This window comes from Lonchura striata, chromosome 13 (genome assembly GCF_046129695.1).
Source record: "Lonchura striata isolate bLonStr1 chromosome 13, bLonStr1.mat, whole genome shotgun sequence".
Lineage (NCBI taxonomy): Eukaryota > Metazoa > Chordata > Aves > Passeriformes > Estrildidae > Lonchura > Lonchura striata.
This window is the reverse complement of record NC_134615.1, coordinates 14,250,053-14,321,813: the sequence shown is the minus strand read 5'-3', so window position 1 is coordinate 14,321,813 and position 71,761 is coordinate 14,250,053. Positions and strand designations below refer to the sequence as shown.

At 41.0% G+C, this 71,761-nt stretch overlaps 2 protein-coding genes across 3 annotated transcripts; both read right to left on the bottom strand.

The window, feature by feature from the left end:
- Window positions 1-16,836: 16,836 nt before the first annotated feature.
- On the bottom strand, window positions 16,837-47,248 carry LPCAT2 (lysophosphatidylcholine acyltransferase 2). Of its 2 annotated transcripts, none has more exons than XM_021555009.2 (14): window positions 47,107-47,248; window positions 41,661-41,800; window positions 40,429-40,646; window positions 39,106-39,218; window positions 36,400-36,460; window positions 35,334-35,392; window positions 34,202-34,236; window positions 32,199-32,253; window positions 29,067-29,149; window positions 28,417-28,542; window positions 27,186-27,339; window positions 20,528-20,626; window positions 18,719-18,860; window positions 16,837-18,446 (listed from the first exon to the last, which is right to left on the bottom strand). In XM_021555009.2, the coding sequence occupies exons 1-14, from the start codon at window positions 47,224-47,226 to the stop codon at window positions 18,202-18,204; spliced, it is 1,650 nt and encodes a 549-aa protein (XP_021410684.2). In that variant the 5' UTR covers window positions 47,227-47,248; the 3' UTR covers window positions 16,837-18,201. The 2 variants fall into 2 exon arrangements, with proteins under 2 accessions (XP_021410684.2, XP_077642459.1); XM_077786333.1 differs by lacking the exon at window positions 47,107-47,248 and adding an exon at window positions 43,925-43,954.
- Window positions 22,218-25,817, bottom strand: CAPNS2 (calpain small subunit 2). Its single transcript, XM_031505827.2, has one exon. It carries the CDS (start codon window positions 25,661-25,663, stop codon window positions 24,917-24,919), a length of 747 nt encoding a protein of 248 aa, XP_031361687.1. The 5' UTR covers window positions 25,664-25,817; the 3' UTR covers window positions 22,218-24,916.
- Window positions 47,249-71,761: the final 24,513 nt, after the last annotated feature.

Here is a 71,761-nt window from a genome sequence, read left to right as displayed (position 1 = left end):
TCTCTTACCTAGAGGTAAAGAAATGCATCTCTTTCCCTGAGAAGGCCTTGTTTGCCTTGGTTCTACCCAGCATTTTGACATTGTCTGTCGTGTTACAAACTCTTCAGACTGAAAAGAAATATTACAGAAACACTTCACAGTATTTTGGTATTCTGTTCATGCAAGAATACCAAGTTTTAGGGGAAAACAAGGCTTCTCCCTGTTTCTCATGATAACAGCTTTTGTAACTTCCTTATCAAATTGCTTGAGATTGTCACAAATGCACACCTTCAAAGCACATTTTACCTGGGATCTGCTACCTCTGGCACCAGATGACCTTCCTGAGACCATCAGTGTCACTCAAGAAAGCTATCCCATGGCATCTTTATTACTTTATAACAGATAGAATATGTGTGTGTGGAGAGGATGACACTGAAGTCCAGCAGTTTTTATCCCTCATAGTTACACCACTGCCCCTTCTCTACAGGCATAACTTTTTCACCTCTCTTTGACCTCTTTCCAGTTTACTAGCACTTAGTGTCTTTTAAATATTTCATTCTCCTTTGGAACATTTCTTACAGTAGTTAAGTTTCAGCTTCAGCATATTCTTTCTTGTTACCTGTTTGGGATCACTAGCTCCTGCTGCTGCTTTAGCACCAAGCTTATTCTGTCTCAGTTGTATGAGAGCAATTTTCAAAGCTGATTGTAAGTGTGGTGGAACTGGGAGCACTCCCAGTGTCAGTCTGACTGTGCATGGGGTACACTTCATCCTCTTCCGTACTTGGCTTGTGCAAGAGAGAAGTGGGTGCAGGGTCCAAAAGGTGCAAAAGGGAGTAAGGGCACACACTGACCCCATCTCTGCTTTGAACAGCAGGAGAACCAGTACAGCCAGCTCTGCTGTAGTCCTTCCTTTGGGTTCACCAGGTTATATATCAGTATAATCTTTCTCTTTTCTGGTTGGAATAAACTTTTCTAGAGCAAAAATGGCCTAGATTTTAGATGAAGCTTTACCAACCTTTAGTAAAATAGTGATAATTCCCAGGACTATCAGCCAATATTTTAAAGAGAAGGGGATCTCACTTGCCTTTTTCACATCTGTACTAAATGTCTGTCCACAAACACCCAAGTCATTCTTCTCTGTCACTTCTCTAATTCTTCAAGACCAGGTTTACCATTTTATTCTGTTTGCTTCCATCCCACCTCTGTTATGCTAGGTTTCCTTTTATTCCCTGTGTGAGTCCCATTCTTCACTGATTAAATGTTGCCTGCCAACTTCATCTTCTCTAAATTTCATTAGCAAACACAAACTTTTGGGTGCATATTATTAATGCAAATATTTAATAAAATCATTCCCACTAACAGATCTTTCAAGATAGGTAATCTCACTTCAAGCCTGTAATTATCCTTACAGCATAATGTAGTATTATATCCTCTTTAGTCAGTTCCTTTCCTGTCTTAACAATTCTATTTATCTCCATGTCTTCTGCTCAGACTAACAATTACAAATGTCATTGTAACAGCTAATTTGTAAAGTCGTGATAGATTAATATCTACCCCATTTTCCTTGCTTTTATAAGAGGCAATTATGAGAAAAAGGTACCAGATTAATCTGTCTTCCTTTGGGAAGCTGGTTTCGCATGTAGGAGTTTTCTGTGCTTATATACCTGTGGGTAGAATTCGTGAAAAGTTTTAACTTGGGAGCTCCATGTGGTCATAGCATTATTTGCATCTGCCTAAATCAAGGTTTTTGTAAGGTACTTCATCATTTCTGTCATCTGCAGACCCTAAACAAGACACCTCACTTGATGTCCAAAACTAGACTGGAAGATGACTCAAAATATCCAGTGATGTAAAAATTTGCTCAATTTCATATGATCCTAAGGTGATTTTTAACTGCACTGCTGATGGCAAGTTTCTGGGTATTATTTTCATCCTGTTAAAAGACTAAGCAAAAAGCCAGAAGCAATCTGTTCTTACTTGCTGGGAGGACCTGTCCTTTCTTTTGCTGCCAGTCTCTTGCTGATATTGCTGCTTGTACAGCAAATAAAATATGTCCAATTGTGCAGGCTGAAAAAAAAAAAAAAAGACAGAGAATTAGCTTGATATCTTGCTTAACTAAAAATAAGTACCTTAATACAGGCTAGTGATTTTAAGTTTATTGTACTGTACTGTACTGATCAGTGAACATTCAAAGCCAATCTTTATATAGTCTCATTCAGTTTAAGAAGGATCATGCACTTTTATCTGAATGCACAATAGGATGAATTATTTTTCCAAATGCAAAGCAGATGATTTCACTGATTACAATAAAGTCCAAACAAAGAGTGCAAACATTTAAATTATTAATGGTTGGTGCTTTCTACTGGGACAAATATTTGGGATCAAATGTCTTCCTTTGGTACAGAGAAAGAACTCTCTGTGGCCAGTGAGAATGATATGTGGAAAGGAGATGTGGAAATAAAAGCTTCACTTATCTAAGTTCTGTTTCTCATTTTTGAATATTCTCATTATCTAAGAGTACTCAGAAATAATCAAATTATGCTAAATAAAGTTGTTTTTTCACTATGAGAAGGTGTGCAAGCAGAGGTTCACACTACAGTTGCCCAAGGTTTACACTATGGTTATATCCAAATCAGAATTCTGTTATGCTGGGTTCTGGACATCCACAAGGACAGAATAAAGTTAGATTCACCTAATCTACCTAGAAGCAGTGAGCTTTCCATTGCTGTTACTTGAGAGAAAGGATCATTGTGGCCGTTAGCGGTCCTAAGGCAACTAATTTCCTTAAGATTTTGATTCTGTGATTCTATGTATTTGAGACAGAAAGAAAAAAAATCCAGTAGCTAATTAAAAATAGTCTCCTCAAAACCACTGAAAATATCAATTATTTATTTCTCTTAAGAAGTGTCGGAATCTGTGGTATTTATGATCCCGAGATTGTAGAAAGTCGCTGTCTTTCAGTCCCGTTGCCAAAGAAGAAGCCATAATTGGTCTGTGCTGGTTCCAAGGTTGTTTATTCTGTTTATCTCTCACATGTTCTGCTGCCCTGCCCAGCTCTGTCCTGCAGGGCAGCATGTGGGGCTCTGCCCTCAGTGGGATGTTACAAACATTAAATACCAGAAACTCCCTGGGCTGTATTTACAATAATGTGCCAATATCTGTCACCTACGTTGGACAGTGTGTCCCCAGCCTGAACCAACAGAAAAATGCCAACACCACAGTGACACATGGAGGGCATGAAGAAGGAGAAAAAGGACAAGGCACACCCAATTTCCTCCATCTTGTCCTCTTTGAACCCCTAATCTAGAAACTTAAAATTTTACTTTTGCACCTGTGCAAAAATTATTACTCATATCAAACACTCAGAGCTTGTAATTCATCCTGTAAGATTGAAAACTCTTTTCCATGGACAGAGATCAGAGACAGTGTCTCTGGGGGCTCTGTACAGGGGGGTTCCTGACCCCCTGCCAGGGTCCCAGGCCTTCCAGGGCATCCAGAGGGAAACTCTGGATTCCCACAAGAAGAAAGTAAATCTCTAAAAATATAAACTTTTGAAAAGATTCATGTCTCATAATGGGTATTAGCTGAAGAGCAAAAAATAGTTTCTCCCCAAAGCTTAAGAACGTTTTGTATGTTTTGCCTTGTGAAAGTTAACACATTAATCTTACAGGTGTCTTCACCTCATGTATAGGTTTGAGTGGGTTTTACCTGCTTTCACTGTCCTAAACCTTTGCAGTTCTATAGCAACAGGCACATTAAGTTGTGAACTGATTTAGTACTCGGAAACCTCCAGTTGCCCTTAGTTGTAGCATTTATCCAAGTGCAGCACCAAGTAGCAATTTAGCTTTCCAGCTAACATTGAGTAGTTTGGACAGTTCTAAGTAAATTGTTTTTGTCGAGCTGATTGTTTTAAAATTAAGCCTCCAAGCACTGAAAGAATCAGCAATGCCAAAGGAGAATCAGAGCCTATCCTCAAAGTTATGACAAGTCAGGCACTTGGCAGTTTTCACAATGACCTATATTTTAATATGGGCTATTGGATTATTTCTAAAGAGGCTTCTTAGCCATAAAAGAATTATGCTCATTGGCTGGGCTGTGGTAAAAATACAATTGAATTAAGGATTGAAATAATTTAGGATCCAGCTGGACAAGTTGTCCCTGCGGCTGAGCAGTAACAGATGTATTAAGCATTGGAAATTGCACAGAAAAAAAAGGTATAATTGATCTAAGGTAACCTCACTACTTTATATTAAATAAATCAATGCTGATAAGCTGAAAGGTTAGAAGCAAGAAGCTGAATAGAAGGAAGGTGGACTTGGAAAAAAGCAACTCTAAGTTAACTTTTATGTCCTAAATATGGTAGGGACTATGGACACTCGATTTCTCTAGGTACAGTGGCTGTGAATTTCCAAATCAGCAGAGCCCAGGGGAGTATTTGGGGATGTGAAGCAAGAATTGCATTTTCTATAGGAAAAACAAAAATTTATAATTAATTGCTTCTGTGTTAATTTGTGCATCTACAGCCATTTATTACTGAAAACCACAGGTGACCCACAGGGCTCACTCATATGTACCTGTATCTATCTCTGCTGTTCAGCTCAAGGATTCAAGGCTGCATTGTAAAAACCACATTTCACCGAGTACATGAGGCTTTTGGAGTGCAGTGTGCATGTGTGTTAAAAGAAGCAGGCAAGCCCAAAATGTTGGCCAGTAATGTAGGAGACAGTAAATTCCTTCTGGAGACACCCAGTGCCTGAACACGAGCAAATGCAGAGGTACTGGAGGAGGAGGCTGTAAAATTAAGAGCCTTTTCTAGTTAAAGGCTATTTTTAAAAGTCAGAGGAAAGCTTTACAAGGTGCAAGCAACTTCAAATAAACTTGTATATGTATTAAATGTAGCTGGAAATATTTCGGGGTAATCGGAGACAGGAACTCCCAATTCCATTTCTCCCTTTCCTGGACTAGGCACAAATAGTTTCATTAGGAATTTACCTTGTCTTGCAAAGAATGAAAAAAGATATATTAAAAAAATATTTGAATTATGGCTTTAGGGCACCTCTAGCAAAGTGAACTCAGACTTGCATGACTGGTGCTTTGGGTGCATGTATTAAACTGGGGGCTCCTGGAGCGAGGCAAGAGCCGCCCGAGGCGGCACAGGCGGCTTGGCCGCGGCGGGGCCGCTGCCGCCGGGAGGGCTCCCGGTGTCCCGCAGAGCAGGGGAGGGCTCGGCTTCGTCCAGGCCGGCCTTGCTGGGCGGCTTAAAGGGAAAATCGTGCCCGTGCCAAGGGAAAATCCTGCCCGGCGCTCTGCGCTGGTGGCAGGCTCCTGAGGGGATGCAGGCGGGAGCAGCTCCCCGCGATCAGCGGCAGCCAAGGCGGAGAGCGGCCCTTGTGCTGCCCTGAAGCTCCACCTGCTGGATGTGCCTCCCTGCTGGATGTGCCTCCCTCATCAATGTGCCTCCCTCATGAATGTGTCTCCCTGCTGGATGTGCCTCCCTGCTGGATGTGCCTCCCTCATGAATGTGCCTCCCTGCTGGATGTGCCTCCCTGCTGGATGTGTCTCCCTGCTGGATCTGTCTCCCTGCTGGGTGTTTCTCCCCGCTGGGTGTTTCTCCCCGCTGGGTGTTTCTCCCTGCTGGGTGTTTGTGTCTCCCCGCTGGGTGTTTCTCCCCGCTGGGTGTTTCTCCCCGCTGGGTGTTTCTCCCTGCTGGGTGTTTGTGTCTCCCCGCTGGGTGTTTCTCCCCGCTGGGTGTTTCTCCCCGCGCTCCGGGCCTGGGCCCAGCGCCGCCGCCCGCCCCGAGCCGCCCCTCAGTGGAGCCGGGCTTGGGGCTGGCCTCCGCTTCCAGTCATCACTGCGGAGCTCCCAAAAGGCTACAGCTCACTGGTTTCCTACAGAAATTAAAAGCACTAGCTTTGAAAATGAGGGAGATCCAAACTTCCTTCATGGTGCAGCAAATATGGTGATTGAAAGCATACCTGAGAGCTGTGAATAGCAATGCTAAAGGTCAGTTCTGGATGCAAAGTCAAGCAATCAAAGTTTAGTAAATGCTGTTAAGATAATGTATTAGTTAAGATTTTGCTGTGGCATGAATGAATAGAAGAACTGATACTAGAACATACCTCTGCCTGACATTTCTCTGACACACCAGACATCCTCTGTCACTGTCACTTCCAGGAACTCAAACTTTTAGACATAGATTAGAATAATCAGTTGTTTCTTACTTTCTTTCAAATAAATGAGCTGAGATGTAACCAGCAGGTAAACATGCAGTCATCCTTCCTTGCTGTGATTATTTAGTTTTGAAGCTGCTCTTAATCGAAGTATTTTTATTGCATTTCAGCAAACATAACCATAGAAATGTCTAAACATAAAATTATGTAATTAAAAAGATCATGTCACTTTTGCCATCTAAACCTTAAGTTTATATTCTGAAATAGTAGTGATACCAGAAGATTAATCACCATGAGACATTCTTTGTGAGACATTATATTCTGAAGGAAAAAGGGAACATTCAGATGTACCCTCAACATAGAAAAATATCTCTCACTTTCTGAAGATTTTCATGCTGCAATCTCTTGGTGTCCAAGTGTATATAACTCCTTGTGGTCAAGGTCCAAAATTATCACATAACAGTAAGTTGCTCATCCTCACTCCTAATTCTTCAAAAACGCTTTTCAATTATTGGCAGGCTGCTGTTAAATATTACTTTGTGCAAGGATCAGCCTTGAGCTTCCATACACACTGCAGAAGGAAGGGCTCTGAGCTGAGGCAGTCTGATGAAAGTGAGCAGAACTAGACCCAAAACTTTCAGAGGAAGTTGAGAAACATGGCTTCTCCTGTCCTCTTGTCCTGTTTTTCTTTGTCAGAGAGTAAAAAAAACAAAGAAAGAAGATAGGGGTAGGTACTGCTTGGGTAGGACTCTGTGTGCTGGCAGCTAAGAGGTGGCTTGTTTATTTAGGCTGGAAGAAGGAATAGGTGAGTGTATTTGCTAGTTAGCACAGGGGCTCTTTCAATAACTGAACAAGTAAGGAGGAAATCATGGCAGAGTTTGAGGATGGGAGGATGAGTTGTTTGGGAGTAAGAAGTTTTTTCCTACATCTTTTTTTCCTTTATCAGAACTGTGCTCTAGGAGACCCTAGGTCAAAACTGGAAGGAAAGCTCTACATTGAAGGAATACTGTTTACATAGTTATTATGCCAGTATATGCTAATTTAGCAAGACTAGAAGAGAAAAAATAAGATAGAACCAAATGAAGTTGGTGTGGTCAATAACTTCATCAAGGAGAGGGCTACTGAAAGCAAAACTATCCATATTTTACAACATCTAGGTCAGTGACTAGGATGTCTGCTTTTTTTTTGGTACAGAATTACTGCAGTTGTCTTCAACATTCCCCTTTCCTGTGGGCTTCATCCCTGCAGCTCTTGATCTGTGTGTGTGTAAGGAGGCACAAACAGGGTTTAATGCAATGGCAGCACTTCAGTATTCTCTTTCTCAATCAATTAATAATTAACATTGACCACCAATGAGTCTCATATTATCTTATACTTTTCCCTATTTTCTCTTATCCTCATTCTTTCTTCCCCCTTCTGTGTTGATCTCAGCAAAACTTTGTTCCAGACCCTACAGGGAGAAGGAGAAAATGGGTCAGAGCCACAGAGGCAGCAGCAGGGCACACTCTTCTTACTGGAACAAGTCTGGGGCCAGGAACAGAGAAGTGCTGGAAGCTTTGTTTCTGTGGTATAACAGCACAGCTCTGATGGCACAGTAATTCAGTTTTTTTACTTTTAGGAACCACTAAAGCAGTACTGATGCTTCCTTAACTGTGGTAGTTCATTATCATAAAATGCAATTTTCTGATTCTGGTATACAGTTTGTAGGACCTATTTTCTGGGTTCTGCTTCTTGGCTGATCTACCTGATAATGCAGCTTCCAAAAATGCACATGAAAAGGTCAGGTTTCTGTGCTGAATAAATTATTATTTGTATTTTGGTGGGGTTTGGCCCCTGATGTTATAAGCTATGTAAAATGTCCAAAACAAAGGCCAGTCCAAACCCTAAAGAATTCAAGTTTAAAAAAATAATCAGATAAGAACATGTAATAAGCTCACATCAAAATCCCAACCTTTTGGAAGGAATTTGGATGTAAATTGGATCTTGGAAGCTCTGGAGGATTTATAATTAAGAATACCAACTAAAACTCTGGTAGAAGCCTTGCCATGCCTTTGCTGACATTAGCACTAGGCTGGTTTACTGGGATTGATAGGGGCTTTCTTCTTTCTTGTTTAATAATGTATTTCCTCTTGGAGGAAAACTGTGGTAGTAAAACTCAGCAAAGCCAACAATGTGTCTCATAAACAAATTAATTTCCTTCTTCAAACATCGTTTCATTCAAGAGCAATACATTCAAAATTCCTTGTAGTGCTGGGTTTTTAATTGGTTCCGTTTGCAGGAATGAAACAGCCATTCTTTGAATCTTCCCGAAGTTTGCTGAATTTGTTAAAATTTGCTATACTGAATTGCAGTAAGGGAGCAATCCTGATAATATAATACATTATTTTATTTAGTGTGTCTTAGGAAAAATCCTAAGGAAACAATATGTGAATGCAGTTATGTATAAGACTGGCAAGTAAGGCTTGAGCTGTGGTGTAACTCAGGGCTGAATGTGTTCCATTAAAGTTCTTCATTAGATGTTGTTCGTGATGAGTGGGTTCAGGGATCAGCAGTCCTGGCCTTTGAACCATTTATCAATTAATGAGAGCCCAAAGATGAATATGGTGATGAACATTGACTAGTTACAGTAGAAGCAAGAGGAGGTCACAGCAGAATATGGCACCGTAGCAGTGCTCCCTCACCCAGGCCTGAATGAGGAAAGGATTGAACAGAAGCTGCTCTTGTGGGAAAGAGCCAAAACACACACAGAGCTGCCTTGTGAGCCAGCCCAACCCTCAGCAGCGAAAACCAGCTCAATGTGGGGCTGTGCCACACAAATGAGATGAGCTTCCTCAAGCATAGGTGAGGCTCTCAGCACAGAAGGAGCTCAGGGCTGGTGGCACTGGGTGCATCACCCCCACTGCAGGGCTGCCTGGAAATTACCTGGCTGACTCCTGTGAGCCAACAGGTCTGTGTCGTGCTGCTCTGCTGTGCCCCTGGCTGCCTGCTTGCCAGGATGAAAGTTGTTCTTCAACCAGCACTGTGAAGGATGCTTGGCCTCTCATCAGTCTTTGTTTGCCTTAAGAAGGGAGTGGAGGAAGGGAGTTTGTGCTTTCTAAACAGTCTTGTGCTTAGGTCCTCCAGAGAGCTTTTTATCACAATTAAAATGGATTTAATAGGGATTTTATTGTCTTCTATCGTACCATCTTTGTGCCCTGGGCTGTGTTTTCTGAAGAAACAGACTGCAAATGTATTTTATTGATACTTGGTCCTCTGAGCTGTAGATAGCTTTTGGAACATGGTACATTAGGCACAGGGGCATCTTTGCCCTTTAAACAAAATGACCTTCTGTCTCTGAATACTTCCATACAGTATTTATCTAGAGATCAGGTAAATTTTTACCTGAGACACTTCCTCTGAAGTAACTGCTTCTGAAAAAATACAGAAGAGCTCTTGATTTTTTAAAATAATTCTTCACTGTCTGAAAGTGGATGGCACCAGTGGGTTACAGGCACTTGTGTAATGACAAACTTCAAAGCCAAAGTAAATATTTTATTTTGATGGTCTATTACACCAGTAAAGACTACAGTTATGAAGTTATTTTAACTGAAGACTCCACAACTGTATGTGTTTTAATCCTTAGATTTTGGGTGACCTGATTGTAAAGTGCCCTTTTTAAGAGAGATAAAATGCTAACCTTATAATCCTGGCTTTTTTTATAGTTAAGATTGCATCTGAAACAATTGCCAAGGTGGTTTCTTTACCGCTGTTCTTAATTAGGAAGTGTCACCAAAATAAATTGGGTTCAGTTTTGCAGTATCAGTATCATTTATTATGGAGAGCATGGTGAGCTGAAATGTAGGTAGGTGGCTAACAACATCATGAAGTTATTTTGTATTTTCTCATTTAGGAGATGGTGGGATACACTAATGGGTAGGTCTGATTCAGAATCAGACTGGATTAGCATATATTTTTCATCTAAGAATTGTGTGGGAATTTGCAATATTATAAAGAAAGGGGTATAATCCCTAATATTTATTGCACTTATGGAACAAATTACTTCCAGAGAAGCATCCAGTGTTTAGGAATGATTCAGTCTTGATGAATTACCCTGCCATACACAGTGATATAGCTAAAGGACACTTCCAGCTGTCTTCATTCTGTGTCACCAGTGTGATATATTCCCAAGAGACTGAAGCCCTTCCTATGGAGAGAATACTTTGTCCTGGTTGCATCAACAGTCCTTTCTCGGGTACATTGTGACATCCTTTTTTGTGGGGTGTGTTTTGTCACCGTGCTGTACGGGAGATGTGTGCGTAATAAATCCAGTGGAAATAAACAGTGTTTTCCCCCTTGTGAATATGTGATCCATGATTTATTTATCCACCCAGACTTAGACTAATAGCATGTCAAATGCTGCCTGTTTGTCTTCCTGTTGACATATTTCTATCAGCAGTGTCTTCTGTATTATGGATAGGAAAAATATTAGCAGATTTATAAAACAATGGCTTAACGAGACCAGTCCTTTGATGTAAGATAGATGGACTCCACTAGGGAAAATAATAAGAGATTAGGTGGAGGGGAGGGGCTTTTTTGTCTGCTGTGAAATTGTTCACATTAGGGTGGAAGAAGAGTAAATGGAGACAGACAGACTCCACCAGAAGGTCAGACACTGACCTGGCTGCTAGGCTAGAGCTTGTTGATGTACCCCTGTAACTGTACAGAGAGTTGAGATCTCTTTCCCTTGCACTTTGGTGTGCCCTGACTCGTGGTGGGAAGAATCAGGCTTGGTATCACAAAAATGCCTAGAGACAGCAAGCAAGTCAGAGACAGCTGTAGGTTAGAGGTACAAGTATTTTGATAGGGGAAAAATTGCTAAAACAGCCTAAATGCATCATATTGCCATAACTATGAAATCTGTTTAATCTGTGGTTTTCATTGTCTGAGGCTGAATTCACCTTCTTGTGTCTGAAAAAAATAATTAATGGGAGTGTTAAAGAATGTCAGATTGGACTACAGGTTTTGGAACACCATGAGTGCATGAGTGCCCATAGATAATTCAGGAGTCAGAACTCTTGTGTTTCTATGTTTGCTATACCAGTGCTCTCCTGTGCAACTTTTGGCGTGGTAGTTGCTTTCTTTTGCTTTGTCTATTTATAAACTGTTAAATAGCCAGGAAAGGTGGAAACTGTTCTTATGTGCTTTATATAATACTTCAATGGCTGTTTCTTCTGCTTAAGCTGCAAAGTCCATTTTAATAAAATGAAAAATAATGGAGAGCATTGTCAAAGGTGTCTCCTAGTACTTGTTGCTCAAAGGCCCAGTTCTCTTTGGTCCACTAAGTATCTTTTCTACTAAAAGAGAAGTTTGCACTATATAAAGCATAGACTTTTGCCTTAAATTTGGTAATATAAAAGGTATAAAGAATGGCTTCTGCCTGGGTTTATCTCAAAGGTTGTTTTAGGTTTAGTGCAGATTTGAGTTAATAATAGTTCAAACCTGAACTTAAACCATATAGGTGACAATGACACTGTTTCTATCCCCACTGTGTATATTGACAATATAGCTTTCTGCTTACAAGAGATGGGCTGTTAAGGACGTGATTAAATAACATTATGGAATTTGGCATGCTTTCATTTGAAAGGCCAGTGGACAAAATGTAAACATTTGAAATGATTTCTGCTTTGAATGGCTGCTGTAGTTCATGGCTGGTTATCTCCTGTTTCAAAGACTTCCGGCATTGAGGAAAACAGCTTTTCTAAAAGCTGCTGGCAGTTCTGGTATGACTCCTTCTAGTCTCCTACACTTTTTCCTGTTCATTTCTTTCTTGCGTTTTAAGAAAACACTTTGAATTTTCCTGCAATCTTTGATATCAGGAGATATGAGCAGAAACACAGACTTGTGTATCTAATTGTGCACTTGGCCTTATCTTTGTCTGCAAGTCTTATGTTTACCTTTGAAAAGGAAATTATTATTTTTGAACAATTATAGCCTCTAAGCTTTCATCATGTCTCTCTAATCTGTAGAAGCTTTGCTTCTAGTGCACTGTCAGATGCTTAGTAAAGTTTTAGGAAGATTATGTCCTTAACAAAAGGGAAATAAAAGGGATTTTTAAGTAAGAAAACTTTTAACAATAATTTGAACTGATCAAAATGTTGTTGATAAACTGGTCTTTTAAATTCCATAAGCATAAAAGTAAAATACTGCAGTAGGCAGGAATGAGCAGCTGTAGGAAGAGAGAAAGGGGGGAGCAGTTCATTAGATCAGAGATAGCTATACAGTAGGCAATGCTATGTTGTATTTAAAAAGCCAAGCTTTGCACTGGGTGTGTATGAACAGGAGCATTGACTACAAACTACAGAAAGTCTTCTTGTTTACTGAGGAATGGTAGATCTGGAGCTGAAGCTGAGAGCTTCTCTCTCTGGAGAACCTAAATGAAAATAGCTAGTAGTCTAGAAAGTGCAACCTGTGAAGAAAAAAAGAAAGAGATTTTGCTTTTTGACTTAAGAAAGGCAGGCTGGGAGAGGCAACAGTGAAACAGGCATGATGATAAGGTCTGGATATAGGTATGTGCAGTTATAAATAGTTACCCAGCAGAAAAATAGAAATTAATCAAGTCTCCTTGAGCAAGGTGAACACTTCAGCTGCAAAAGTATTCAGGCTAGACCAGAACAAAAACTTTTATAATAGCAGAAATTATTGAGCAATGGATCAGATGGGCAAGGCTGTGCAGTGCTCCTTTGTGGAGGCCTTTAAGGGCAAGTTTAATCTAGTGAATGCTCACTCCTTCAAATGAATGTTCCTACCCATACCCAGTATAGAGCAAAGCAAAGCACATGCAGCTGCAGCTTTAGAGGTAAGCCTTCCTTGAACCTCTCTTTAACGAATATTTTTCAGTCTTGAAAGGAAGATTTTCAACTGACTATATCCTGGAATAAAACTTGTAATAAAATTTAACAGATGAAAAAAGCTAATATTGATTTATTATCAACACAGTAAAGCATGTAATAGCATGAAAACCAAGAATAATACTGAAGTGGGAATAGAAGAAGGGCATATATTTACTTTCAACCTGTTGCAGCAGGAAGGGGCTTTAAAAGTAGTGCTTAGCCAAGGTAATGAAGTATTTTCTATTATAACATTATTGTGTTTCTCTGAGGTCTCACCAGGAAAGCTGTAGTTGCTATAGAAATATCTCAAAGTAAGAGGATGGCATAATAAATAAAATTTAATCAGTTGTGGTATTGTGTTCCTTAATGATAGTGATGCAATTCTCAGCATCCTTACAATAACTAGTTGTGGAAATTTTTCCTGTTTTCTGATTATTAGTATTGTTTTCTGCTTTTAATAAGTACAAAACATCTGGTTGATACCTACAGGATTAAGCATTCACTGAAGTGCTTAGCAGAAGCTGGGTCCTTAAATGACCCTCCTGTATTTCCTTTGTCATGGCACTAAACCTGCTGTGCTTCTTGAACTTTATCTGAGTAGGTGCTGCATACTGTATTTATATCAGACACATTTTATTGTTTGCATTTTGGCTTTATGAAATGTCAGAATTAATCTTATACTAATGAAATGTTCAAATTTCATCTCAGCTATGAACATAGCTGCTAATCCTATAAGATGTTTACTTTCTGCCTCTCTGGCTATGTATAGTAACACAGAGTCTGCAAACTTAAGCACTGCTGACAAACGTCTCCCTACTGCTAGTCAGTCTAATAAATGTTATTTCATTGAGTAAAGATTTAAAATTAATTAATTCAATGTCATTAAAATCCCTTGCAACCTTTGACAAGTTTGCTCTTACTGCAGGCCGGTAAAAGTAGTTACCTGAATACTGCATGTGCCCCTGAATCCCACCAGATCTGGTAATTTTTATGTTTTAATATTAAAATTTAACTTTAATCATTGTGGAATATAACTTTTTATGGTGGTAGCTATGATTTAGGTGGAAATGTGGAGGGAGAAAGTGGAGAGAAAGGTAGGTTGTTTCAAGAGATGCAAAATAGAAGGGAAAAAGGTGAGCCAAAGGGCACTGACCAGAGTCCCATCTTCCAGCAAGTCACAGAGTGTAGCTGCCCAACCTCCCAAGCCTCTCCTTAACATTTCTCCTGTGGCATTCTCAAAGTGAGATCTGTGTAATTCTCAGCATGAAAGCTCAGACTGCATTCCCTGCTGAAGGCTCTGGTCAAACAGTTCACAGCACTGTCCAGCGTGGGTGTGTTTGTATATGTAGGGACATTTTCTACATTTAGTTTCTAAGTTTCAGGCCCTGATTTTTCAAATCCACAGGCTCCGAGTGGCTCTTGGCACATATGCAAGAGGAGCCTGCTCAGGCAGAATGATGTATTTATTTGCACTGGCATGGTGCCTGATGAATTACCCAGGAATAGGGCCCTGGTGGGCTGACCACCATAGAAGCCAAGGTCTTGACAAATGTTTCTCAGACTTCTGATACCCAGGGAATATTTTGTTTTAGATGGGAATTGCAAGGGAGATGGCAGATATGGCCAAGCAGCCCTTACCCTGTGCAGCTCTTCTAGGAATGGTCAATAGAGCTGTCACACAACACAACCCTTGGCTGGACTCCTGGGCTCTCAGTCCTGCTAGGGTGTTGAGAAGGGAAGAATGGGCAGAGCACACAGCTGTAGTGCAGAGTTTCCCTTGTAAACCATTCAGGAATCACAGAACTTTGCCTCCTCTTTATCCCCATGCCATGGAGCAAGCTGATGAGGAAGAGGATGTAACACTCACAGGAATATTGTGGAATATGATTTGGCACCTCACTCATTCTGATGCAGATGAGAACAAAAGATCAGGAGCAGCAGTCACTGATGGTGCCTCTGATTGGTGCTGCTCAGCTATTGACTGTGAGGAGAGCCATTTTCAGATGCTTTCCATCAAAGTGTTACTACTCCTCATAGTTCTGATGGACAGCAACCAACCAGGAATTATGTGATTCTGGCAGTTTACTGCCAGATCTTATAGAGGTATAACCTGACATAAAACCTGGATGTGTCATCTCTGCTTCCACTTATATAGGAAGTAACTCTGATGCAGCAAAGGAAGTACAAATAGTTTTAATTTTCTTGGATTGAAAGATCTTTTGTCTCAGAAATCAACGTCTGGTGTGGCCAGTGGAGACTCTGTTAATTCACCTTCCTTAAACTTATAGTATTTTTGTCTTTGTTGTTCCAGGGTGTACAAAGAAGGTTCACTTTTGTAGGTGACCCAGCATTGCCTTTCATGTGTTCAGAAACAAGAACGCAGATTAAAAAATGTAAATGAGATTTATTCATTGTGTATATAGTTATCAAACCTCATGATAACATCATCCCATGAGCCTGTATTCTTGTGAATAAGTTGTGTTTCTTTCTTGTAATAGACTTGTCCTTGTTTGATTCTTGCCTGTGTTAAGATTGCTGGAGTTTCTGCATACTTTAAAGTCTTATTTTTATTATCCATGAAGGATTTATCATCAACTCCATGTCAAAGCAAGACAGAAGTCCTGATTCAATAAATGATGTTTTCTATGGTGACATGGGCCAGGCCTCACAATGATCCTAAAGCAGCCTGTAGACTTACGAACTTACACCTCAGGAAGTCTGAGGCAGAAAGGTGTCATCCCTCAATGCCTGATTGAGAGCCATTTTATGTTCAGTATTTTTAACTTTCTCCTTCTGTTTAGTTCCTGTTCTACCACTTAATGTAATGCCTGTTTATTGCAGACTGCTTTTAGTTTGGTCCTTTTAAAAGCTCCCTGAGGCATGATGATGCCTAGAAATTAATGTATTCCCTTCCTGCACACCCAGCAGATGTGTGTATATTGAGTTAGTGTCTCTAGTGTTTAGCTAATTTCTCTTCAGAGCATGGTTGAATCACTGCTACATACCAAAACCATTTGTGGCCTTTCCTCTAACTACAGGGAGGTAGATTTATATACATAATATTTTTAGCTGTAAGTGCAAAGGGCTTGTATGACTTGCAGATTTTTATAAAATCACTAAACATGCTGTGCTATTGGACAGCACAGCTCCTAGTGCTGAACGTAGCTGGTTTCAGCAGGAGTGTGTGTAGGGCAGCCTTTGCATCCCAAGACCTTGAAGTGCTTTCTGTTGTCATCTTTACCCACCCATCTTTTTCTTACTGGTTGGAATAGAAGTAATCTTTGAAGAGATGACTGCTGGTTGAAAAGCTGAGACTTTGGTTAACATGCTAGGTAAAAGCATCCTTGCTAAGAATTAACATGTATTCCAGTTAACTGTATTCCTGTTTCTCCTTCTCTAATTGGGACAAAATACTCTCCTAATGTTCACAATACTCAAAGATTGTTTGATTGAGATTGTTACATCTCAACTGTGGTTGAGATCACTCGTTTTACATGTAAATGGTGACACCTTATTTTCCATCAAAAAATGGCTCTCTCTCTCCATGGATTGACATACCTTTATATCATAATCCCTCTTGTCGAGGTAGTCACCAGAAGTAAATCTTTGGAAGAGTATTGGTCCTGCTCTTCAAGTCCTACCATAAGACAAAGTGCCACCACACAAAGAACTGAAAATGCCAACTTCAGGCTACACTGAGTTTACCAAGGTAAGACATCTTAAGCATGATTTCCTGGAAACTGCCCCCAGCCCCTGATGGTAGGCAAAGTACTCTTCCCACTGTACAAAAAATAAAAAGACTCAGCTGTTCAAGTAAAGTCTTTTAAAAAATATAGATTTATTTTAAGCACATGAAACATCAGGAGAGGCACAATTATAAACAGAGAAAGTAAAACGTGGCAATGAACTTGTGGCCAGACTGCAAGCAATAACTTAGAGGCAGCGGTTACCATTTCACATATGAAAACTTGCTGAAAGTTGGTTATTATTTGTACTAGACAGTCTAGGCTTTCCTCATCTCAGTTTTAATTTGAAAATATTTCTCATTTCATCCCTTCCAAGTTTTTATTGAGAAGTATTTGCCTAAATAGCTACGTATTTTACATAGTGCATAAAGTGCATTCAGATAAAGTACGGAACAAGGTAAAGGCCCAATTTCCAGTGCACTAGAGAGGACTGAGGCAAGACATATTCAAATCATTGACTGGAAAGAGCTTGGTTTTGAACCAAACCCCAAGAACATGGAGTAATGGCACAATAACACAAATATGGTTTCTAGGAGACAGCTCTAGATAGATACTAAGTACTAGAACTATGGTTTGACAGCATATTTGCCTTTCAAGCATTGCAGAACAAGGTAACATTCCTCTGTTGATAATTGTGAGAATAAAAAAATAGGCTGAAGTTTGAAATGCTCCTCCCAATGTGATCCTGAACAGTTGTTACTGTAAACATGGTATCTCTTTTGAAATAATCCATTGATTCTTAGGTCTTACTACCTGCATTTTCCTCTAGACTGTAAGCTTCTATCTTGGAGTTCCAATTTGTTTTTTGTTGTTAGAAGTGCAGCCATTTCCATCTGTTATCAGCCTTTAGGCCTAAAGTGGTTTATGTTAACATCAGTGAACCAGCATGTCTTGTTCAGAAGCTTAGGCTTTCTGGTTCATAAGTAGTTAAAGGCAATCTAAGGACAGCCAAAAAACATAATCTTCAACTCTCAGCTTCCTGTAACTCATTTGTATGTCTCAGAAACTTGAGAATAGCTAAGTGATATTGTAAATTAAAACACTCTAGCATAATTTTTTCCCTTAAGTCATGTTGGGGATGTAGAGGAATTGAGCAGCACCAAAAATACCACTTGTTTTTAGGCAAGTGGTCTCCTCAGTCTCCATTCTGAGAGGTCACTGCACTGTTGGAGCCTTGTACCCCTCTTAGCACACCTGTTACTGTTGTGGAAGCATGAACTTGGAAGACAATGAACAACATTCCCAGTACTATGTACTGACTTTAAGGATTGAACAGTGGTTTTTCCCTTACAATCAAACCAGAATAACTCCTCCCGATATGAAAGTTGCAAAAAAAAAAGAACTTTTTTTAAAGTTTTAACTTCCATCTCTACTTTACATCAGTTGTGCTTATAAACAGCTGGGAAAAAAATTCTGAACTGAATTATTTAACTCTTCTCAGTCATCCTTTTTGTCAGAGGTACTTGAGCTATCTTCTTCACTGCCTTCAGGACAGACTTTATTTCTTGCAAGTGGTGTTGCTTCTGAGACCAGGGCTGAGCTTCTAACTGGGCTGTGTTTTCCTTTGAATGGCTCAGTGTCGTGCTCCTCAAACATACCTAACTGGTGTCTCTGTAGATCGATGTATGTAGTAAACAATGAGGCATATTCTGGATGCTTGAGTGCAAAGTTCTTGAACTCCTCTGAAAAACATGAAAAACCAGAGATAATATAGTGCAGCAACAGAATAAAAGAAAATTTCAGTGCCTGCTTCTTTCACTGAAGTTGATCTCCAGTTAGCTCCCTCTAAGAAAACCAAGGAGTATCACACAAAATATCTAAGTCTGTACTTCAAAACAGTTCTTCCCAGAAACAATGTATGAAAACCATCAGGGAATTTGAGGGAATTAAAAAAGGAAACCGCTTATCAATATGACTATCAGAGTATTCTTTCTAATAAAAGGATGTAGCTTACCATAGGAGAGCTTCCCGGTTTCATCTGCATCTATTTCTTTAAAGAGCACAGAAACATCAAGCTCAGGCAGCCCCAGTGCTGACTGAATGATAGAAGCAAACTCATTTTCTGTTATAGTGCCGTCCTCATCCATGTCAAAGAGCTGGAAGAGACAGAACGTGTAGAAATACTTTGGCATCACTTTGCCTATGAACCCTCTGCGCACATTAGCCATTCATCAGGGCTTTCTAGCACTCAGGAGATTTGTGAACAATGCATGGGACTTGAAGAGCCTGGGATAAAACTAAGCAGACACTTTCAAGAGCAATGCCCATGCTTTAGCTGGGAATAGAACATTCTGCCAAAACAAACAAACAAACAACAAACATAATAGTATTGGTTCACTAATAAAAGAATATAAAACATAAAACATAAAGATGTATGCTTACTGTCACCATGAGCTATGCTAAGTCTACTGGATTCAGCCAGTCTATACTGGAACATCAGATTTAACTTACTATCACAGTTTATGCTCTGACATACCTAAATTTTAGTGTATGTGATTCATCACTCACTAGGGAATTAATTATAATTAGGAATTTTGGTTCCTGGAATGCAGGCAGTTGATCTACACTGGTCATCCCATCCTGCCCAGTACAGTGACAGTAATCATCTGCTATGAATCACCCCTGGAGAAATACAAGGGATGGATGGCTGTAATTCTTAAATACTTGCTACAGGCAAACTTTGCCATTGTGAAAGAAAAGACATTTAGTGGTACAGAAAACAAGTAGCAAAAGGAACCCATAGTTCCATTTTAGACTGAAACAGGCTTTTACCAGCTAAACCAGCTGTTTTGTGCTGAAACTGGAAATTAAAACAAATTACTGATTTTATAATCAGCATGCTTGTTAACACAAAGAACAGTATAGTCTAGGAAACAACACAGTGGAACAGCAACAGTAGCTGCTAGGCTTGCTTCTTCATAGGAATCTGTACTGATGAAACATCCCTAAAAATGAACAAATCACCTTGAACAGCTCTAGTGCTTATCTCAAAAGAAGCTAGTGGATATAATGGATTGCCACAAAACCTCTGGTACTTCCCAAGTATGCATCAGTACCAGGAAGCACCCAGTTTACAATGAACATGAGTGGTATCTCAATATGTTGTTCAATACAGTTTGTAAGACCAGACTAATGGGTAAAACAACTGGATCTGTGTCAAAGAGCTACTAAAAAAAGAGCCAAGGATTCACAACATGGGCATGCCTGGTCATGTATTGTCTGCATGTACCTGAGATGTGAAAGGAGGTACTGCTCCTTGACTGCTTGTACTATCAGGGCACCACAGGACAAGCCAGCAGCTCTTAAATGCAGCCCAGTTTTCAAAGTGCCAGTCCTGAACAGCCCGTGATTTTTTTCTCCCTCCTCTTTGTTAAGAACAATGACTCTAGTGAGGCTTGACCCACAAGAGGGTATTACTCCATCTATTGTGACCTTGAAGAATCACAGCAGAAAAAAACCTCAGGCAAAAAAAAAAACAAAACAAAACAAAAAAAAAAAAAAACTACAAGTGCTGCTGAATCATTTTTGGAGTTAGCCTGCCAAGTTACATATTCATTAGTGCCTTCAGATGGCTTTTGAAACCCTTCTCTATGATGCCTGCAATTCTTCCCCTCCCTTTCACACTCTAAATGTCAATTGGCTTAAGAGAATTACTCACATTTGCATAACAGATTGAAGCTATAAACTTATGATTTGAAAGCTAACAGACTTACAGTCAGTCTTGATTTGTCAGGTTTGTAGATTTACACTAAATTGAACTTACCTTAAATGCCATCCGAATAGTCTCCTCTGTGTTGGCTGAGTTACAAAGAATAGACAAACCAATTACATACTCTCTGAAGTCGATGGTGCCATCTCCATTCTGTAACCCAAACATGCATGGCAGTAGTTATAGTTAATACCGCAAATCACTTTAAAAGCTTTTCTGTAAATCAATCACAAAACATGCACTAAGACAGTTTACAATACTTGAGGTTTTTGTTCCTCCTGGGAAAAAACCTAGGAGCTCACTAAATCCGTAATACGAAGGCTGGAGTAGCAACATATGCGTTTTCAATAGCCACAAACTGGGTAAAAATTTCTATTTTATGAACAAACAAAACACAAATAAAAAAGACTTAAAACAATTTCAAGTTTTTCTTTAGTACATGGCCTTCGGGAAGGCTCTAAGAATAACTGGAATTCATGCATTTGAGGTAACTGTAGCAGTGCATGCAGCACTGGCACTTGCTGTAGTTCAGAGACCAATACAACACAGTGCAGAAACAACAGGCCAAGAGTGAGGCGGTTGTTTGAGTTTGAACCTTCAGAAATAAAATTTATGTCAGTGAAAGGACAACCAAATCTACCTGGTTTATCTTAAGCTTTCCTCTGAGCCTATGCACTGCCCTACATGCTATTTGGAAGCCAAAGCACTGTCCTACCTTTTAAGCCAGAAAGGCAAGGAATTCATTGGAACAGCCTCTGTAATAATTCCAGTTTTGATCAGAATAAACATTTCAATGCATTAACTACAAAACTACATCAACAAAACATTTGAAGGTTGCTTTGATGGAATTTGTGATTACTTCTGTGTAAGCTGCATTATATTTACAGACAGGGTCAGTAGTGTTTCTGTCACTACACTGGAAGTTTCTTGAGTGTTTTGGGGAACATCTGTCAGGGAAAAAGCCACCTGCAAATCTTAGATAGTGGGACACAGAGCAGGTAATGACAGATGAATGCCAAGCAGTTCATTGTTTTGAATATTCGCAATAAGGGCAATCATCAAAAATGTTTCAAAAGCAAACTGAAGTGTAAAACAGAGTTCCCTTTGCGGATAATGTGTTTTGCATTTCAACAAGAAAAACATTTTCTTAAAAAGTGGAGTCCCTTCATATGAGAACAACACAAAAGTTTTCCAGCTAAATGAGAGAGGGGTGGTCAGCTGGGTAAATCTGCAGCAAAGAGCCAGAGCAGGATTCTATTTCTGGCTTTCCTACCAACTTCTTAAATACCAACCCACTTCAGCATACCAGCCTTAACCTTTCTGCTCGTGGTTTTCTGCTCCTGAACAGTGCAATATGCCAGGGGAGAATAATAAGGCTGCTCTGTAGAGTACTTTGAACATTTGGATGCTATGAAACAGGGATTTCAGTAATTTAATTTAGATTTTCAGATATGTCTTGATTACAAAATTTGCGTAATAATATAATGAAATCAGTATTACTAACCTGTCATCATCAAGCTATTCACAAGATTAAAACTTCTAAGATATAATTTTATTTAGCCTCCAAAACCAAGGCAGAACTCTTTTGCATAGACAACTGCTATTTTCTTTATATTGATGGTCAAACTAATCTTTCCGATTGATCATTGACTTTGAATGTATTGTACTTCAGAAACCTGTGAATTTCAGATAAACTTTTTAGCACAGATATAGGCTATGAACTTTTAAGTTACTTTCATGGGTGTTTAAGGGTTATAACTTTTGGCAGTTTTTAATAATTAGAAAAGGACAATGTTGTCCCATACACATTTTTACGATTTGTTTTATTTACAAATCTGAGCTCTTATTGTGGTGCAGAGTTTGACTTTCAGTATTTTTTCTGCATTGTAGTTCTCAGAGGTAACAGACTTAATTTTAAAGTGCAACATTACAAATATCTAGTCTTAAAACCACTGAAGCAAGAGTGCCGATAATAATTGTTCAAAGTTCCATAAAATATTATTTTTGGACAGTTTTTCAGGCTGTATTCTTAGCAAAAGATTGCTTGATGTGATTAGAATATTTCAAAAATTTATCTTCAAAATTAAGAATATGTATCACAGTAAAAGAATTTGAAGTAAACTTTAAAATAATTTAATTAAAAGTAATTTCTGAAAGAAGTTAACACAGCTGTGGCTGCACATGGAAATATGAAAAGGAAAAAGACAAAATAAAGATCATATTACTTTCATTAAAGTGCAAAAACGCAGGAATCAAAACTGAGTGCCGTCTGATAGACAGAACTCCAGCCATTTTATTAGGAAATAAAGTCACTATGCTTGCAAGATCATGTTGTGACTAGTTCTACAAACTCTAGGGTGCTGGCTAACTTCCAAATGCTCTGGAATTCTGGTTAAGGAGAAATGATGGGGTTGCTGCCTGGGAAAAGAAATGGGAGTTAAACTGAAAACACAGGAAAACTTCAAGTGCATGTGCAACAGCAGAGCAAAAAGCACTTGCAATTGACTTTCTACGCATATCTAACTGTGTTTGCAGCCTATGTACCCAAGAATATTTTTAGGAAGCAACATGTGAGCTAAGCTCCAGTTCTCTAAATGGTAAAGTAGAACATCAGAATTTGGGTATTTGTAGTTATGCTACACAAAACAATCAAAACATAATGTAACCTTAACAACTCTTGTTTTCTTTAAAGAAGCCAGCTTTCTGCTACTATTTTCCCTACAGCGTGCTGTGGTAACTGGAGTTTTGTTGTTGTTTTTTTTATATAATACAGTAAATCTCAGACTTGGGAAAACAAGAAAGGTGCACTGTCATAAGCATTTTCCATTTAGATTTGCACAGGGACTGCAAGCTAGATGCAGTACAAAGCTTAAAGTACTACTGCATCAATACTTTTGAGGAGGTTATCACACTTTACCTCCTGCTCACTTTTCTATTACTCAGAGCCCAAATGGCACTACATGGCACAATGGATAACTGAGTGCTTTTCCACTGAAGAATTGTGGGTGGAGGAGGCTGTATACCATTAGGAAGGAATTGGCCTCTTTGGCCTCTTCTCCTCTTTTTGATAGTATGAATATTTTTCTGTTTGCTATTAAACAAAGTACAGAAGGAAAAAGTTTGGGCACAAATTTTAAGTTAGTTTCAAGTAAAAGGTTTCTGCAAGTATACCAGGGAGGATATCGCATCAATTTGAAAAATACCACTTGCCAAGTGTAAGTGCAAGATTTAGAAAACAAAGCTATGGAAATTTACAAAACAAACCAATCCACAGAAACCATTAACATGCAGAAGGCCTGCAGGTATTGAGTGGTATTTCTCAATGAGTCACTGCTGTGTCCCTGGGGAAGGGCAGAGGCATGAGGGCTCTCACATCTGGAGACTGCTTCTAGTGCCAGGCTGCCGATTAAACTCATCTTTTCATATTCCAGCCAGCTTGCACACACCCGAGACAATTTTTGTTTAAGGCAGCACAGCCTTGCCAAAAAATCTGCCTTGTGCAAGAGCTGTTTTGATCAACAATGTAATCCTTAATTCAAAGAAATGCACTTTTGACAGTTCATGCTATTCCTTTTATTTTTTTACTCAGAAGTTGACATCTTAGCCAGAGCTGCATAACTATCTTGAGTGGGATGCTGCACTCTGATCAAATTTCACTCAGATAGCCAAAGGTTAACTTTGACTCTCTGTCTGCTATGTGATTGCATAATTATTTCAAGTTTCTCTAAATATAAGTGTAGTATTTTAAGTTGTTTGCTTTGTAACTATGTTTAGGCTTGAAGGAAAGAGACGAAAGACCAGTTCATGGAACTGTAGAAAGGAGATCCTTGCAGAAGTAGCCTCATATAAGTCTTCAGTTTTGTCCTGGCCACCAGATAGAACTGATAGTAAAACTGAGGTTTTGCTTCAGCAGCTAAGCATGAAAAAGCAGAAGTAGAAAGGAAATGGAATGATTATGTAAGTTCACTGATCATTACAGTTATTGCAACTCTAATGTTGTTCCCCTTGTTAGAAATAACTGCACAAGACTCTACAAGTGACTGCCTTCAGGCAAACAGCCTTTATTCCAGCTTATTGACTGCTGACAAATCAGAACAGCAACATCAACACCAAACTTAGGAGCTTTTTGTATAATAGTTATACTAGTATACAAGCCACTTTACATGAAAAAGTAACTAAGCTTTGATCTTTCCAATATATTCCCTAACCTTAGAATCTAGAATTTTCTGAACTTATGCAACTGCCCAATCAACAATCTACACAGACCCCCCAGAAAAGCAGACTAGTGCATGCACAAGAGGAACCACTACACTTGAAGCTGAGCCACCTACCACTAGCTACATCTGCCTTAGAAAGACTAAAGGCAAAGACCACAGTTGTGTAGCAGAGGAGTGTAGTCCTCTGGGTGTATCTTCCAGACAAAGCCACTTCTTTGCCACACCTTCACGAATACATGGTCAGCTGCAGCCAGTCTTCAATGGTCACTCTGATGTGCCCACTCCCATCGTGGTCCAGGGCCTTGAAGGCCCGGAACATGCTGTCCAGCCGCACCAGGCAGCTGATGAAGCTGTTGAAATCCATGCTGCCGTCCTCGGCGGCGTACCTGCGCACGATCACCTGGCACAGCTGCTCGTTCAGCTGGAACCCCGCGGCCTTCAAAGCGTTTGGCAGCTGGGCTCTCCCAACAGCGCCCGACTGAGCAGCATCGTACTGCTTGTACACACATTGCCACTTCTTGACGTTGTTCCACAGATACTTGAACTCCTCAAAGCCCAGCTTGCCACTTCCATCGCTGTCCATGACGGCAACCATGCTACGGCAGGTGTCCAAGCTGAAGCCATCCGCCTTCAAGTCCTGGTGTCTGGAAAGGACTTTGTTCAGGATGTCCCTTAGCTCGGTGGCACACACTTCCATATCATCTCCAGCCAGCTGGGCAAACAGGCGACGAAACTGTCTGATCTCATCGCTCTCCTGAGCTTCCACGTTTGTAAAATGATTGCGAGGAGGTGGTGGTGGCTCTGGATTATACTGAGCTGCTGCTTCACTTATTAGGTTGACAAGACCTCCAACAAGTCCTCCAATATTCCCTGCACCTCCGCCTCCTGTTAGGAGCCCTCCAAGGCCACGTGCAAGGTTTCCTCCACGACTACTACCACTTCCTCCACTCAGCAAAGCTTTAGCAAGGAACATTGTGAAGATTTTCTGACGTGAGATACTCGGAGATCCAGTGCTCTGTAGCTCTCTGAAGCTGTTTTGTGTCTGACTTGGGCGTGGGCAAAACACAGCTTATCTGCATGCTTAGACTTCACCGTGTCTGTGCATGTTTCTGGCTGCCAGTTACGTCTCAGTAGTTTCTGTCAGGTGTTGATACGCCCCTATTTCTTTTCTTCTTTGCATTGTTATGTTTATATGATTTGAGGAACCATTTTGGAGAAAAAAAAAATGAGGTTGAAACCCACAAAGCAGAAGTCTCAGAATGCTTGTGCTCATAAATGAAGCAATTTGAAAACAGCTCTATTAGACGAGCATGACTGTTCCTCAGTTGTGCTGATCTCCTTAAACATGAATGCAAGCCTTGCACTTTGTTTTCACAATCTTTTATTCCCTCAAACTTATAGTGAATTATTACTTTGCTAGTTCTAGTCATTGATGTTGCACCATATAAAGAAAGACAAAGGAATATGATTTCCCTTAATTATTCTGGTTGCCACTGCACATTTCTGATGTAGATACTGTGCTTCACGAGTCAGAGTACATGCCTCAGAAGCCAAAGGACCAAAATGGGGAGGCAGGAATGACAAAAGGAAGAGTACCTAGCTCTGCTAGAGCTTCAAAGCATTCAGCAGATCTGGAAATACGTTTGACTCTTTCATATTTTACAGCTTGTAAAAACTTTTTATGTGGAAAAATCCTGAAACAGTTTTAATCAGCAGTTACCATGGCATCTCAAGGACAGGTGCACTGCTAAGGCTCACTGATCAGGAAGAGTGATGGTGAGCTGGGAAAGCTCTTATGGTAAGAGAAAACCTCCAGTCCACAGGCACTTGCAGGACAAAAGGCTGTGTGCACTGCAGCACATGTGGATGCCTAGAAGCAAGATTAATTCTATCTCTGCTCTAGTCATTGATGCTTCTGGTATAGAGAGAAATGCAGCCATTTTTGTCATAGTCAGAGAGGAGAGAATTGGACAGATTAGCACTGCTTAGGGGTAAAGCCTTAATGATCATGTTAACACACAGCCCCCTTTATGGCCAGAGAGAAGCAAGAGGAGTCCCTGTGAAGTCTAACAGCACCCTTCACATGCACAGCAGGAGCACTACAGTGTTCCAGTTAACACTCCAGTTAGTTTCACTCTGCCTTAAATTATCTAATTAATTACAACAGCTAACTAAGCTATCAAAATGTATTTAAGATCAAAATCTGCAGTTAGTAAAAGAAAATATTCAGCTATTACCAGCATGAAGATTATTGTCTGATACTGGTGCAGTAACTTGGTCCAAGGAATGGCTGCCATCTCATAAGTCAGAAACTAAGGAATGTTTTCTCCACTGAAACTTATGAACAAAACTTTAAGTCACCTACCTTACTTGCAGAAACTGTTAACCAAGAAGCATTTACTAAGCTGGACATAAGGAATTACAATAAATATCTTTTCGGTACAATATTTTTTCTAAAAAAATATTGTCAACAAATCAGTTAACCAATTACTCACCCTGTCAAAAAGTAGAAACAGCTCTTTGAGGACATCTGAAATAGGCAGCTTCAAGTACTCGGCAAACTCCTCAATTCCAATTCTTCCCCCTTTGGAAGCACTTGCAATAGCAGCAAAAGTATCCAACTGCTCTCTGACATGATTCCATTTTAGGCTATGCAAACATGAGGGAGAGGAGATATTTCTATACAGCAGTTCTTGGACAGATGGAATTTCAGTAGGAGTTACAGTGTTCAACGATGAAAAATTGACAAACAGGGCATGTGTCTACAGCATTTCTAATGCTGTACTTCAGACCAGATATTTTACTTTAAATCAGAAATTAAGGACTGATCCTCTCTGGTTATTAATATTAAAAGCAGGCAGTTCTATGCTTGGGTATGTCAGACTTCCACAGAATAACTTCTCAAGCCTAGAATTGTCTGTCCAATTACTAGGCTGCTCCAGCAGAGAGCTTTTAATTGCCATAAATTCAGGTGTAGCAGTATTTTGCTGCATCATGCTCTCGGGTATTTCCTTGACAGAGGGAGCAGGTCTCAGCTCTACTAGCAAGCTCTCCACCCAAACACCAGTACTGCTAGAGCCTCAGAACTGTCAGATCTCTGCAAAATACACCACTGCACCTCAATAAGAATAACTAGGATTGCCATGTAACTATTCCAGATGGAATTCTATAAATGGATATATAGCACTTAATAATAAGGCAAGATTTATTGGACACATTCAGATTTCACCACAGCTATGCCAGGTTATTTGATGGAGTATGGTTACATGGCTCAGTCCTCAAATTCCACTGTATCCAGACAGAAAAACTGACATCACTAGTGACACATGGCTGCACAGTAAAACTCAGAGCAGTAAGCTGAAGTTTCAGGCTGGAAACTTCAAGGCAAAAAAAGGCTTTTTACTTCCTGCTACAAGCTGCTAGTGCCTCACCACTAAAGCAATTTAAATTTCCATCAATGCTACAACTGAGTGCTCTACTTTTCTCACCCTTTGGTGAGAGTAATCTTTTCTCTTGCAACAGTGGTGACAAAAATTACTTGGGATTAGTCCTTACTGGGATTTTCCTCATCTCTAATTTCCTTGTAATTTATGTAAATTGTGTGCAGAAATACACTATATTACACATGACCAAGTCTGTTTTCTGGTTATTTAAGCTTTGGCAGATGGCCATCAACACCTGCAGCACTTTAGTAATTATGTGACCAAGCAATAAAACTTCCCTTACTTGAGTTTCTTGCTAATTTTGGTGAACTCCACCAGCCCAGCTTCCATGGGTAAGGTTAACTGCCCTGCTGAAATCATCAGTCTGCAATCTTCAAAAGTGTGATCAGTGATTGGCACATTCAAGGCACTGAAAATTAAGGAAAAGCAAAATCAATTCCATATATATGAAAATAACTTTTTGTAGACGGTTTCCCTCTCTGATACATGAAACAAGTGGTAATTTATTCTTGCACTGCTGCACATAGGACAAAGCAATATACACCATTTCAGGAAACTGTGAAACCACACCATGAAACTATGTTATGGGTAGCAGCACCATGAGGTTTTAAGATTTACAATCTTGTAAATGCAGCCCAGTAATGCTGGAGAACAAACCACCACCCACTCATCCTTGCCAAGCAAGGAGAGATCATTTTATTCCAGTTTTTTGTGGATTTCACTTACTATGTTCCAATGTAAGACAACCTTTTTTATGCTCCATGTAAAAACAATCAGGGTAATCTAGTGTAGGATTTTGACAGTTCTTACGTGAATATCTAGAGCAATTCCTATGTACAGTACCTGGGACTCGACTAAATTGTACTTTATGGCTAGGCTATATGTGGAATTGCTGGATATAGCAGAAGGTTTTATTGATGATCAAATACTTACTTTGCCATGGTTTGTCGGACTCTGTTGGCAAAAAGAACTGGATCATTCTTTTCTTCCTCAGTAGGAATATGAACAGGCAGAAACTGAAAGGGATGAGTTATCCAATCAATTCAATAGTTACCACTTCATTAGGAACATGAGCAATTTCTTATTTTTGTTTGAGTGCAGGAGAACAGAAGAAAAACATCAGCTATGAAGTGAAAGGACCGCTAGAGGTCTCAGCCACCTCAGAAACTGCTCAGGCTCCTCTGCCCTCCCCACACAAATGAGATTTACTACAAAACTCTCAAGGATTGGTAGAAGCTTCTTTAATATGTAAAATCAACTCCCCAAAGAAGGAAAGTATAATAAATACATAGTTAGAAGATGAAATGCTGCACTGGTAAGAATGTGAGCTTGAAATACTGCACATTTCTTTTCCAAGATCCTTTTTAAGTGATGTTCTATCTTAGACTAGTATATGTGAGAGTTTTAATGTTTTTAAGTACACACTGCAGTCCCACCCTGTTAATTGCATCTGTCAGCATGTGACTGATAAGTTTCCTACACTTTTCCCCTCCCCCGACAAAAACATTAAGAAATCATAGCTCTGAGTTGTAAGTAGAACACTAACTGGATACAATTTTGGAAATTCAACCAAAAGGCAAAAAACCCCCTCTCCTACCACACCTAGGAAACACCCCAGTTATCTAAATGGAAACTTGTTTACTACTGAGGATTCAGTATTATTATGTATGAACTTGGAAGTACACCTTGTCACCAAAATAACCTCTAGATGAACTATTATCTATTGTGGCATGAACCAGCACCTGTTTGCAAAATAGTGTGTGTGGAGGAGTGCTTTCCTCTTTCTTCTTCAGTGTTTGCTCACAGCTCTGCTTACTGTGCCTTTCCCTAACTATGGTCATAATTTATCTGAGTTCTGCTGCTCTGCACCCTGCCCTTAATTCCTAGAATATTGGAAGAAAGTTGTTAATTATGTGCCAGTGTGTTGCTTTAGTTATACTGCAGTTGCTGGTGATGCATTATTATAGTGCTAACTGTCCCATATAAACACAGTTTGTCCTGAACAGCCATTTAAAGTTTGTTTTTAAGGAATGCTTTCTCTTTATCATTAAAATCAGTGAGTTTATGGAATTGGTTATCTGTCAAATAACCATAAAATTTTTCTGTTTATAATTAAAAGTTGTGTCCCCTGTAAGGAGAGGAGAAGTCCAGCTGTTCATTTCATTCCTTCTGTAAGCAGTGGCCAGCTTTGTCCAAGGTCTGAAATAGGTTCCTGGTTATTATAACTCCCCTTCAGAAGTCACATAATTCTTAAACTGAGAAAGTCCAGGCACACAGTACACTGAAATCTCTGAGGTTCCTGGGTGAGAAGACATAACTCCAGGTTTATCTACGCAAACATAGTCATGGTTTTGGAAGTGGTCATTACTTCACTTGTGGCTGAGGTCTTGCTCACAGAGCAACGTAAATTCCTGGGAGCTTAAACACTACCTTCACCCCCTTCAAAACTACCCCCTACAACTATTCATAAAACCTGTTTGCCAGAAACAACAGCTGAGGAGCAAGAATTTGGTTTCTTGACCTCCTACAGTGGCTGCATGATCTCACATCTCAGCCGCTTATCTGCTGGAGCGTGGCAAATACATCTTCCCAGTCAAATTCATTCCTGTAAGAAAATTCTTCACACCTCTTTCAATAGCAAAAATATTTCTCTGATCTGTTTGTGACCTAGTCTCTCCTCTTACAGAATCTGTCAATTGCTGTGTTTTTTGCAGCCCTAAAACTCATTGCTAGGCTCAGTTTCATGTTCAATATCCCCGTGTGTCAGAGCTGGACTGGACATGGACACACAGCCCTGGAGCCCATCACTGCTCCTGCACAGCAGGTAGAGGCACTGCAAGACTGGTGGGAGTGGAGAGGCTACTTGCACACAGCATGGGACAGCAACAGAAATGTCCACTTCAAAAAGGAATAGTTGGATCCCCTCCTCCCATGGGAAAATGTGTCCCTTCTCATTTTAGAAACTGAAAGGCTTTTGCAGTGATGCTAAGAAGTTAGTTTCATTTTAGGGACACATGCTGCTGTGAAAGCTGCAAATTTTTTCATGTTTCAGTTTCATCCCTTGGAACATGAAATTTATTTTCAAAAAACAAGTTTGAGGTCTGAAGTATGGAAAACGATGCTCTTCCTTCTACTGGAAGGGCTACATTAACTGTTTCTTGCTCCCATGTATATAAATCACATAGCTATGCCCTACTGAACAAAATTTTTAGGAGCATTATCTCTTGAATACACCCTCTAGAAATATGTGTCTAATGCAAAGCACTATACAGTAACAAGATGCTCCCTCAAAGTGAATTTCATTGTTCCCCAATACAGACTAGATTGCTAATTGTTAGCAGTAACAACACTGCTTGTATTCACAAAGCTTTGGACTCTGCTAAATCCTGTGTTTTGCAAATAAACAGCAAAATGTGTCATTTTCTCCCCTTCCTCAGGTTCCTATACCAACTTAGTCCACACTGAAAATCCTCTGTAGTCTGGTAAGGAATGTGTTTTGAAAGCTGCCTCTTTGACAGCGAGCAGTTAGAGGGTGGGTGCTCACAGGAAGAAGTGTGGATGTTGTTTCAGTTGTCTCTGTGCTATGCAGTGGATTTAATGATCAAGGGAACTGGTTCCTTATATGAGGCTCAGCACAAATACTTGAACGGGCTGTTATTTGTAGAAATCTATGAGAGTTGTGTCTGGGGAGATCATGAGGAAGAGAACACTACTTTGAAGAGAAATGGGGAGGTGGGAAAAGAAGCTGTTACCTTTGACAAAATGTATGTTAATTCTTAGTTTTAACACCTGTAGAATTCATGTGGTGATAATTAACAGTGATTGTATAATGCTCTAAAAATACATTTCTGGCAGCTGTCTTAGAAACTCATCAGAATTATACATACATATGGACAACAAATTACATCTATTACTTACTATGATGCTTGTTCTTGTTTCTGAGACATTTGTTTATCATTCACTAAAAATAACTAATAATGTGAATAATGCATTATACTGTGAATATATTAAAGCAGAAATTCCCTGGTTGCTAAATCTTAGTACAAAAATATTTCCAATTCTTACCTCAACTTCTAATCTTGTGAAGATCTGACACAGTGTCATTATGCACAGCTCTTTACTGCAGACAAAGAGGAAGAAAAATAATTTTTACTTATTTAAAACAGAAGAATTCACATGTCAGTAGATTAAACATTTTAAAACACCAGAAAAAAAAAAAAGGCAGTATTAGGGAAGGTTTTTAAGTACCTTGCAGTGAAGTTTCCCAAAAAATTACTTTTCACATTTTTTCTAACAGGGATTCTGCATATAGGTGGAGCCTGCTCACAGGGCAGGCAACTTGCTGTCTTCTCCCATGCACATTAACAATTCTGCACAGCTCTGCACAGTAAAATGTCTCCCATCTTTAAGGAGATCAATGGATACTAGATTTTAAACTTTAAGAGCTTTGATTCTAGGAAGAAGCTTTACTTTATCTTTTATTCTCTCAGCTGCAAAATAGGACCAGTAACTTCCTTAAGCAGAACTGGATTTGTTAGTATTTTCTAGTAATTTTTCAAATTACAGTAAAATTTACATAGACATGTTAATGAAGGGCCAGTAGGGTCACGACCATCAGTGCTTTTTTAAAAAGTCACAGATTTTAGGATCAACAGATAAGCTTGGGGGGGAAAGAAACTGTTAAAGAGGATAAACACAGTCACTTCAGACTTGCTCTTTTCACTATGATTTTTAAGCAGAAATGCACATTTGATCTTTACAACAGGTACGTTAGAAAACTTTAAAGCAGTCTTTCTGTTCTTGTTTTGGACAAAAAAGAAAAGGGAAAAGGTGAGAGAACCTATGGGATCCTGTCTATCTCCTGCACAAGTCCACTCTTAATGCTTGATTTTCTAACAGGATTTCTCCCAGTAAAGCACAAAAGTAAGATATAAGTAGTAAGTGAAAGTAGGAACCATGTCAGGAGGTTTCTGAGAAGACTGGTACTGTCCTGTCCTGGCCACAATAGCCAGGAAGTTTTACAAAGAGACAGTTTTGCATTTTGTGATCTCCATGTTTGTGCAGGGAATATTCTTCTCCTGGTTCCAGTTAGTTTTATTAAGAATCTATGGATTCTTCTCCACCCATCCATTCTCTCCTCATGGATTTTGCTAAGCAGTTCCTTTCACCTGCTGACAGGTTTTAATTTGAGCCTTCACCATCCTGCCACCAGGCTCAGAGCATTTCTGCATTCTGACTGAATGGGCAGCCTCCTCCCTCCCCTGGGAATACCTCTGATTTAATTTCTTTCTTTGCCTATTCCTACTCCATCTGTCATAACTGAAGATACAGCTCTATTTTAATCTTTCAGTGTAAATCCTCCATTGAGGAAATCTGTACTATGTACTGAATTTGCAATGTTCATTAGTCTCAGTAAGCTGATAAATTTATCAGCAATAGTAGAAACAGGAAAAAATCTTGGGAAACTGAAATGGACATTTCATTATGTCCATTGTCTAAGTGTGAAGATGTTAGAATTATATATATATATATAAGTATATATATGTGTATATATATATATATATTTCTTATCTATTTATATATATTGTAATACATACATGTATGATAGTTTAAAAGGCGCTTATGATCTGCTCCACTAGTCCAGATGTGTTTCAAAATTATCTGCCTTACAAACGTTAGTAAAGCAGGACATATTCCACATGAAAATGTAGTATATGGATTCTAAAAATGTACATTTTAATGAATATTTGTAAAGTGAAAAGTATTTTCCAGACATATTTTGGTTGTGAAGGTTCTTTAATACTTTCCTTTATTCTAATGTAATGTGCAAAATAGGAGAAAATTAAAAGAGTGGTGGAACTGGAAATAATACTTTCCTTTGCTAACCCTTTCTCTAGCCATTCAGATATGAAATCTACTGCATGACAGATTATCCTCAGGTATTTCCCCCTCATAAAAACAGATCCTGAAGAACATGTGTCTTGGCTTAGTGGAATCTGTTTGGCAGACTGTTTAGCAACAGGGGGAAAAATTCTGTATGTAATTTTCAGTACGATTAAGAAACTTACAATGAATAGCCCTGCCATGTCCAGGTCACAGTATCCTAAGGAAAAAATAAAACACAGAAATGTATGACAAAACCAGATGAAAGCTAGTAAGCAGATAAGTTACAATTTAAAACAGGCACAAGTTTAGTAAAAGTGGATTATGTTTTTATAGGCCTTTAGTGAAAATAAACAAAGGTGTTAAGGCAAATAGAATTCCTTGCCTTAAAAATTTGAAAATAAGCATGGCAGACTTTTATAAACAATTGGGAATAACATTTATAGTTAGTTAGGTATTGTAAATCCTTCTCTCTGATCTAAACAACAGAAGCAGGGAAAAGAAAAATGGGTAAGACTGTCAGTGGGCCTTACCAGTCCCTTTAGAGAGGCATTCTCATAAATATGTCTTGTTGTGTTTATTATTCTTATACACTATTTTTACAGTGTGTACAGGCAGATCCTTAAATCTTATCAGTGAAATGCAGTACCAATCCCTTTGAGTGGTTCACTTTTGACATTCATTTGTAAAAGGATTACACAAAGGAGTCTTTGCAAATAACAATAACAACCATCTGTTTAATCCTAACAAAACATCAGGAAGTGAAAGTTTGGTCTTTTCTGGATTTGTTGGATGACCAGGTAATTTAAAAAAACGTTGAAAAGGTCCCAATCTTACAGACAGAGTAAAGTGGAGCTGCACAAGGAATGCTGCATGAAAAGAACATCTGCAAAGCTGCTCTCCTGAGGAGAGGAGCTGGATGTACTGCATGGCTCAGCTTTGCTTCTGTTCAGAAACTTTACATGTCCTTTTGCAGTAAGGCTATCTTGAGGTTAACCAAAAAATGATGACTAATACGGAAGTTGTGTCCATTTTAGACTTCAAAGTACAGGCTCTGTGGCACTGCAGGAAGTCTCCAACTTCCGCCGCAACACTCTCCTGTCTCCCCTTTAGCTGAGAAGCCCAGCAGTAATGTTTCACAGTCAGAATAGCAACTACACCATGGTGACACTTGGGAAGCCTGGCTGCTTCCAGGAGCTCTTCAATGCTAAAGCTCAGGACAATATGATCTTCAGTGACAATGCAAAGTAGGTACCACTTAAGTCAGACTTTTTCCTTCTCTATTATTAGTTAGTGACAGAAGAGTGTTCTGCTCACCAGCTTGTTGGGGTATCGGAGTAACACAGGTTGGACAGGGACTCGTGGAACAAAGGCACCTGCAGACACAAATTAGAACTAATTGTTACGACTAAGTTTGACACAGCAATTGGGAGCTTTAAGTGATTTATTTCAAACAACAGTACCTGGAAGGAGACATTTTTAAAAACACAAGGAAAATGAGATGTGTTCTACTTCAGTTTTTTGTTTGTTGTTTGATTTGGGTTTTATGTACATTGTAGGTTGGGTTTTTGGTTTTTTATTTGTTTTTAAATTAGCAGCAAGATGTCATGACAGAAACGGGTTTGTCTCCATCTCAAGGAGAAAGCTGCCTAAGATCTCTGGACTGTTTAAACTCCTTTTCTCTGCATTATCTCCCCATAGAGGGACATTAATTTCAAAGGATGAGATGCTTACAAGGCTTCTGAGCATTTCCTGAATCACTCTTGTGTTCTCATCATCACAAGTGATATGGATCTGGCCACATAGTAATGGTTTTTCACACTTCTACCCAAGACACTGTAAAACAGTCACGTTGCTCTCCTTTCTTAACTGAAGGGCAGCACAACAATCTAATGATCAGTGGTGCAATGAAGTATGTTTCTCTGCCAAAAATGATTTGTTGTATTGGCTTGCTAAGTGCTACACAAAGACATTTTGTAACTTGGCTGCTAAGTTTTGTGTGTCAAAATCTACAGGAATCTAAGACAGCCCAACTGTTAGCTGAGATAAAAGAATATCATGTGAATAAATTCATACATTTATCTCATAACAATCACAGCTGAGTTTCTGAGTAAATAAATTAGATGAAAACTATACCCAGAAAAATCCCCCAACTAACCACTCATATACGTCACAGATATTTTTTCCATCTTACACAACACCACAAGCCAGAGAAGTAAGCTGACTATTATGAGTGGGTTTAGTGCCACTGAAACTTTAATAAAGTAAGGGATTACAATAGCGTTGTTGTGGATGATGTATCTTCCTAAGTTCAGTCCTTACTACAACTATCAAAGTAACAGCACATATTTTTTTCCAACAACAATGGGATAAAATCTCTCACCTTGTTTAAATGTGATCAAGCAGGTTCGGTTTGTGCAGGTGCCTTCTGGGAAAATCAGTATCTTGGATTTAAAGAGAGAGAAAAATATACACACATAAATTTCATAAAGGGATTATATCTTATTATCTGTTATGCACAGGCTGACCCTATGCAAGCTCTGTGACCTGTTGTACTGTATGACAAGAATAACTTTACCATTTCCAAAGGAAACAAACATATTAATAAAGATGCTCACAATATTATTAACCTGGTCCATCTTGATTTGGAAACCAATGCTTTCCAAGAAAAGAGTTCTGGGGAAAGGCCTTTATCAGTTCAGACATATGGCACAAAAGGCTTTAAGTGTTTCACTTGTAATTTTAGTGTTAGTAATAATAGAATTGTTCCTCTGCCAGCAGTTCCGTATTGAGCTGCTGAGTGTGTAAATATAGGAGTTTGGGCAGAAAGGAAGTGCATGAGGTATTTGGGCATTTCTAGGTGGAGATGCTCTGTGAGATGCCAGCTATGATGAGAACACAGCTTGAGCAGCAGAGCAAAAGGCAGAGAAGGCATGTGCTGTGAGGCAGAGCTCTGAAGGCATTACACACCACAGCAGCCTCTGAGCCCCAGTGACTCAGACACACCAGCACCCAGAAAGTTTCTGAATCAGTGTTTGAGATAGTACATGAAGTGCACTGTGAACTGCAGTGTGACACACTGAATCTGGCCCCACAAGCTTTGGAACACAAACTTTGTATTTCTCATAAAACTACAGGATTCTAAGCAGCATTCTGAAAACACCACAGCACAAAATGGTCTGGATCAAGGTGTGCTCCCACTTCAGTCTGAATGAGCAGGTCAAGGTTAGCTGTGAGAGGCCTCAGCAGGTCACACCAAGGGACACACACTGTTCAAGGGTATGACAGAGGCAACTGCACACAGCAAGTTACAGCCAGTCCTCCACGGTACATCCTGTAATCAGAAAGTGTGGCCATGGCAAATGACCAGGAATCACCCAGTGACACCCTCAGTTGTACTGCTGACTCAGACTTGGAGATTCCCAGATTACTTGACTCATAATCTATTTATGCCATGATACATATCTAGGTTTCATCCCGAGTGCAGCACTGGTGCAGGAGCCCGTTTTCCTTTCCTCCCCATGCTGCTTTCAGTGCAGATCAGGTCTACCAGGCCATTCACCTAAAACAGTTTAGCAAATCATAAGCACTAGAGTAGTCTGTAAGCCCAGTATTAAAAAAATTGGCATGTGCATGTTTAATGGACAAATCTCAAAAAATAATGGAAGCTCTAAAATTACTTAAAGCAATTGTATTAGAAAAATACATTTATGAGTCGAAGTACCCTAAGTGTTAAAAAAGCTTTTAGAAAGGTACTTGTGAAGTAAAAATGTATGAAATATGTAAATAATGCCATTACAAAAAAAAATGGCAAGTGCTGATCTTCCCTACTTAAATGGTTTCTATTTCTAGAGACTGTTCAGAAAGTAGAGCAGTAAACAGCAGGTCTAGCTGTCATAGATACCTTCTACTGAAGTCTATTATCTTCACTTGCCTCTTAATTCTCCTCAAAAGCCACTCAGTGGATCAAAAGTGAAGGAAAATTAATTTTTCTTAGTCATTTAGGGAATATCCAACTATTACTAAAGAGACCTTGTAAATTCAGCTACTGAACCAGTCACTTTCTGTTTTTATTTCAAGTAAATTAACCCCCAAGAAAACAAATCAAGATGTAATTCAAAAGACAAAGCATGAGTTTATACAAAAATGTGCACAGGAGATGTTTGGAGAAAGGTTTTATATTATCACTGACTGGATAATGATGCCCACCAGCAGCATGGCAATGACATCGTATTCACAGCATCTGAAGGCAATGTGAGACCACAATCAATGCAATAAAAAAGAAAGCAGAAAGGTACTCGCAAATGAGATGTTAGTAGATGCACAACTACTTCCAGTCTTTCTTCTTCCAAAGGATGTGGATTTCCATCCCAGCCCTCTACCTTTTTTTCAGCAGCAGAACTGCTATCTCAACACTCTCCTCCTTCCTGATCACACCCTGCCCCATTAGCTCTTCCAGATGGAAACCCATCCAGGACCGGGAAGCAGAACAGCTTGGAATGACCATGGGAAACTGCAGAAGCAATAACCATTGCTTTCATGCCAAAATCCTTCCACAGTTCAGATCAATTAAAAATCTTGGGTTTGGTGCATTATCAAACTGAAGAGTGAACTGAGTTCTACCCCATCTATACTCTATGTGAGGAACTGAAGTTTTGGGCTAAAGAACTGTTTGTACTGATCTTGGACAGTCTGGGTTACCCATCTCATCAACTGCTCACCCTCTACCTGGTGTGAGCACAGCTCTGTGGTCTAACTTCAGGATACTGATCCACACATACCAATGCAATTCATCTGCTACACTGAAAGCAGCATGTTAAGACTTGAAAAGGGAAAAGAGAAAGTCAGGATCATCTGCATTTGCAACAGCAATTGGTACTGGTTGGATTTAACTATCCATTTGTCACAACAAATCTCCTTCTGGACACCCAGATTTTTCCCTTTTTGACCCACTCATATACCTGAGAGCTGACTTCATTTCTGTACATTTTAAGAATCCTGTCCAGCTGGCCACTTGTGACATTGTGATGCACAAAGACTAGGGACTAGGAATACATGATAGAAGAGAAGTTAGTGGTGCATTTATTACCTGTGGCCACTGGCCTTTCGATAATGCTCGCCTGGTTATCTCAGCAACCGTGTTCTTCCGTGAGTCAGGGTCTTGACGAGAAACTGCTACAGGCTGAAGGGATCTTAAAATTGCTGTGAAAGAGATAAAAAAAATGCCTTATACTAGTGCTTAGAAGACACATGGGTTCAAGGCTTCCTTATAGCAAAAACATGTTATTTATATACTAGGCGACAGGCTCCACACAAACAACTTCCAGACTAAATTGATAAGAGTATTGTTATTCTCTTTCTGCAAAATGGGAAATAAGACACAGAAGACATACCCAGGCTGCCAGCTGAGGAGCTTTACAGTAGATATAAACATGCAAAATTCACCCAAACACATTCTAATAATATTGCAGTTATTTTTCACTAAGTATTTCTACAATTCAAAAGAGTGACCTGACTGGGTGTGCTCATGGGCCATGCTCAGGCCACACTTAGGCAGACTGCACACAAAATGTAGTTTTAGCCTTCCCTTTTCTGTTATAAAGCATGCACAGCTTCAATGTAAATTACAGAAAGAAACCCCTCATTTAATCAGAAATCTACATTAGAATGTGTGGACCTTTGTGTTGAGAAACCTGGCAAAGAATTATCTTCTCTGTCCCAATCCTGTGCTTTTAACCTAAAATCAATATATTCTCTGTCCATTTCTTTTCTACAAAAACACTTTGCTATGCTCCCTACTGTCTTTAGTTCTGGGTTACTGTATAGCCAGCAGAAAGTCTACAGCTGATTCCAGCAATAATGCAAATGGGGTTTCTTTTTGTGCCAGAAGGAGGAGAAAATAATAGAAGCATGACTCATCTGATCTTTTCCATTCCCTGCATTTCCTTTTTGAGTAACTCCTGTTTTATTCTTTCCTGGTCTTGCTCCCATTAAAAAAATCCATAAGAGTGCCTGCAAGTTAAATCTTATAAATATTGTATTTTCCAGACTACTGTAGTTTGGGTCTGTTCTGAAATAACCTTCAGGCACATTTGTGGGCTACACCATCAAAAGACAGCAGTGGAACAGATTTTTTGAGCTATTACTGGGAGAATGAAAGTTTCCAACCTGCACATCTGCAAAACATGCTTTCACTATAAAAGAAGTTCAAAATTATATCATATTTATTTTTGGCATTTTTTCCAATTCAAAAAGATAATGTGTCATAGGAATTTCACTGGAAATAATCTGTCAGTACCTTGGAAGATGGACCTTAAAAGTCTGCCCTTAAATCACTTCAGGAGATAAAATTTTTGGCCCAATGCCGAGTTGCTGACTTGTAACTTTTAGGTTTTTTTTCATAAATACTTACTGCCAAATATTGGAGTTGACAAATTCTCTGCTCTAGACACTATTGATGGCATTCCAGTGAGGGCACAAATAATGGCATCAAAAAAGCTTGAATGAGGAGCTGCAACAAAGATTGGGGCTTCTGATAGACTCGCTACCTTCCCTTTCACTTTAACCTGGAATCCCATCACGAAGTACGCCGTACGAGTCAGGCTGGAGAGGGTTGTCTTGATCATCCTCCTTGGAAACAGAAACACAAAAATCTCGTCCAGCTTAGTCAGTTTTTATTTTGTACTTCAAAAGAAAAGCCCCCTAACAGATTTCCTAGTTCTAACCAGCAATGGGGCCCCACGCAGGGTAGCAATGCTATTTACCAGCAGAATGTAGGGCTAAAGGGGAGGCAGGGAAGGGGACCACCTTTTCCTGATGAAGATAAGGCAGTGTACAGCACCTTGTGAAAGCCTCTTACCAGGTACACTATTTTTCATGGCATTGTACCGTAACACTATTGTGAGGTGAGTGATTAGCAGATTTAGTGTCCTTTCCGTATGAATTGATATAAATGATACTGTTTTTTAACAGTCAGTTTTAAATAAGATTAAACAGTATTTCCTTACTGGAACATGTTCCCACAGGAGAGGACACATTCCTTTCATGGGACTCTCCCTAACCTTTTGGTCTTGCCAGAATTCACCTCCTGTGTCTCCTCCTCCTCCTCCAGCAGCTGCAGTGCATTGTGGCTAGAAGGGAACTTCAGTACTTTGAGGTCAGAAGTGAGTGACTGAAACCCAGAACCCACAGAAGCAGCTGTGAAATACCACTTCAAGGGCAATGCAGCTGAGAGGAGCTGTCAAAGCTAATTTTGTCATAGAATCATAGCATAGCAGAAATGACAAAGACTACACAGGAGCTCAGCCTATATCACGTTACAAAATACTTGCTTAATTAATTTCTTTTCTCAGATATTCCTGTTAGGGCTATTACTGAAGTAAGTCCTGGCTTACAAATAGTCTATAAATGGTTTTTTTACAATTTTTTTTAAGCCTCAAGACAACTGAAAATCTACGTATTTGAAAAGGTCCAGTATTCTAGCAAAATACATGTATTAAAAATTTGCTTCATATAAATGGGTAAAACTGAGGAATCATCATTAATCAAAAGTAGGAGTGAAAGGGAAAAAAAGCTTTAGATCCTGGCTTTGTGTTATTAGGGAAAAAAAAGCTTAGCTTTCACAAATATTGGTCACTTTTTCACCTTCTCCATCCTTCCAGTGGCAGAAATCCTCTTCCAGGCTGACAGAAAGTTGCAATTGATGCAGACAGCCAAGCTAGCAGTAAAATGCATGTGATGCATATGGCACGGAGGGGAAGCAAAATAATCCCCTGTAGAACAGTCTGGAAAAAAAGAGGTGAAAAATCTTAAGAAATGGTATCAACAGAAATGACTCTGCTATCTGTGTAGCCACTTTACAATGATTTTAAAGTACTACCATTATTGCTTTGTGATCTAGTAAGGAAAGCTTTAATGATTCCAGTGCTCTTATGGGAAGTAATTAATGGTATTTCATTTTCACTTATGAGTTCCCATTTCAGGAACAACTGGAGTATCTGAGTATTTATGTTTTTGGCCTGGATGTAGCTAGACTCAGAGGGTAAAGTAAGTTTGCTGGCTCCAGTTTATATTTGGTCCTGATCTGCAGCACACAACCAGCTCAGAAGAGTTTGCCCAGCTGACACATATCTCTATTCCAGAGCTTTCTATCACTAGCTGCCTATCTAGAAGTCAAGTGGGATCATTAAGATGACTAATTGCACTCTGGCCTTTTGAAATGACAAATCTTGTGTTGAGTCACAATATTGCTGCAAGTGGTCCTTACTACTGCTCCAGGGACTGTGCACACACAACACAACGTCATGTCCCCAGTGGGGACTTCCAGAAAACCAAGGTTTTAGTTGCTCTGATGGCAAATAACCCTCAAACATCATCCCCAGCCCACCCAAAGGAATCTCTAGCTTGTGTATTTTCAGCATAGCTCCACAAAACAGGTGGCATCATGTTGTACCACCAGCAGCTCTGGTACAGGGCAGGGCAGAAAGAAATTCTTAATTGTTTTGCCCCAGCACATTTGGTTAGAAACTGTATCCTGAAGGTTGGCTTTATGCTGCAACAAACACTGTGCAGATTGAGCAAGGCTGGGCTGGGAGGCAGGTGAGCTGTGTGAGCAGCACTCCTGGCAAACCAGTAAAGGGATCAACTCTCTTTGGCACCGATGAGGATCAGTTTGTGAGCAAAGCTACACACAAAACAAAACACACCCCAAAAGAACTGTAATAGTGATTTTTAAGAATTTATTTGGGATGTTTCTTCAAGTCACCAAAACTTATCTGAGAGTGTGTCACAGACTGACTGACAGCTCCACCAGTTCGAGCGTATGGGAGAAGTTACTGAAGGAGAGTTAAGAGAGTTTAACTTACTCTTGTGAGCTTACTACATTTCACGCTTTACTGGTTTTTAAGAAAATCTACAACTGAACAACAGCGTTCCTCTCACAAAATCAACATTTCTAGTCAGCTCTTTAACAAGGGCCACTTACTGTACAGAAAAAGCAAGGCTTTTTACTATTCTGTGAAGTCAGCTTTACAAAATAGTTTGCAACATCCTAGAGCTGTGATTATTAACATCACAGTGGATTTTAATTTACCTCTTCTCTTTAAAAAGGAACAAGTGTAGTATATTTGAATATAAGCACCTTAGAGTATACTTCATCCAGTTTTTTTGATACAGTCAGTTGCTTCTAATTTTCCTTCCACCAACACAGTGCTTTCCCTCCCACCAAATCCCTTCCATCTTCACGTAATGTCCTCTTACCCTCCCCTTGTCAATATTCAGGAGAGGCTCTGCCATCTGGCTGCAAACCCTCTGACACTGATGAGGATTAAGATGAATTTGGGGCCTTCAGGACTCATTTCTGTGTTACCACAGGCACAGTGGCAACAGACCAAACATGACAGTGAATACAGAGAGTACATTAAGATAAGCATGATAAGCGGTGTTGTTTATGTTCTGCAAGCACTGCTACACAGTGTGTTTCCAGGAGAGATCTGAACATTTAGATCTGATTATTTCTTTCTTTTATTTAACAGTTCTGTGTAACTAGCTATGAAATTTTAACCATAACTTTATGGACAACAGGTAAAGGACTGTTCTGGATCATAGAAATAAGCATGATAGGTTTGCCCCTAGAGATCTATTGCTCCCACTCACTCTGGTGCCAGTGGTGGCAAATCTGAAAAAGTAAGCTAGGAAGATAAACCAACAAAGACTCCTTGCTTGTCTCCCAAAATTAGATTTGGGGTTTTTTTTTCTCTTTATGCATCCTCTTTTACTACTATCTGTAATGCAGTTCAACATTTCAGCTGCATTCAGTTATTCAAAATGGGCAGCATCAGCATAAATCAGCGTGGTTTGACTTAAAAGAATGTTTTTCTTAATGAAAAAAGGAATATATATGTACTGACCTAAAATGAAAGATAAAGGATGCAATAGCAAAAGCAAAACAATCCCTTCTTCAAAACTTTAATAAATTCATTAATCTATTTTAGGCAGATGCACAGGTGGTACTGATTTGCTGATGCAAGCTACTGGCTTTCTAGGTCACTGTGTAATGAGGCAGAGTTGGTTTCTGCTCCATCATCTGCAGAGTAGGGTAAGAAAAGGACAGAAAAGAGGAAGGTCAAGGTAGACTAGAAAAGGGAAAGCACAGGAGAAAAACATACAGGGAAAAAATACAAAGTGTAGTTACTACTCAGTAGGATCAGAGCCACTTCAGCTTCTGTACAGTAATTACCAAGACAGAATTATTCTGAGTCATCCGAAGAACCTTTTCCCACATACTGAATCACCCATGTACTTTCTGTTTACTGTGCCTGCAGTAACTGCATATCCTGTCACTGCAGCAGTCCTGGTCCTGCTTCCATAGCTGATTGATCTTTGATCAATACATGGGATTATACCTCCACTGATGGTAGGAACCTTAATAGTGGAAAAGCAGGTCTATCAGAAAGCCACAGAATTCCATATAAAATTTTGTTCAACTGTAGCTGCTGTCAAGTTATCTCAGAAGAAGCAGCAGAGCAGGCTGGGGACCAGAATGAAGCTGAGCTCCCACTGAAATACTTTGACATCTGAAGCTGTGATCAGATGCACTGTCCCCCCCAGCAGTACACACAGGGCAAGACAGTGTTCTATGAGCATCCAGAGGATGTCACAGCTCTGCCAGGCAGTCCAGCTGCTTGCTTCCAAAAATGCTGCTTTTAGCATGCTGGTTGTGGTATTACATAGTTCACCACTGCAGAAGTCCACTGAGCATCTCTTCTGAATAAACTGGAATCCAGTAATGACTAGAATTTGTGCTTTGCATTTGCAGTTCAGAAGTCAGAACAGCAAGTAAGCAATCATGAACAAAGTAACTAAAACACAGGAAAAATCTCAGCAATTAATTGCAGCCAACTTCAGTCAGAGGATGGAAACCAGAAGTGACTGTTTTAAAATTGTTTGGCACATGAAGATGTTTAGCACAACCCAACTGACCCTTGCTTTGCAGATTCTAAAGAATGACAAATAAAGGGTGGCTTGTAAACTATAAACAAGGACTGACAAGAAATTGTAAAATATTCTCATTTACTATTCAGTCTGTTTTTATATTCGAATCTGAATGAAATGCAAACTGCTACCCTGTCTCAAGCTCCATTCATCAGGCACACAGCAGTCTTTACATGTAAGGTCAACAACATATAGAAATCTTGCTGTGGACTCCCAAAGAGGGTTTTGAAATTGTATGTTCGTATTGATGTATGTTAAAGGAACAGTACAGAATAGGGAGACATAACAAGACTGTCCTTAACATGCAAGAATAGAGAAACACTACACTTCATGTGAACAGAAAGAGAAGGGAGACTTCCCTTTTCTGAAATTTATAGTAACACTGTCTGGTAAGGCCTTGATTCCCAGCAGGTCTGACTGGAAGTGCTGAGCAAGAGAGGAACAGAGGTTTACAGGACAAAGCAATGAGTAGGAAGTCCTTATGACCATAAAGAAGAACAGAAGGGAGCAAACCACAATAGAAAAAAGGTTCTCTCTTGTGTGTTTTCCTGCTTTACAATACTGTGACTGTTGTGCTCCTCAGCTCACTAGGATCAGGCCCTAACCCAGAAGTGTGCTTTTCCTTCCAGGTGCTTTATGGAGTAACTTAAAAATGAAACTTATTGAAAGTAGTCTGTGCATCCTCCAGAAAGGACAGGCAGCACAGAAAGCTATCCATTTCTGGAACCTCATTAAGAAACTGGTTTCTTCAGGGTTCATGCCTAAAGCTACTAATCCAGATGCACATGAAATGTGTTCCAGGCTGCTAGTAAAACACAGGGCATAAAAGGACTTGAAATTGTTTTCCAGCTTTCCCACATTTCCTCTACCCAGCTATCTTCAGGGCAAACGTTGTTTATAATGAGATGAAGATCTATACAAAACATAAAATATTTAGTTGCACATCAGTTTCATATATTTATAAGCATCAGCAGAAAGTGCTGTAATTTCACCTACACAGTGATGTCCTCATTTTCCTCAATCGTACATTCATGTTTGGTTCATCAGCTGATTTTTAAATAATGTTTTTAAGAATCAAAGCTTTTTTAGTTGTACAAGTATCCTGTACATCTTGTCTGTGCTTGTACACAAGTCATACTGGAACAGCACTCAGCGGCCTGATTCAATTCACCCAGTGACACCAGTCAGTGATCCAGTGGATTATGGGGTAGTGTTTTTTGTTGTACACCCTGCAATATGGAGCTAAGGGATTCACTCCCCCCTCCCCAACGTAGGCTTAAAATCAGCCTAAAGCCAGTTAAGCATCTGAAACAGCATGACTGAAAAAGTTACCTTCTGTTTTAGATTTTCCTATCAGAGAGAATTTGACATCTTAACTCTAGAGCTGAAGCATCTGACATGACTAACCGATGGGTAGTGCTTAATTATCGAAACAGGACCACTGTTTTCTCTAGGAGTGATGTACTATCAACAATGATTGCATAAATAGTTCCAAAAGCTTTTTTTAAATCTTGTGTTACAAGTTTTAAGTTTGAAGTCAGTAAGCCTCTGTGTATGCACTGAGCAAGCGTGCAGCTTGAGGACTCTGAAAGGCTGAAGAAATTAATTTCGAAAACAGTGACTTTTTAATGCTGATCACCCTTTGCGTCTTTAACCGTTTACATAACTTCCCCGTGTATCTGCTCCCTAGGTTAGATCAGGAAGCAAACTGCCGTAAGGGAAGGAAATGCTGTCAGCAGCAGCCGGCAAAGCAGGAGCTGCGGATGTGACCCGGAGCCGGGGCTGCTCCGCTGCCCTGGGCGCGGGCGGCGCAGGGCAGGCCGGGCCCGCAGCCCCGGCTGCCGGCGGCACTTTCAAACCTCGACCGCTCACACCGCGCTCTGCCTGCGCAGGGGGCTCCAACGCGCCCAGTGCCCCCCGAACCTCGCCGCTGACAGCCCGCGGAGGCCGGGGCGCGGCACGGAGCGCGGGTTCAGAGCCGTGCCCGGGCCGAGCCGTGCCCGGGCTGAGCCGTGCCCGCCGCGCTCCCGTGCGCATCCCAGCCCGGGGCAGCGCGGCCCGGCCCCCGCGGCCTCTCCCGCCCACTCCCCAGCCTTACCCGCAGCTTGTCGCCGGCGCTCAGGCGGCCCGGGTGCACGAAGGGGTTGAGGACGGTGGGCGGGTTGAAGGAGTGCTGCCTGGGCAGCGGCAACACCCGCGGCGCCATCGCCACCGCCATCCCCGGCGGCTGCGCATGAGCCGGCGGCGGAGCCCGGGGCCAGCGGCTCCGGCCGGCCCTGCCCACCGCGGGAGCCCCGCCTCGGGCAGGTGAGGGCGGGCGGCCGGCGGGGGACCGCGGCCGAGCCGGGCGGTGGCGGCGCCGGGTCCGTGTCCCGCAGCCCCGCCCGTGCCGGGTCCGTGTCCCGCAGCCCTGCTGGGTCTGTGTCCCGCAGCCCCGCCCGTGCCCTGCCCGTGCCGGGTCCGTGTCCCGCAGCCCTGCTGGGTCCGTGTCCCGCAGCCCCGCCCGTGCCGGGTCCGTGTCCCGCAGCCCTGCTGGGTCCGTGTCCCGCAGCCCCGCCCGTGCCCTGCCCGTGCCGGGTCCGTGTCCCGCAGCCCTGCCCGTGCCGGGTCCGTGCCGGGTCTGTGTCCCGCAGCCCCGCCCGTGCCCTGCCCGTGCCGGGTCCGTGTCCCGCAGCCCTGCTGGGTCCGTGTCCCGCAGCCCCGCCCGTGCCCTGCCCGTGCCGGGTCCGTGTCCCGCAGCCCCGCCCGTGCCTTGCCCCGCGCCGTGCGCGCCGCAGGCTCCGCAGCTGAGCCGCGTTCGCCGGGTGCGGTCGCAGGGCGATGTTCGTGGGCACTGGGAGCAACGCGGGTCGTTATCTGGGAGAGGAGAGGGCAGGCGCGGTCGTGGCACACGGCCGAAGTCGTTTCTAGGGCAATGGTGCATTTCCACCGCTGCTAAGGTTGGTACAGCGGTTCTGGCTCGGGCACGGGAGGTCTGCGGATCCGCTGCAGCCTTCCTTGGCGCGCCGGGTGCCCGCGGCATCCCTTCCGCAGCTCTGCCCCGAGGGACGCGCCGGGAGCGGCTGTGCGGGGCCGGCGGTGCGGCACCGCACCGTCCTCCGGCACCTTCCGCCGGCCGGCCTGGCTGCTGCTGGCTCACCCCAGAGGAAGTTCCACGCTGACCACATTTAGGAAGCAGGCTTTTGGGTTCTCACAGAATCCGGTCCAGTGGTGGGGCTGAGCCGCCAGTCTGTCTGTGCAGGGAGCGCTGGGCTCAGGCCGCTGGCCTCCTGCGTGATATTGGTTCAAGCACTTCGTTTTGCTATGATGCTTTTCCAATTTCTTCTTGACATGAAAATATTGGTACTTCCTGGCACAATAGTATGTTGCCAGACTGTTCGTGTTGCTGTAATGAAACTAATTATAAACATCTCATGGTTCGGTTCCCACTTTGACGTCTCTGCTTCCACAAAGATACCATCAGCATTCACAAAACTTAATTATTATAAAATAATGATTTGTGTTTTGCAACTGCAGGTGCTTAAGGAGTAGTCATAATGATATATTTGGGCTAACTGAAGCCTGCCTATAATGGAAGCTTGATGAGTGTAGGATTTTCCTTGGCTGGTTTCCAGGATTTCCCAGTGGTTGCCAGTCCTTGAAACCAGCATTGTCCTCTGAAAAAGGTGATAGCTGTGAATGAACTGGATCAGCACAATTGTCACAGAAAGTAAGGCTGGGGGGAACTCCAGAGGAGAAAGATCAATTCTGCCTCCATCACTCTTGACAGATGATTTTACAAGCTCTTTTTAAAAGCCCATGACTTCCCTAGCTGATCCATTCCAGCTCTTCTCTGGTAATGTCTTGAAATGATTTTTTCTGTATCTGAGAAGAATCCCTCTCATTGCAGGCGATATCCACTCTCGGATGCAAGAACTGGTCCCTTTCCTCTCTGCAGCTAGTTTTTATACACTTGTGTAGTGTTATTGATTCCCTTATGCTTTCACCAGACTTATGTTTTCAGATTTTCCCACCCAGGTGCTAGTTTCTACATATCTGAGCATTCTTAAAGCTTTCCTCTGGCTTTTCTCCAGTGAGTCCACATCTTTCTTGAGGTACCCAAATGGGACATACTACTGCTAGGAGGCCTGACCAGTGCAACTGGGTGGGCAGGAAGGATTAATTTGTGTCTGACAAATTATGTTATTATATTACTATATAATAGTGTCTTTTTTTTTTTTTTTTTTTTTTTTTTTTTTTTTTTCTTTTTTTTGCCACTAGCCTGATCCTGTGACTTAACACTGTGGCTTTGCAGACATGATGCTTTCCAAATGTAGATTACTGCTTCTGGTGATTTGTACTTTTATTATCAACAATAACATTGATTATAAACTTTTTATTCTTCTAAGGCTGATTCTTCTAAGCTATAGCACCATTTGAAAGGCTTAACATCACAAGTACCATAATATAAGCACAGTGCAAAAAAAAACCTTTAATGTTCAGAAGACGTGAGAAAGTGCTATCGTATTTAATTCTTTGGCTAAATTAGGGTCAGTATCTCTTTTGAATAATTCCTTTTTGTCTATGAATTTGTGGTAAATTGAATCTTGATCGATTGGACTACTAACATAAAACACCACCAGGCTTTTGCAAAGCTGATATCTGGAATCTTTCACCAAAAGGTTTATATGGTGCTAAAGATGGACATCAAGGGAATAAGTAGCATTAGTTTGCTACTCATTATTTTTCTTGGTTGAAACTACAGCTTTAGTTCTGCAGGTCACTAGGACAGCATATGTTTTTCCTGAGAAGTTTACCCTATACCTTGATTCTTCCTGGAAACTGCAGAAAAGTGGCTCTGGAGAAGGTGTGCCTTCTGTATACAATCCAAATGAATCATATTAGTGATACATGAAAACCCAGTACCCATTTCCCTAGTGTAAGACAGGAATTTTTCTCTCTCATAAACAGACACAGCTTTTTTTTTAAAAGTGTATGCAGCTTTATAGTGTTTTATATAAATTGTAGATATACAATCTAAAATGGACTAAGATATCTGCCTTATTGTAGCTGCCTTTGGGACAGTTTACTCTCTTCCTCATTTTTGTAAAAATATACTCTATCTTATCTCTTTATTATAAAGTGTGTGGTAGGCAAAAGCATATACTACAGAATATGAAATATTTGCAAACATTTTTTTTAACACTTCTCTCAGTAATTCCTAATCTGAACCAGAGGCTAAAAGGAGGTTCCCTTTTTAACATTTGTATGTTTAATTCTTTTGATCAGGGATGTTGTTTTGCCTTTATAAAAACATGTGTACAAAGACATTTTTGATACAGAAATTGAAACCCTCCTCATGCTTGACCTGCTCCCTGCTGTTGTCTGACAAAAATCTGCCATCTCCTGGCCCGGCTGTGTAACACTGCTGCACACAGCAGTTGGGGAGCATCTGTTCACTGCTTGTAGGAAAAACATCTCCTCTCAAGGACTAGCTAAAAAACTTCTTCATGCAAAGTGCCATTCTGATTTTCTGGTTTCTTTCAGTGGCACTAAATGTGAACTATTCTGAGAAATGTGTATGAGGACAGCAGTAGACTGCCATGTGCGTGTGTTCTCTATTCAACAATTTCTTGCTTTCTTGCTTTTTTCCTTGTTTTTAGCTTTCTGTCTTGCTTTCTGTCTTTCTTTCTCTCGTGCTTTCTTTCTTGCTTTCTTGCTTGCTGTCCAGGCCATGGTCCCCCAGTGCTGGTTGAGTTTGTGCCCCCCTCCTGGAAGAACGCCTGCTAACGCCTTCTACGTGCCCAGCTGGGCCCAGCTGACAGCATGTTCTGCAGCAATCAGGGCAGCCAAAAAGTGTGACACAAGTCACATGCAGTTTGTCTTTCTCCACCTGGGACAGTCTTCCAATGTTGTCCTGCTAAGCTGTGTATACTCAAAATTTTATGTCCTGCCTGTGCACCATGCTGTCTCATGGCACCTAAATGGCACTGTGGCAGGCTGGATAACACAGGGTGTGTAAGTCCTTAGGGCTCTGTCAATCAATTTCAGTCTCCTGGGAATCCAGCTCTGCATGTCCCTCAGTAGAATTTACTGGTTTAGTGAGACTTCAAGCCAGGAAAGCAGTTCTGGACTGTTCATTTCACAGTGCTCAGGTACCTGCTGGTACTGGACGAGGTGCTGACTTGCATGCAGGCACCCATCCAAGCAGACACACATGGGGGCATGCATGTATACACAAACCCAGACATACCTTTTATTTTCTTCTAAGTCAGGTGCTGAGATAGATGTGTATTGGAGTTTTCATTTAATGTTAAATAGAATTGAAACACCCCTTAAGCTAATCTTTTTCTTGGGTATTCCTAGATGTTTTCTCTTATAGACATTTGTTTCTCTGCCTCTGTCCCTTCTTCCCTAAATGTTAGACTTTCTGTGTTTATGTTATATTCATTATATTGATATACATAAGGTTCACAGTGTTTGCTTGGTAAGTTTTCAAATGCTTTGTTCAATTTGAGGGTTTTTTCCTAGCTGTTTTTGTCACAGGGAGGTTGCTGTCCCCAGCATGTTATCCATGCCAGCCCATAAGTGCAGGTAAATAAGTCCTAGTGTGCTGCACCAAAGAGGAAAACTTCATGCTGAAAGTTCCCTGGAGCTTCTGCTGAATTCCCTTCTCTTTGCAATGCTTAATGGACATAAGGCAAATAAATCAGAGCAAGAATCTAATCTCTTCCTTCAGCATGTCATACCTGATAATGACCTCTGCAAAGGGAGACATTTCAGTAGATGCTCAGCTTGTGTGGTGTTAGTCTCAGTGCAGTAGGTAGGACTTGGCTGGCTTTTTGGTCCTAGACAGGCAGAGAGATTGCTGAGCCAGCTCTGATCACAATTTAGGAAAAAACAGCATTGACTCTTGCTGATGCTGAGTGAAAATAGAAGTGGTATTATCTCAGGGAGTCCCTTGAGTATGTACCCTTGGAGATTTGTCCTTCCTCACCTGAGCTGTCTGCAGAACTTGACAACTTGACAAGAATTTCTCTTCTGTTCCTCTGGGTAAGGAAAGTTCTCAACTGATGATGGGGCATCTCCAACTCCCAGTGCTCTCAAACTGGCACCTTCCCTGATTATTGAATTCACCTGAAAACAAAAGGAAAAAAGTAGATTTACAAGAAAAAGAGAGACTCCAGTGATTTGTGTAAGAATGAGATATAAAATTACCAGTTGGAGTTTTTTTCCTTTGAACTGAACCCAGGAGCCTCAGTAAAGTTTACTCTATTTAAAGCATTAATTAGGGAGCTGACTGTACATAAAGATAAAACAGAACTCCTAAAAAAGTCTCCAGGGACTCCAAAAAACCCAGGTTTGTCTACATGAGGCAAAAGAATTTTAATTAGCAGCAACTGAATTGAAGTGAACTGATATGAGCAACAAAAAGAGAATTAATCCCACAATGCATTCAGAGAACATAATTGAATGTTCATTAGCTAAGAGTTATATACTGACTGTTAATGAGCAGAAATGAATATGTATTATCTCTTATTAAGCTGAAAATGTATGGAACTAATTGCATTTAAATATAGTAGCTATAAAGCTGTTTATTAGCAGTCACTACTAAGAAGAGGAGAGACACAGGTGAATTTATATTCTTTACTGCAGTATCGTTTTAAATATTTATTATGCTAAGTGGTATTAATACATAGTTTTTCAGGGAAATAGTTATTATGTTGTGCTAGTAGGGCTCGGTGATGCCTTCATTTGGATAGGATTTATGCTTTATTTATTTTAAATTAGGGAAGGCAGCACAAACAAACAGAGAAGCTCTCAGATTCCTCTAAGGCAGAGTTGTTATTACTTCTCAGGATGAGGGTCCTCTGTTAATCGTGATCAAATGACACTTGGCTTCTTGATATACAGGAGAGAGTTTTGGTAAGGTTTCTTTGTTGCAGGTGTACAGGAGAGAGCTATCTTGTTGTTAGGTGTGGTGACAGAAGACCAGAAGGAATTTGTATTAACACACAGGGTGTGCTGTGCACGCACCCAGGAAGGGCCCATGGCTGCCCAGGAAAGCCTGTGGTGACATCCTAGGCTGAGCCTGAGAGGAAACTGCTAGGGCATGGTGGGCACCCTGTCTGGTGAGGGACACAGGGAAGTGTGTGGCAGCAGGCTTGTTTAGGTTGGAAGGGTTCCCTTTGGAGCATTTAGTCAGTGAGGGGTGCATGAAGAAGGGAAGGGATGATGTAGCTGCTCATCCTTAGCGCAAGGTGTGAGATGGAAACCCTGGTGTCCAACAGCTCCTTGGCCTTGGGGTTTTGTCACATGAGGGGTGGTGACTTTAGCTGAACATTTTTATTTCATTGGTCTCTTGATAAAGGAGAGGGACAGTAGACAGAGATGGAGAAGGAAAGGAGCAGTGACACCCTGAGCGGGTGAAGAGCAGCAGGGAAAAAGGAGTACCACAAAGAGGAAGCTCTGTAAAAATAACTCACTAGAAGTGTGATAGCTTCCCAATCTTGAGCTAGCCTGTTTTTCTGGAGCTGCTGTGGAGTGCTGGACCATGACACACTTGCTCCTGTCTGCAAACTTCACTGGCATCCAAACAAATTTGGATTTACACCCACAATTATTCTTTGTGGTTAAAAGACTGCATCTTCTGCATGGCAAAAGTAGGTGTTTTCATCCTCCTGCTCTGTTTGAAATTGAAGGATGTTTTGGGGCTGCAATCAGGGATTAACACACCTTTGAGCTAGTCTGTGCATTTGACATCAGTGCTTAGGCAGAGATTTTGTAAAATTTAGATTACTGTCTTCCTGCTTACATAGAAAAATACCTTGCTTGTTCTGATTTGAATTAGAATTATTTTAATTTTGAAATTTATCCTTTTCTGAAAAAAATAATTATAGATTATTAAAGTAACCAGCAGACCTGCCTTTTTAGTAATCTGAATTTCTTTTTATTAATTGTACAGATGTGTTTTTACTACAGGATTCTTTAGCAGTAGCAACAACTGCACGTTCACTTTCAGGAAAATTGTAACTTTTCTCCTATTCACAAGAGGGCGATAAATCCCCAGTCATCTTTATGCAGCCTCTGGTATGTGTTCAGTACCTCACTTCAAAACGTCATAAAGATCAGCTGTCAGAAAACTGATATATATGTATATGATCTGTATGAAATAGTGATATCTTTTGTTTTGGTTTATGCAGGGTTTAAGCTTTGCTCTGTTTATTTCATCCCACTGCCGATCCTACTATGAGTAGAAACTAGATGTGGAAAAGTTATTTATAATACCCATCCACCATACACTGCAAATATTTTCTTCATGGTACACATACAGGTATTAAATTCTGACAAATGTCAAGCACGTAATAAAAAAGTGGTTTTGAGCCAGCATTCAGGAGAATTTCCCATAACCTAAACATTTTTGTGTATGTTTATTTCTTCCTCATATTGAAACTTCCTTTGGTAATCAGAACCTTCTGTTTCTTAATGTTAATATTTTCCTTTAATTAAAGTATATTTTGTTTTGAACCTTCCCTTTAAAGATAATTTTATTTCATCTAAAAGCAAGCCTTTTGTGGTGATAGTATCAGTATGGACAGCTGTCATAAGAACTACAATTTCTCTATTTATGTTGACAATTCTGTAATTTATTAACATGCCAATATTTATATTTATCCACATTCACTATCTCTTTTTAATAGTTTCTGTTTCACATTGTGTAATAAGAATAATTTCAGGAGTCTTACATGGATGGAATAAGGAAAAGAAAAAAGAACAACTCGTTCCGTGTACTAAATTTTATGTCTCTGTTGATGTTATCCAAGTTCTTTCCAGCTCCTGTGTTTGAAGGAGCTGGATTTCTTCCAGCTCTAAAGCTCCATGACCCAACCCATGCCGTTTTTAAGCTGTCAGTATTAGAACAAATTCTTAATAATTTACAGTTAGTATGGCCTCTGAAGAATGTTTTCACTTTGTATCTTAATATGAAAAATAAATAAATGCTGAAAGTCTCTAGCAATGCACCAAGGTATTTGCTCAGTGTGTTAGTACAGCATCCAACTGAGTTTAAGGGCCTCAGCTGATGTGACTTCCTTAAATAATATGACAAGTCCATGACTCTTGAGAGTCCTTCTGCAGTCTCAGCGGAGTGCTGGGGCTGTCTCAGATAGCTGAGACAAAACCACCTTTATATTGTCTTTCAACAGCTTCAGCTATGTTTGGTTGCAGAGACTCAGTCTTGCCTGGCCCCTTGCCCAGCTGTTGATTATCTCAGGCCTACAGTACAAAGGAGCTGTTAGAAACCAGGGCTACCAATAGCTTATTTATTTTGATATTATCTTGCCTGTAACCTTCGCAATTCACCTCCAGCCCTCCCGCAGTGGTGTCTGCAGGGCTGCACCAGTGCCAGGGCAGAATCCCCGAGTGCAGTGCTGGGTGTGTGCTCTGGCAGCTGGGATGCCAACAGGAGCAGAACTGGGCAAGAGGCACAGCTGGGGAGAGGTGCAGATTGCTGCTCTGGGCAGAAAAATGTACCCTGTTTAAGGGAAATTAGAGTCTGCCCCGTGCCTTCCCGAATCACCAGATGAGGTCTATGGTCTCTTCACTGTTTTTTGTCAACTTTAAAACTGGAGTGTCTTACAGTCAGGAGTTCCCAGGTTGGGAGTGCCACTGGAAACACAAACTTTCACAGAGATTATCTCACTGCAGCCAGGCATTTTGGCTATTTTAGTAAAGACCAAAATTATATAACAAACCCATGTGACTGTGTCTGTTGGTTTACTATCAGCTTTCCTCTGGACAGCAGCAGAATTCTGTGTGCTTCATCAGTGTCTCCTGACTGCCTTGGCAGATGCAGCCCCAGCTCTGCTGTGTGTCCAGGGGTATGAAAATCTCAATAGGCACGTTCAATTGTAAATATGATCTGCCTCACTGTCATGTATAACTCATGTGTTTCCAGCTAAGGAAAACAAACTTTTCTTACCACAAAAATGCACCCTCCAGGACTCCATCTATATGTCAAGAGGATACTTAAGTAATATTTTTGTCATATTACTTGGAGTTTTAAGTATACCACAATAGTAGGAGAGTAAGTATGCAGATGGACCAATTATTTTAATACCATTTCAAGCAATAAAGAGGAGTTGAGAGTGAACAAGCAAGAGTAAATGAGGCATTTCCAATCAACCCACTAAGTGTGACTCAGCTGAGGTATCTAATGAGAGTGAGAACTTGGTAGCTAGAATTAAGTGGGGAGTGGAAAGCATGCAATAATTCTTTTTTATTTAGCAACTGGAGGAAGTTTTCTTCTAACTATTCCTTCTGTAGTGTTAACAGCTATCTGCTTTGCTCAAACCAGTTTCTGCTTTTTAAAGTGCTATCACTGAAGCCATTCCAATGCTATTAATATGACAGGTGACGCTGCAAGATTGTAAGAACAATAGCAAAATTCAGGTGTGTGAGCTCAGTTAATGCTAATATAATCTTCCCTGAAGCACACTGCATTTTCAAATACTGAAGGTGAGGATATTGGGTAATTTAAAGCAAGACCAAGTATTCCTACAGTTTAGCAGTTGGGACCCTTGACAGCAGTGTCTCTTCTGCACAGGTACTCATAGATAGATAAGGTTGATCTGACATAGGGGCTATCCTAGACAGTTGCAGTGAAGTCCAAAGCTTTGGAATACAGGTTAAAAATATATATTTTTCTAGAGGAAAAGGGCAGGAAGGGTGGAAACAATGCATCTTGCAAAAAAAGGAGTGAATGCTAGGAAATAGGCTTGCTATAACGTGGCAGTTTTCAGAGATGTGCTGCTATTTGTGCCTGAAGAATAAACATTCTGCTTTTCTGCTGACTGCAGCCAAAGTTTGTGGCCAGCAAAAAGGAAGGGGAAGCTCTGAGGAAGTGTATGCGTGTAACAGGGACGTTTCAGATGCTGATTACAGGTGCTTTGCCCAAGCTTTTCATTCTTTATTTCAAAGAAGGTTTGAGTCTGGAAATGTGCTGTGGGATTAGAAACACTGCCTAAGCTCTACCCAGTTGGCTTGGAGAAGCTTTTGGACACTGATATGTGAGGCAGGTTCAAAAAACTGAGATTGGGCCTTGAACAGTAAAATAACCTGGTTTTTTTCCTGTGGAATCAGATCACAGATGTGGATGTTAACAAAGGATTATGAAGCTGTAGCTCAGTTCTCATAAAGAGAAATGGTAATTAGTTACAGAGGCTTGTGAGCTTCCTTCCAGCAGCAGAGGGGCATGGACCCAAAGGGGCTGGGTGTTGGAATTTCACCCGTGCTTCACTGAGCAAATGACAGTAACTCTGTGCTGGTTTTCCAGTCTGTAGTATGAAGTGGTTATCTTACTGGAGGGATTGAAAAGCATAATCAGTTGTAAAATGTATTGAAACAGAAAGTGCTATCTCAGTGCAAAGTGGTTTTATCTACTGCTGCACACCCAAAGGATTTACTTTTGAGGTGGAGACACATTTCTTAATGCCTGTGATGTGTACCGAGACAATTGGAAATAATAAAGCCTTGGGGTAGTGGTGTTGGAACCTTGTTCTTATTGAGGTCACTGGCAATTCCTTCACTGATTTCAGCAGGAAGAGGATCAGGCTGTTTTATCAAGAGGCCTTAGGTAAACACAAGACTTTCCAAGACTAAGGATCTGGGTTTTTTGGAAGGCTAAATTGTGCAGTGCCAGTCCTTGCCTTGGTAGTCCAATGGCATAGTGTAGACACTTTACGTCAACTAAATACTCAGGGATTTATTAACTTGAAATTTTAAGGAAACTGCTAGCTTCATTGCTGTCCACAAAAAAATATGCAGAGTGAAGAAGGTTCACATACCCTAGGCATTTTGGTGGAAAGTGAATATCAAATGTGTTAATTGAACAGAGGACAGTAATTCAAAAGGATGTATGCCATTAAAATGGATCATATGATCCATGAAAGAACCTAGAAACAAACACAGTGTTTCCACCACTGTGGTGGAAACTGAAAAGTGACAGTAGATGGAGAGACGACAGCAGAAAAAGAAACAGAAAGATATCCACAAATACAAAATAAAAAAGGCCTTGTGGAAATTTACCCCAATGTAAATCAAGCTGAAAATGTATTGATATTTTGGAGATGCCTCTGACAGTTATGAACTTAAACAAGAAGGATGGATATTTCTCTGAAGAATTTCAGAGTGTATAGATCTGCAAACAATTTATATATCAAAGCAGTCACCAAATGGGCTGGAGAGGCAGAGCAACAAATCATTTCCAGAAACTGCCATTATCAGAATTTATGAGTAGTGGTAATCTCAGTGTTGTTACAAAAGTGAATATTAATGTCTGTATTTTAAATAAAATCTGATTTTGATTTTTTTATGGGGCCTTAGAAGTCCTTGGAAATGGTCTTGGAAAATTGTGCTGTAGCCATGTCAGCTGGAGTCTTTTGACATATAAATGACAGAAATCTGGAAAGTATTCTAAACTACCTGTACTGTCTTGTTAAATCAAAGTGCAGTGTTTCATCTGACCATTGAAGATGTGTATAGTAAGCAGAGTTAACAGACAGATGCACAGGTGACTTTCTTATTAAAAAACAGGCTATCCTTTATTTATTTCTAATGTTTTTCTAAAGAATTTGTGCTCCCAGATGATTTTATGCTTTTGCATTCATTTCTTGTTTTGTGAAGGAAGCTCTTTTAATAATGTTTAGCATCAACCTCTCCCACCTGTGCAATTTGCTGCTCTAGTAAAAGCATTGTTCCCCTGCAAAAGCTTATAACACGTTATATGAAATGTCAGAAATGATAAAGCAAATGCAAGAGCCTCTGAAAGAAAATGTGCTGCCATGAATATCTGAAATTTACTGAACCACTGCTTTTATTATACTTAAATTTCAATAAAAACTTTTCTTAAGAGCTTGTGCTTCAGTAGGCATAGAGATGTGTTTTCTATGTAAATAGCAGTGTTTGCCTTTTTTTCTTTAAACTATATTCCACTGCAGTAGTAAATCCTACAAGCAAACTAAAACACAGTTTAGGCCATGAGATATGGAATAAAATATCTGAAACCTCTCTCTGTGCTTGTTGGGTTACCAGTTGTGGCCATAGGGCAAGAATACCTTAGAGAACTGATTTTCTCAATGTTTTCATGTATGTTCAAGTTTTGAAAATAAGAGCAAAGTGAGAAAGCAAAAACCCATGATAGGTTTGCCTCTTTGGTGTTTTATGCCTTTCCCCAGATTCTATAGCTTTGCTCTCAAACAAGATGGTATGGCACAGGATTTATTTCTGAGCGCTTATCATTCCTCAGTAGAAAGCATTTACATTTTCCATAAGATTGCTTTCTATTCATAACTTCCTTTATAGCATTTTTATCCACTTACTTCACCCTGAGGTATCACTTAGAACGCTACTCAGAGGTTGGCATGGTTATTGTAACCATTAATGCATTAAAGTTGGCTGCTGGAGGTGTTAATGCTTTGCTGGCAGTTGTGTTTCAGAGCTGCTGTCCCTCCTGTCAAAGGACTTCCTTTCCTAAATGCCAGGCCAACACTTCCTTCTATTTGAAGTCTTCCTCAGTAACTCTACCAACTCTCCCAGTTACCACTTTTAGTTTCCCAAGATACCAGGCTTAAAGTCTTGCAAGTTTGAAGATGTATTTGTAACTGTTTTTACAAGTGTCTGCAAATATAACTGATTTTCCTGAGTAATCCTTTCAAGAAGTCTCCTTTGCATCTCTTCAGGGCCAAGTAGACCAGTCTGTGACCCCATCCTATGCAGAAATATCACTTGAATATTCTCAGATTGAAAGGCAGTCTCTGCAGTTTTTTATTCTGCTTGTGCTTTTTACTGCTCTTTTCTACATATCACTGGAGAACTTTTGTCTAGTTTGTTCAGGTGAGACAACCATTACCTGTCATGCAGAGCTTTCTCTTTCTCTCCTCTTTTATTCCAAAGAAGATCAGTGTAAGGGACTTGTACAATAACAGTAATGCTACCTGTATTACAGTAAAGGATGTGGTGGTTGTTTAGCTTTGCATGGACAAGCAGAAGGCTGGAGTTGCAGCATTCTAAAATCTCTTAATGGTTTATTTGGTGAGGCTGGGTTGGTTCTCAAGCTGGTTTAGATCTTTTTCTCCATAGCTAAAACTGGCAATTACAATGCTTATCCATGAAAGCAAAGTTGCTTGCTTTAACACAGACCTAGGGCACATCTCCCATAGAGATAATGTCATGGAAGAAAGTAGTTTAACGATGGAAGAATGGAAACATTGGAGAGTTCTTTTTTTTTTTTTTTTTGGTTTTTTTTTTGAGATTCCTTCTTCCTGTTCTCTGTCCCAAAGTAAATGTTCTGTCTTTGTCTGAGTAAGCTGAATTGGATGTTAAAACCTCTGAATATCCTTGGATAACTTAAAACAAACAGGCTGTCATAACATGGTTGAGCACAAAGTTTGTGGCTGAGTTTAAAAGCACCTGAGGGGAGAATAAACGTGTTTAAGGAACTTTGATAGAAAAGGCCAGGGGCTTTAGCATGCACAGTTGAGCATGGAGCTTGTTCTGCTTCATTAAAGCAATGTAAAGGATGCCCTGTGACGTGGTGGTTTAATCCAATGACACTGGGCAGAGCTTTGGTACAGCAACTGCTGAAGTGTTACTGGAATAAAGAAAAAGCTAATTGCTACTTTGGGCTGCACAGTTGCACGCTGGGCTGATTGACTTATACATTTGGGGATGTCTTGTTGGTAGGGTAGAACACACTGCTGCAGGTGCACAAGTTCCTGTTGTGTTTTCTGGACACAAGTCAAATAAATAATTGTGTAATTTCTATCAATAAGGCTGTATGGTGAATACTCTAGGCTTGTCTTTCTGAAAGGGAGGCTGTGTTCTGTTCTTCTTACACCTCTCCAAAGGCAGTCAAGATCCCAGTAAGACCCTGGTGCTGCTGGCTTTTGGGATGCACTAAGAGTGAACCACTACCAGCCCATAATTACACCAAAATTAGGAAGCTCCATAATTATGAGTACAGCCTGCCCTGCCTGTTATTGGCCCTACAAATCTTGCAAGGGGGGGATTAGCAGATGCCTGTGGTTGCTCTGCAGCTCTTCAGAAAAGGTGACATTCTGGACCTGGTGCCTCTTCCTGTGCCACCTCTGACCCCCCAGCTCCACAGCAAACTCCTCAGCTTACAGAAGTGTCCCATGGGTTCATTACTTCAGGTTTATAATGCATCTTGATGTAGAAAGTGTTGATATTATTACTTAATACTCTTGAACATCCTCTTGGTAAAGAGATAGAAGATTTTAGTTACAAAAATTGTGTATCCTGAGAATAACAAACCCATTGTCTGAATTCCAGTGACTTTTTCTTCATGGCTTGCTATTAGCACTCAGTTGACTTTTAAGAACATATAATTTTTAAACAGTTTTTTTTAAATTTAGAACGGAAGTTGCCTGACATTAAAATATTTAGATTTATTCTGATTTTATTTTTAATTGCACACAGTGCTGCTTTGATTGAAAATATTTAGACCGAGAAGGCCCATGCCAATATGCTGTATTTGTATTTTTCCTCAGCTCTTCAGGAAATTCCTTGTCTGTCTCTGTTGCTTGGCTATAATGCACTTAAAGAAAACAGTTTTTGTTGTGTTTTAGAGTAAATGTGGTATAAAAACTTTGGAAAGAAAATACTGCCTTCACAAATAAATCTAAGAAAAAGGAAGTATAAATGAACTTGTATGTATTATTTCTCATTCATTGTGTTGTTTTCTGTCAGAAGCCTTGGACTGGTTAGATGCAGATTTTGCTGTGGGCAAATGATGTAACTGGTGAAATGAACATGTGTTACCATGGAATAATTGATAGTCTGTCTGTTTTAAAGTTCTGCATTCCACTATCTGTTGATCACATGTAACACTACAAGTTGACGAAAGCAAGAGCTTTTTCCTTCTTCCTCTAATGAGGAATCATTTCATTGGCTCTGAGTCTTACTGGAACTAAACAAGTCCAGACCATATACATGTCCTGAAAAGATGAACACAGTAGTATCATGGAAACACTTAAAAAAATAGTTGTGTTATTTAATTTATTCTAATTTAACTTCTGAAAATGTAAATTTAACCTTCTTAAATAATTTGTTTCTAGGAGGACCAAGTAGTTCTAGCTTCTACTGAGAGCATCAGGGCTAGTTTGAGTTAGTGAATATGATAAAACAAAGTTTCCATCAATGAACTAACCTGAAGCATGTTTTCAAAAACACATCTGCAGTCAATAATTTTGAAGAGTAAGAAGTGTTATGGACTAATTTGTTGAAAGCATATTCTACACTGGATATGAAATTCTTATGCACGTGGATAAACAGCACAATTCCTGGGCTCTGGAGGTCTGATACAGGGCTTTGGAGAGACACTCAGCTAGCAGAGTTTGTATGTTTGCACATAGTTTGTAAACAGCAGGATTTGGAACCCAGTCATGTCCTGTGGTTTCCTCATATTCTTCATGTTGGATGAAAAATAAGCTGTCATTCATGGCATTGTGGAGATTGAACTACTTAAGAAGACAGTCATTGAATGTGGTAAATTGTTTGTTGTTTATAGCTCTTAAATCAAGGGTAAAAGTGACTGATCAATGTAGTAATCAGTGGCTGAATTTGAGGGGACATTTAAGGAGATCAGGTTAAATTATCACAATGCTTCTTCAAACGTAAAAGCTACAAAAGCACTACTGAACATGTGCACATCAGAATTTTATGTACCACATTTATGTTGAAATGAGTATCTACTATTCTAAAGTGCTCTGAGGGGGGAGGAGGGGCCTTCACTTTAACCCTCCCCTCCCCAAACTCAGCATGAATGCTGAACTGTTTTAAAGTGCCTTGCAAATAGGAAGAAAAGAACATTCCTCTTTTATCCACATTGCAGTGCTGTTGTGCTTAACTCCAGGTCAATGTATTTTTTGTTGTTTTTTTGGTTTTTTTGTTGTTTGTTTGTTTGTTTTAAATAATGGTAATAATATCATTATCTTGCATTTAGTGTTTTTATGAATAACCACCAGTAATAAAACCTGTTCATGTTAATGGTACATACTCATTCCATCAGGGAAATGGAGGGTCTTGCCAACATAGATTAGATTGTGATGGATATTAGACAGTAAGTGAGAATAGATTATTCTATATAAATGTGAAGTATTTAGTAGTATTCTTGAGCTCCAGATAATGAAATGCCATCGAGGCACACTTAAATTTGTATTTATTGACAGACATCTGCTGCAGTAAAGAGCTTGCCAGGAGCATGGTCTATGTTTTGAATTGATTTTATATCCTGGTAACTCTCCATAGTTGTGTGAAACATGCCCAGGTGCTGGAATGGAATTCAGTAGTTCTGTTTCTAGTAATAATTTATCTGTTATCTTGCTTATGATTAGTCCTCTTCTGGTGATCCCTCCCCATCCCCCCTGTAAATAATAGCAAAAGGAAGACCTCTAATGACAGGTTAGTTAATCTCAGAGTTTTGAGCTGCTTACATATTTATTTTGTTCTGTCAATACTTTTTTAATATTTCCATGATGCCTGAAGTTTTGGTATCAGCTTAAGACCAGTAGCAGCTGTAACAGCTGTCTGGTCAAGAAGAATAATTTTTGGATTCAAAGTGTAACTTTGTGTTGTTGCCCCTCCAACAGTGAGTGCTGAGTGATGTTCAGGTGGGATGGCAAAGGGGAGGTGAGGCCAATGCTGGCTTACCAAGGGTGAAACAGAGAAATTATTTCTGTGAAGATGAGCCATGTGGCTACTTAGCTACTCATTTGCTATTTCCCTTGCTCTTTCTCTGTGGGTATTCTCACATTTTGGGTTATCCTGTGGAGTTACTGGCTGGTAGTTCTGTATTTGCACTGTTAATGTGAGACTGGGTGGCACTGCCCATCCTCCTTGGTTTCTCTCCCAAAGTTATGTGTTTAGGGGTGTGAGGGTGCAGCAGTCATCCCTCATAATTAGCAAGGTTTCCCACTCGAACTCCAAGCACACCAAGATATTTCAGGCTATATTTTCACTGTGATGCCACAGTTGTGCCATACCTTTAATCCATAGAGGAAAGGTCTGCATAATTTCCCATTCTCTGAGAGGGGAATTTAGTCCCATGCCCAGATCTAAAAAGAATTTCTTTTTAGAGAAAATTTTAGTGTTAAATAAACAGATTCAGGTGTTGAATTATACCAGAGAATTTCACCAAAGTGCCCTGTTAAAATTGCATTCAGGTGGTATCAGTTTAAAGAACAAAGACTTTAACAAATCTGGAAAAAATATAGATAATAGGCTGGAATACCCATAGTGTGTGGTGGAGATAGTGTTGAGACGTGGCCAGAGGTCTACTGGGAGCACACTGTGCGGCTATAAAAACAATATTTGCTCTTCAGACTGGCAGCAGTTGCTGTGGGGACTTACCTCCTAGAGCGAGAAAATTCCTTGAACCTGGCTCAGTCATTTCCCAGCCTGTCCTGGCTGAAGCCTGTGTGGCTTTGGATGACTTTCCTCATTTGGCTTGAAGGGATGGGGCTAAAATGAAGTGCCTGAGGGACATGAGGAAGGAGAGACAAACTCAGGGAAAAAGCTTCCCCTAAATGCCTATGGAGTGTACATATGGCAGAGGGTATATGGGAGATGTGCAACGTGATTCAACAGCCCTCCCTCTCTTTACAGAATTGATTATGTAAAAGAATTTTTACACTTATTCCCAACAAAATGTGCTTTCCCTTTGATGTTTAAATACTCTTTATCTTTTTAAATAGCTTGGTACTACCCTAAAATAACTGGCCCAAAGAGAGCAAAATCCTTCAAGCCTCCTGCTTGGCAGTGTCTTACAGTGCAGCCAGGACTCCGAGAGATGCAGCTTTTTGTGAGCTGCCTTTGGTGCAGGGGGCTGGCAAGGGCCGTGCTGGAGCCGGAGCGGGTGTTTGTGCTCGGGGAGCCCTGTCCCGGAGCTGTGCTGGAGGAAAAGCGGGTGTTTGTGCTCGGGAAGCCCTGTCCCGGTGCTGTGCTGGAGGAAAAGCGGGTGTTTGTGCTCGGGGAGCCTTGTCCCGGAGCTGTGCTGGAGGAAAAGCGGGTGTTTGTGCTCGGGAAGCCCTGTCCCGGTGCTGTGCTGGAGGAAAAGCGGGTGTTTGTGCTCGGGAAGCCTTGTCCCGGAGCTGTGCTGGAGGAAAAGCGGGTGTTTGTGCTCGGGGAGCCCTGTCCCGGAGCTGTGCTGGAGGAAAAGCGGGTGTTTGTGCTCGGGAAGCCCTGTCCCGGTGCTGTGCTGGAGGAAAAGCGGGTGTTTGTGCTCGGGGAGCCTTGTCCCGGAGCTGTGCTGGAGGAAAAGCGGGTGTTTGTGCTCGGGAAGCCCTGTCCCGGTGCTGTGCTGGAGGAAAAGCGGGTGTTTGTGCTCGGGAAGCCTTGTCCCGGAGCTGTGCTGGAGGAAAAGCGGGTGTTTGTGCTCGGGGAGCCCTGTCCCGGAGCTGTGCTGGAGGAAAAGCGGGTGTTTGTGCTCGGGAAGCCCTGTCCCGGAGCTGTGCTGGAGGAAAAGCGGGTGTTTGTGCTCGGGGAGCCTTGTCCCGGTGCTGTGCTGGAGGAAAAGCGGGTGTTTGTGCTCGGGGAGCCCTGTCCCGGTGCTGTGCTGGAGGAAAAGCGGGTGTTTGTGCTCGGGGAGCCTTGTCCCGGTGCCGTGCTGGAGGAAAAGCGGGTGTTTGTGCTCGGGGAGCCCTGTCCCGGAGCTGTGCTGGAGGAAAAGCGGGTGTTTGTGCTCGGGGAGCCCTGTCCCGGTGCTGTGCTGGAGGAAAAGCGGGTGTTTGTGCTCGGGGAGCCCTGTCCCGGTGCTGTGCTGGAGGAAAAGCGGGTGTTTGTGCTCGGGGAGCCCTGTCCCGGAGCTGTGCTGGAGGAAAAGCGGGTGTTTGTGCTCGGGAAGCCCTGTCCCGGAGCTGTGCTGGAGGAAAAGCGGGTGTTTGTGCTCGGGGAGCCCTGTCCCGGTGCTGTGCTGGAGGAAAAGCGGGTGTTTGTGCTCGGGGAGCCTTGTCCCGGTGCCGTGCTGGAGGAAAAGCGGGTGTTTGTGCTCGGGGAGCCCTGTCCCGGAGCTGTGCTGGAGGAAAAGCGGGTGTTTGTGCTCGGGAAGCCCTGTCCCGGAGCTGTGCTGGAGGAAAAGCGGGTGTTTGTGCTCGGGGAGCCCTGTCCCGGTGCTGTGCTGGAGGAAAAGCGGGTGTTTGTGCTCGGGGAGCCTTGTCCCGGTGCCGTGCTGGAGGAAAAGCGGGTGTTTGTGCTCGGGGAGCCCTGTCCCGGAGCTGTGCTGGAGGAAAAGCGGGTGTTTGTGCTCGGGGAGCCCTGTGCTGTGCTGTGCTGGAGGAAAAGCGGGTGTTTGTGCTCGGGGAGCCCTGTCCCGGTGCTGTGCTGGAGGAAAAGCGGGTGTTTGTGCTCGGGAAGCCCTGTCCCGGTGCTGTGCTGGAGGAAAAGCGGGTGTTTGTGCTCGGGGAGCCTTGTCCCGGTGCTGTGCTGGAGGAAAAGCGTGTTTTGGCGTTCCGGGGAGCCCTGTCCCGGTGCCGTGCTGGAGGAAAAGCGTGTTTTGGCGTTCCGGGGAGCCCTGTCCCGGTGCCCGTGCTCCGCGGGCCGCTGCGGTGCCGCCGCGCTCCCGCAGGGGCCGCTCCGAGCCCGGGAGCGCGGAGCGCGCCCGCAGCGAGAACCTCAACAGAACTCCCCAAGTGTTTGTCTGGGACAGCCCCTCTGCTGACTCTACAAGGAAAACCAAACTGGAAGCAATGCTGTTCAACTGCAATAAGTCTCCCTCGGTTTGCTTTAAAGCTGTCAATTATTGTAAAGCCACTTCTTTGCTCTGCAGAGGCTTTCATTCCCTGGAACTCCACGAATGGTTCTAGTTCATATCCATATTTGAACTAGATGTGGATGCTCACATCCACATTTATGAAAAAAATGTCCTTCTGAATTAGCCTACTTTGGGAATGTGTGTAGGGCTAGTGAGGATGCAGCTTATTCCAAACTAATGAGAAAGTAGGGCTCATGTACTTTGGTTGTATTTTTTCCACCATAATTTTTGCAGAGCCTCCTTTTGCCTTTTCACAGTGTGCCATGTGATGTCCACAGCAGCCTAGCTCATGTCACAGTTATTCGGATCATACTCCATTACTTAAATTCCTAAGAATTTTAGCATTGGCAAACAATCTTATATGGGAATACAGTGCTGCATAGAACGGCATCTAAATGGATGAAAGTCCAACAAATGGGGGCTTTGGAAGCCCCTTTGACAAGATTAGAAACAACAGAAAGGATTTTCAGGGTAGGCCCTCCTATTTAATTCTTTTGGGCTGTTGATGAATAGACTTGTGAGTGGCCTTGAAAAGTACATTTTCTTAATGGAAAAGCATGAAAATGGTAGAATTTAATGAGCCTTGCCATGTCTTCAGCTTGTGACTCTCTCTTTTGTGGCTGGGTTCAACAGTCAATAGATTGACCACAGAGTAGAAGCAGAGCCCTTGTCTTCCTTCTGCATGCAGGACTTCCCCCTCTGGTAAAGTCCTGTGGTTTGGTTTGCCTTATTCACCCCCATGCTGCTGTCCTGAGGCAGTGAACTCTGCTGAGGGGCTCCACTGAGTCAGGTTCAGGGAGCTGGGAAGGAGAGCATGGAGAGTGGCGTGGCCAGCATTGTTGAGGTGCAGCCCCAGTAGAAATAATGTCTGCATGGCTGAAGTAACTGTATGTGACACTGGGTGGGAGACCTGGGGTTGAATTTCCCAATTCCTTGGCTAGTGGTGATTAGGAACTTTATGAGTGGAGGTGCTGGGTCTGCATCATTGCCTGGCACCAAACTGCAGAGTGTGAAGCTGCTTTCAAGCTTCAGCCCTTTTGGCAGCAGTATTGTGCTGTAAGAGGCATAGGCAAGGCAGAATATAGCTATAGAGCAGTCCAAGGTTGAAGCAGTTGTAAGAGACATGGAAAATAAGCCCTCTTGGATAGCTTAATATTGTGAATTCCTGTATTTTAGAAAGTGGAGACCACCTCCACCTAATTCCAGAGACAGACTGCCAAACTCCAGGCTAATCTAAATTAAAACAATTATCCTCTTACAATTTTAGTTTATTTTGGCAATGGTAACAAATTTTTAACAGTAAAGCAGGTCAGTCATTTGTGAGTAATTCTGAGAAGTCCCAGAGGAAAGGATTGGGCAGTAATATAGAGCTGAAAGTTCAACAGATTCTGTTTTTCACCCTCTGGCTCATTGTGCAGAGCACCTGTGGCAGGGTTTGCAAGGCAAATGCAGACCTGTAGTGTCATTAGGCCTTTTATTCTTGTATCCCTCTTCCAGGCAGGCTTGTTGGTTGTCTGAAAGATTCTGAGCATGAGTATGGTGAATCTGGATGAAGCTGAACTTTAGAAGCCTCCTGGGAGTTTGGGGATTTGCAAAATGGGGTGAAAGAATGATCCAGTGATGACATAAGCAGGCAGTGTGGATACAGACTTCCCAGTGCTGCTTAGACTGACCAACCTGCAAGTGCTGGTGTGACCTCTCATGCAGCTATTGCAGCTATGGAGAAAGTGTTTGAGCAATAAAACAAATGAACTACAGATTATCTTGGATTTCTTGGCTGTTATCTCAGTAGTGCTACCAGGGAAGATCACCTGTGCAGGCTGAACACTTTTGCTTTATCTCACTGGGTTGTTCTTTGCTCAGACTGTGATATATTTTCTGGAGAAGGGAAAAGCTGGTGTTATGTACTGAGCAGATTTAGGTCAATTAGCCTTCAGACAGTAGGACTAGGTGATTGTCATAGGTCTCTTCAAACCAAATATTTTATTCTGACATCTATACTAAATAAAACATTCTAATATAGCCATGAGCTATTTTTTTGTGTGTGCATATGTATGTACGCATGCAGGCATATATTTAATATGTAATTTAGAAAAATCTATTCTATATAATTCTTAAATTATAGAATTTAATTTCATGGCCTAAGGCAGTTCAAGACTAGAAGAGACTATTGGTTCACTTCATCCATTTCCATCTTGGTCCAGGAATTTGTTTTCCCAAAAACCACAAGAAATATTATGTCTGATGAAGAATATTCTCTGAAAAGGCAAGGAGTCTTGATCTGAAAACATAGTTGTTGGCTTGGTTGTTTGTTTTGAGGTTTTCTTCCTGATTTTTTTTTTGTTCTTACTACAATTTCCTACCTGGAAACACCTAAAACTTCTGATTGCTTTACATAACCAGTCTCCACAAGTGCAGGGACCAATCTCTGTGTTTCCTCAGAGCTAAATGCCTGTTTGCTGATTTCAGCTCTCCCAAAAGCAGAAGTATGTTCATTCACTTAGTCTTTGCTGTTAAAAATATACATGTCTGAGTTTGTGCATAGAAATAATTTGTCCAAAATGGACCCAAAGGGCCTACTTCCTCCTGATTTTAAGAACAGCACAGTTACAGTAAATTCCTAAAATTCATGGGTAACTGCTGCTTTTTAAAATCAAGACAGAGTAGCAGGAAGAAAATGTATTTTTAGCAAATACAAAGTGTTAGTGAGACACTAACTGTTAAGCATGATTCACAGTTCAGGCTGCTCTGTCTGTTCAGTGTTTAAGCTGTGGCATTTCATTATAGCCTTGGCTGCTTTTTATGTATTGTGATGGAGCAGTTGCTAAACCACTGCCCTTTGCCCTGCTGGACTGGAGCTGCCCTGCTGGGGGCCTGCAGCCCATCCTGCTCAGAACTGGGAGATTTCCTTCAGCTCAAGGAGCAAGAGTGTCTGAACTCTCCCCGTGTTGCAACAAGCTTTGGTGCAACACATGTGCAACTCTACCCTGACACCAAAAAGTCCTAAGTGAACCCAACTTCAATTTAATAAAACTCTAGAAGTAGAACAAGTTTGATAAATGTTTGTGCTGGATTTTGTATGGCTTTGAGGTAAACACTTATGCTTTTTCTCTTTGTTTCTTCCTCTCTGAAGAAGGTAGGTTAAAAACTTTTGGAGAACTTTTGTTCTGAAAATGTCTTGGCAGAAATATGTTTGGGGCAGGAGAGTCAAGGGCAGGGTCATCCTTGACAATGGCACAGTCTCTAAGTGCACAAGAGAGGTGAAAAAGAGACTTGGGAAGGGTAATCTGGTTCAACCAAGGGTCTAGGGATCATCAAAAAGTCCATAGTGTTGGGACAGACCTGGAGTTAAACAGAGAAGCAAATGAATGGGATGGATTTGCATGGGACATGGATACAGGCTGAGCTGCAGTGCTGCTCAGGTAAGGACTTTCCATCTCATGGTTAACTCATTACAAAGGAAAGGAATGGGAGGTTTTAGAAGTGGCTCTCAATAAGTAGAATTAGACCCAAAGACTTTTTCAGGACACATTTTGTGACTTAGTGTTTCCCAGGTCAGATGTGAAAGGCTAATGAGAAGGTCAGTATACTCCCCCAGCTTGTCTGACATAATAAGTGATAACCTGGCAAATGTTACAGCTGATGAACAGAAACAGATGTGTTTATAAATGTCCTGTGTTAATCTTAAAGTCGCCAGTCTGAAACTGAGCCCAAAGAAGTGTGCATTGGGTTAAGGATAGAAAATTTATTTCTGATTTTCTGCCAGTGACTTAGTCATGGGAGAATGGGTTTACATGGGCAGGACCAAAAGGAGACGCTGAACAGAACACCTTACACCCACCAGATGTGCAGAGTTTTGTAGGATTATGGTGTTATTACTACAGAACATAAGATGGTAGATTTACCAATATTGGAAAACATGCCTAAGTTGTAGATGAAAAGGAAACTATTTCAGTAATGAGTAGAAATGTGATTTAGCAAGTTCAGAGCTGGAAGGCCCATTGCAAATGTTCTACTATAGCTATGTTTGAAACCCCTTCCATATTAAATACAGATGCTAGAGTAGGCATGCTGGGGCTGTATTGACATAAGAACTAAAAATCTTCAGGGGATGGTTATTGAGGATTCTTAAAACAGAACTTAAATTATTGCAGTGCTCAAAATAAATGCCTGGCAGTCATTAAAGCTAGAGAATACCTTCAGCACTAGTGCAGGAAGATGTTTATGATCAGGACAGATCATACATCCCTGAAATAGATCCTGCTATTGTGAGAGGGTTGCCAGGTGTTTGTAAAAACTGAAACACTAACATTTTGCAATTAGACCTACTTTGTTTTGTGTTTTATTTTGTTGGCTCTGGTGCAAGACTAATTGTGAAGGTGATTAATGATTTCTAATGAGAATGAGTATTCTCATTAAGGCATCTTTCCTTTTGGCATAAGTAAAAATGCTGGCTTATCCAGGTGAGGATTGTCTATAGTAATTGACAGCTTCTTGAAGTGGAGTTATATCTGGATGAGTGCAATTAAAAGATGATTTAGCAAATGCAGCCATTTTAGAAAAAAGTATCTTTTCCTAATATCATAATAAAAAACTCTGCTTAGAACAGGAAAACACTGAGTGTAAACAAACATGAAGTGGTAGAGGATATGAGAAAAAAAAAGATCATGGGCTCAGGTATTAGTTACTGGTCAGTTCTGTGAATCAGAGACTTAAAGATGTTTTTAGAAGGACCTAGGTTGACCCCTTGCCTGATCCATAGAGGATTTTGAAGTGTTTCATGTGCATGGAGCTGCATATGCTCATTGGCCAGATGGTGTCTGATCTCGTGGGCAGGCTAAGGGTTTACATCCCTGTTTCTCAAGCGTGCATCCCTATAGGATACATACACCCACTCTTCCTGCCTGGGCTGTGGAGAGGTAGCCTGTCCAGAGGGTGGATGACAGAC

Coding starts and splice junctions, on each gene's coding strand:
- CAPNS2 (XM_031505827.2), bottom strand. CDS start 25,663: ATGTTCCTTGCTAAAGCTTTGCTGAGTGGAGGAAGTGGTAGTAGTCGT.
- LPCAT2 (XM_021555009.2), bottom strand. CDS start 47,226: ATGGCGGTGGCGATGGCGCCGCGGGTGTTGCCGCTGCCCAGGCAGCAC. Junction 20,627..27,185: donor TGTTTCTACTTTTTGACAGG/GTGAGTAATTGG, acceptor TTTGGGTTACAG/AATGGAGATGGCACCATCGA. Junction 18,447..18,718: donor AACCGGGAAGCTCTCCTATG/GTAAGCTACATC, acceptor CATGTTTTTCAG/AGGAGTTCAAGAACTTTGCA.